At 34.8% G+C, this 55,568-nt stretch overlaps 3 protein-coding genes, 1 long non-coding RNA gene and 2 pseudogenes across 4 annotated transcripts; 5 read left to right on the top strand and 1 right to left on the bottom strand.

Moving 5' to 3' along the window:
• Positions 1 to 408: 408 nt before the first annotated feature.
• Positions 409 to 881, top strand: LOC134237521 (fibrinogen-like protein 1; the record flags this gene model as incomplete). The annotated part of the gene is made up of 1 exon (XM_062719608.1): positions 409 to 881. A coding segment is annotated over one exon (473 nt), but the record flags the coding sequence as incomplete, so codon positions are not given.
• A 2,934-nt stretch (positions 882 to 3,815) lies between these two features.
• Positions 3,816 to 9,097, top strand: LOC134237523 (uncharacterized). The gene is made up of 4 exons (XM_062719609.1): positions 3,816 to 3,831; positions 5,330 to 5,392; positions 8,078 to 8,305; positions 8,825 to 9,097. Exons 1-4 carry the CDS (start codon positions 3,822 to 3,824, stop codon positions 9,040 to 9,042), a joined length of 519 nt encoding a protein of 172 aa, XP_062575593.1. The 5' UTR covers positions 3,816 to 3,821; the 3' UTR covers positions 9,043 to 9,097.
• A 3,990-nt stretch (positions 9,098 to 13,087) lies between these two features.
• On the top strand, positions 13,088 to 17,561 carry LOC134237525 (fibrinogen C domain-containing protein 1-B-like; annotated as a pseudogene).
• Positions 17,562 to 23,807: 6,246 nt separating this feature from the next.
• On the top strand, positions 23,808 to 31,808 carry LOC134237524 (uncharacterized). Its single transcript, XM_062719611.1, has 3 exons — positions 23,808 to 23,907; positions 30,973 to 31,200; positions 31,708 to 31,808. The coding sequence occupies exons 1-3, from the start codon at positions 23,853 to 23,855 to the stop codon at positions 31,791 to 31,793; spliced, it is 369 nt and encodes a 122-aa protein (XP_062575595.1). The 5' UTR covers positions 23,808 to 23,852; the 3' UTR covers positions 31,794 to 31,808.
• A 3,660-nt stretch (positions 31,809 to 35,468) lies between these two features.
• LOC134237522 (uncharacterized) lies at positions 35,469 to 46,483 on the bottom strand. The gene is made up of 4 exons (XR_009985840.1): positions 46,348 to 46,483; positions 37,767 to 37,923; positions 36,556 to 36,639; positions 35,469 to 36,318 (listed from the first exon to the last, which is right to left on the bottom strand). It is a non-coding gene; the product is annotated as an uncharacterized LOC134237522 (long non-coding RNA).
• A 2,209-nt stretch (positions 46,484 to 48,692) lies between these two features.
• On the top strand, positions 48,693 to 52,930 carry LOC134237519 (angiopoietin-related protein 3-like; annotated as a pseudogene).
• The last annotated feature ends 2,638 nt before the right edge of the window (positions 52,931 to 55,568 follow it).

Below are 55,568 nucleotides of genomic sequence, written 5' to 3' on the forward strand. Positions count from 1 at the left end.
TTTTCCACCTCTGTGCCTGTTCACAATTTGATTTTTCCACGTCTGTACCTGTTCACAATTTGATTACGCTCGTCTTTGCCCGTTCACAATTTGATTTTTCCATGTTTTGCCTGTTCACGATTCGCTTTGTTTACTGGATTTATGAGATTGAACATTGTTTTTTATCTTCACATTTTACATACTAGTACGCCGAAAGAAAATTGGGAGTACATAAATAAACATCAATCATGTCTATCATTTCCCTACTTTATTATTTCTTTTTGTTACATTATATTATGAAAGAAATTTTCAAATTGCAAAGAAATACTATTCTCGCATAGCAATTTGTGTTTTGCCTTTCAAGCTATTCGCATCATAGAGATATTTAAAGTAGCTGTTTTATTTTATTCTTCGTTTATTATTTTGTAGGAGTATATGGAAAACATTGGCTCGGGAACAACGTGATACACCGACTGACAAATCAGGATCACTACACACTTAGAACTGAGATGACGGACTGGGATAAAAACAGTAGATACGCTGAATATAGCACGTTTGTAGTTGATGATGAAGATGAAGGTTACAAATTACATATCGGGGGTTACGAGGGAGACGCCGGTGATGGAATGATTAAACATAACAATAAAAAATTCTCCACTCGAGATGTTGACAATGATCAAGTTGTGAAGGAATTTGGTGGAAGCTGCGCAAAGAGATTCCACGCAGCATGGTGGTTTTATAAGTGCTATCAGAGCAATTTAAAAGGAAATTATTATAAAAATGGGAAAATTGACGATAAAAAATATGATGGTGTAACATGGAAACCCTGGACTGGCACAAACTATTCACTTAAACACGTGGAGAAGAAAATAAAGCCGAATTTAGAGCGCAAAGTGACATAAATATCAGAAAGTATTACCGCATTAAATGAAAGAACTATCCACAATGCATTACACATTTCATTTTATATCAACGTTTTATGAAATGTTCAAGTTATTAACACATGTATTGATCACGTAAGATTTGACCCGACTATAGGAACAATATGAGTTTATTTGGTGGAGCTCATACAGAGAGCAATAATTAATGACACGAGTTAAATATCCTAATACATGAATATTTATGCCTCCTATAAGAAAATTTAGTATGAGTAAGTAAAGATTTTTTTGTTTGTAAAAACAATCTAGCTTGCTGTGCATACAAATAATCTGAAGTTGATATTAAAAGATGCTTGTTTTTCTCATTGCCAATATTAATGTAGTTTTTGGAGACCAGGTATCCAACAATCTATTGGAATTCCCACGGGTGCCACTTGCAACATGTTATTAGCAGACACACATTTTATTTACATGAAGTAACAATAGTTTTCTCCAATACTTAATTAATTACTGAATTAACAATAGTTATTTCCATTCATAAGTTGACATGATATATCTTAGCGAGCTTCAAATTAAAGGTTTCACAGTCTTATACATCTATTTCGAATTTAGATATTTTAACTTTTCAATCGTTAAGCCTACCCTAATTATATATGTAAATATAGCAATATGCCCTTTCCACTTGTTTACAGACGTCATATCTCTCAATTGATCAGATACTTAAAAACATGCTCCAGATACGCATGGACAATTTCTAAAACAAGACAAGTTATTGACAAAGAAGTTGACAAAACAAGACAACTAATCTCGTTTAAAGTCAATTTTTAAGTTTTCAGAGTCGACACAAAGACCTTATCATCAAATACAATCATCTTTAGGTCAAATGCTGACCGAGCATGAAAATGAGCACGTTATGGGTGTGACCGATCGGTAGAATATGCTCACTCCTCCATAGCACCTGCTCCCACTTCTGATGTTTTAGAGGTCCATGTGTGCACTGCCTCTATTTGTTTTGTTTGAATTGACTTTTGAGCGTGAAAACTGTTCGTTATCTCCATAAATTTCATTCAGCAGAATTTTTTGAAGGACGTTTTACAGTAATCTGCAGCTCTTATGAAGGTTGTCTCCCACTGATACATTTAATAATTTTAAGGATGGGCATTCCTCTCCTAGAGATCCACTGATAATCATCCTTAAGGTGATTTAAGAGTTTTACTGGATGAAATCTGCCAATTTCTGTAGTATCCAATCCTTGAAGATGTTGAAAATGATGAATGAAGACGATGTTGGGGAGACACACTCAGATCTTTACTAAGTGAGATGGAATATTTGTATTGGAGACAGATCCAAGGCAATGTTTGCGGCCTCATGAAATAAAAAACGAGAAGCTCATCGATAAACGTTAAGTTTTCAAGGGGTTTATTTCAATATTTGTTTTGTTTCTTTACAGTTTGTACGTGGAGACAATTGTCCACCAATCGCCTTACAAAACTAAAAAAATGTAGGTGTACAAAAGACCAAATGTTTGTAATACTGAGCATGGATATTGTAGATTTGTATATAATCTGTGATTGAAATGTATATAAAATTGCCTTTTGGAAAGCAAGTATAAAAATACTAGTTCTCATTTTCTAGGATTAAATTTTTTAGTATGTTTGTATTGCTCAATAGTAATACCACTATAAGCTAAATGGTCAGTTAGAAAGTCATGTCGGTGCCTACAATTGCGTATGAATTTATTCTTACATCGGAAAAAAATTATTTTCCTTGTTCTGTTCATAATGGGAAAGTTTTCCCTTACGCATACACGAGTGTGTAGATTTCGATAAAATACAGTGGGCAGCCAAAGGAGAAATTTGTATTTCTTTGTGCTAACATATTTAATGCTTCAATAGGGGGACGGGGCCAGATTTAAATGGGAGCTTGTTGTTAACACGATACCCCTCCTCACAATAAAGATATATATCATTAAATTAGGTTTCTTTTTTTTGTTAAAAGAAGTACGTATTCCATTAGGGTAAACATATCAAGGATTAAAGTAAAATTGAGATGTTTAACTTTTTGTCAGTTAACTGGGGACCGTACGTATGACATACCGTCCTTTTGGCCTTTACTTGGCACTCAGGTTCATTGAGCATTGAGAATCTTTGAGAATCTTTATCGTGCCGTGAATCGTCTCTTTTAAAAAGTCTTATCCGATTGACTCCTCGACCTACGCTATTTTAAAAATGGTGTAAACTCTAAATAAAAAAACCAGGAAATCTTTGCAAAATTTTGCCAAAACAATTTCATCAAAAAGTTTGACATAATTTTCAACACTTTGTACAACAATTAAAGACCAGACTTTTGACAACATAGACAGATACTTTATTGTAAATCATGTTTTTCAAAGTTGCTAAAATTTCTGATCAACAATATCTTTGTAGCTTTTGAAGATTAAGTCTTCGAACAATCTATCGGAATTTCCAGGGGAATTTTGCTACATTATTAGCAGAACTATTTTTTTGCATGATTTCATTTAGTAAACAATTATTCCACAAACCTCTACAAAAAAGAAGTATCCATATACTGACGCTATTTCAGTTTTTTTTATATTTATTTTCAATCCTCCATTGATTTGATATATCCATATGAATTCAAAATCAAAAATATCATAGAGTTTGACATACTAGTATTGATAGCATATGTTTGGATACTTTTTATTTGGAGAAAAATCATAAACTCTAAACAACAGATATGGGCTTTTTGATGTTAAAAATCATATTTCCCTGTTAAAGATGAACGTCTGAAATAGAAAGTTAAGCATTGTTGAGCGTTTCACACAAAAAAATTATGAAAGCATTGTTTACAGGAAATATTTTCTCAATAAAACAGAAGAGCAGGACAATCTGATGCGCCACACGCAAATTGTAGTCAGAGATATCGGTACAAACTTTTTCTATTTGGTTATCTCTTGTGTTGCGCATGTTTAAGGGTAACTTTTTAATATTACATATTCTATAACTCGTTTTTCAATGCTATTTAAATGAGTTAAAAATATTAACAAATTTTAAGGTAGATATTCTTTTGAGTTTTAGGAGTTTGAACTTAATTATCTTATATATTTTTTTTACTAAAAAAAAAACGTTGAACTCATATATGAACTAGGATCGATAATTTGCAGGCGTTTTATAGGAAAAAATCATGTATAATATTTGTTATTAGAATGCTGCAGAATTTATTTTTTTTTAAAATGTAAGAAGTTTGAGACATTTCGTTATACAATGGAAATTATACACTCTTTAATCTCAACTTTTTGATTGAAGTGAATATTTTTTTATTTATCGTTAAAATATTTTTCACTAAGTGTTTTTTTTTTGTTCTATCATTAGATTTAACTATAAACATGTACACGATCTTCAAATTAAACATGTACGTATTTTTTTCTATAAAATTAGAAAAAAAATCTTTACACGAGATAAATTCAATTAAATTTTCTTTACCTATCTGTTAAGATCTATTACCGTTCACATACGCCTTTTTCTCAAGGTGAACAAATTTTACATATTCATGATTCAGTATAATTTAGCGCAGATTGGATGAGAATGGTCATGAGTAAGAATTGTATGCATGTGAGCCATTCTTCCTCCTAGTGCAAAATTCATGTTTTATCCACCTAGCTGAAAAATAACTTTCCATAAATTTACCCTGATACATTTTCAATTATGTGAACGCAGGACGGCCAATTTCCAATAGTTTTAAAATTTTGAAATACATGTATCGGTAAGTGATAAAATATAGTATTATCGATTTCATTAAAATATGCTCTGTTTATATTAGAAAGAAACATGACAATCCACTGTTTATTAAGTCAAACTAATTTGTCATTTAAACAAGAAATAGTATTTCTTTTCCTGGCGCATCGATATGGAAGGAACACTGAGATGAAGAACAACTATACAGCCCAAGAATACTTTAACAGTTCAAACACCATACTGTAATACATTCAAACAGTGAGTGCACTTGAACATATTGCAAAAATTAACATTCACACACCAACAGGAAAGATTTGCATTCATGTAAAAGTTACACCTGTAAATAAACGCATGTGAATAGGGCTACTTGTTAACGGTTTGCCATATATCGGTGATACTCACTAACGAACTTCAAGGTTAGTAGATTCATAGGATATGTATATTACAACAAGTAAAGGAGAAGTGCTTATCAAAGGGATTAGAAACGACAGAAATCTTTACCCCTACCCCATACCAGGAAACAACTTGCATCTTATTAAGAATTAGACACTGTTCTGCTTCAATGATTACGCCCTTGTGGCCCTTATGGATAATCACATCGTACAAAATATTGTGGCCCTTACGCGGAAAACACTTCTTCATTGTGACAATGACTCATCATATACATAGAAGTGGATAGCGACAACTTATGAAAGATACTATGGTTAATATCTCTATATTTTTAACTCTTATTTTCAGATTTTAAAATGGATTTATCATCACTGGTTATTGTTCTGTTAACTGTCTTGGACACAGTAAGTGGTAAGTAAAATGTGCATGCTTCAAACTAATTTTGTATAAGTGCTTTTACTTACAAAAACACAGAAGGCAAATTAGTCTCTGTAAATACTCTATGGTTCAGAAATTCTAGAAGGAAACGAGAAAAAATCTTTTCTGCTTACTAGATCCTGTACTGTGAGTCACTAATAATCAAGTAGAGAGACTAATTATTTACTTGTGTTGCCTTGTTCATCAATTACATACATACACTTATGTGAAACAAGATCACTGTATTTTTTATTTGGTCGGAACTAGCTAATAGATACAAAGTCATGGACAGAAATTATATAAAGCACTTACAGGAACAATCAACTTACACTTTATATCAATAAATCTACATGTTGTATGTTAAAAATTAGTTAATATGAAATATTTTCGGACCTCTTTGGATTGCTTACGATTTGGTTTGGTGTACTGAGGAAAAGTGCAATTTTCAAAATTAAACGAATTCTTTTCACGTAAATAATTATAAATGAAAAAAAAATTCAGCCAAACTTTGACTGTGTGTAAAATAAAAGAAGATGAATATATTTTATTTTATTTTATGAATTGATAAAATGAATAAAATGGACATAACGAAAAGTATAAAAGCTAAAACGTCCAATCAAACAGTACAAATCAGGAACAGAGCAAACCTGGACCTCTGAAACATCAGTGGGATTTAGTGCCATATAATGCGATATAAATATATGTACTCAGTAAGACATGCGGCTTGTTGACATGCAACTTATAATTATTTATATTGACATTCAACTTATTATCAATATGTAATTTAATTATGCAAAGATGCACTTTTGAAATTATGTTAACATATGAGAAAATTATGCAAAAATACAAGATATATGTAACCATGAAAGATTATTTTTTTGACATGCTACTTATTGACTCAACGTGTGAGATAGTTATTGTAGACATAGTTTTGTTGATAATGTTGACATGCTTTTCCTGCATTTTGACATGATTTATCTCGCAGACAGGGGCTGTAATGCCACTACAGGTTCTAACTGCCAGTATTTTATTTTCTTGAGCGCCTCTAGGTAGCCAAAGACGTCTCCTTTAGAACTTCTGCCCCCCTTTTTGTTTGAATAAGGCCTTGCAATCTCTTTTTAAGAATATCGTTGAGGTTCTTAGAGGACGAACTGGTTCGTAATATTAACACGAATCCTCTTTTGTCTCTTTGCATAGAAAAGATTTTTTTCTCCTTCGTGTCCTGCTATCTCATCAATTGCGGTTTATTCGTAAACAGGATTTAATTGGCGTATTGCTCTTCCCCTGTTAAAAAAAAAAAAGAGAAACACAATGATTATTTTTTTTACTTAAATACAAATTTCGTGGGTTATAATTCGGAAATAAGAGGACATATTTTCATATTGTACATTGATTAAGATTTAGTCTTGTATTTTGATAATACGTTTTATATGGATTTGTTAGTTTACAACCGAAGTGTAAAAACAACCGAAAATTTCATCTAGAAGACTGAGAGCTGGAAATACTGGCTATACCCTTAATTCTGTTTCCTTGTTCCTGAAATTCATCATAGCGGTACATAAGGCTTTTTAAAAGTTTAGAATATACTAAGGAAACATTCCGTATAAAATGGAGTATGATTATTGATGTTTTCCTCATATGAACTGCAAATACAACGAGATGTTAAAAAGCCCTGGTCTTTAAAGACAGCCATACCGGCATTTTATGTAAATTAATTCATATTTCCTTTTTAAATCATCATGATTTGTAATCATATGTACGTAACTACATGTACAACCTTGTCCTCTTTCACTCAGACTTTCTTAAAAATCCATGTTATCGGTTGTTTATCGTGTCTTCTGTAGATATCTTTCCTTTTTGATCAATTTAAGAAATAGCACCAGGCACCATTTTTAAATATCCTTAACTACATCCAGAAACATATCATTATTAATGCCCATACGACGTGTATGACTCTGACTTAAATGTATTAAAAATTATGTCTTTTCACAGAGATATCTAGAGGATTTAAAAACTGATATACAGAAAAAATTATTATGCTTGAAAACACTCGTTACAGACTGGAAAACATGCCCCTAGGATACAATTATCACAACTCAGTGTCACTGTGTACAAATTTGTACCCATCTTCATTAGATTTAATCGCCATTATATTTGATATAATACAGTATATATAATTATATTTAAAAAAAAACTTGTCCCGCCTTTCAATTGCCCACAACTATTACTAGTTAATCGAAATTCAGTAACCTGATGACACTCTACAGGACCCTTTAAAGTATACTCCAGAATATGAATTGACAATTGAAAATGTGAATGGATTTGATCGAGCAAACGTTTATAGAACAAAAATCAAACTATTTTGAATTTTTTTTTTTGGCTCCGCAATGAAAAAGAAAAACAATTCGTAAACCTCTACTATAGTTTACAGGACAACAATAAACATTTTCAAACAGATGATGTAGATTCTGCAAAAACGTAAGAGGAACCAAGGAACCAGATGTCTTTCAGTTTCACTTACTGAGTAATTTATAATTCAATCATGTAGCCAGGATAGTGTCCTTATCTGACTAATTGCAAGTAAATCAGATTTTTAGAGAAGTATTCTTGTAGTAATTTTTAAATGTAAGAAAAGAGTTTATGTGTTTTATTTACAAAGCCGTTTTTTGTTTTATTTAGGACTGGAATGCTCTAAATGTACTCACGTGGTTATCAAGGAGGTCCCTTCATTTCTCCAAAGCATTGTATTACCCAAAAGTCCTCAATGTGCCAATACCCCTCCGGGACAAACAGTCGATGATGTGAGTTTGGTCAAGTGCCTCAGCAATCCAACGTCAGGACAGGTGTACAAGTGTGGGACCTACACCGGCACCGTCACCGTGCAAATTGACCTAACACTCATCAACCGTAAGATTATCTGATTTATTTTAAGACATGTAAATTGATTGGTTGCAGATCTGATTTGCAACATTTTGAAAGGTTTATCGCAAATTCTGTATATTGAACAGGAAGTAAGAAATGATATTTTTTTTTTAAAAAAAATGAGCATTCTGATGAATTTACTTTGCTATACAGGCAAGCTGCTTTTTCCTTCAAGTCGAATTCCTAAACTTTGTAGCTGTCAACAGACACGAGTCTTGCCGAATTGTTAAATGCAATTAAAAGCTTAGGAACTCCAGTAGGAGAAAATTGGTAACTAACGAACACACCGTATGGAACCTTTTTCACCTTTCACCATAATTATTACTTCGCAGTTATCGTATACATTATTACTGCAAAACATAGAATTATGTGAGGAATAAAATTAATTTATCTCTGTCTTTTGCCTCTAAGATCTACCCCCGATATAACAATACTTTTAGTATTACCAGTAAATGTGTAGTAAGTTTATGATGACGACCAGTACTTGTCTGTGTTTTGTTACAGCCACTGTAAATGCTGATATAGTATACCGTGACTGTGTGCTGATGGACCCAGCAGTCCCTGCCTCATGCGCCATACAGAACAACATGCCTGCTGATAACGCAGTACTGAAATCCGTGTTGTCCAGCCTAGCAGATATCAATGCTGTCACCTTTGTCGGTACCAGATGCGTGGCAGACGAGAGATCTTTAATAGCCTTAGGTCAACATCAACACATCTGAGTGAAACCAAAACTTTCTTTTGCATGTTCATGCTTGTAATCACTATATATTTACTCAAGCCCTAGAGGGGCTTGAGTTATCTAAAACGATGCTAGGTCATCATTTTACTCAGGTTAAAAACACAAAAATATATTATTTTTGTAGATAAAAAGATTTCTAGAAACAAAAATGAAGCTTATCTTGAAAACGTCTGTATATTCAAAGATATTAAGTGTTATATATCGGATTCTATTTTACGGCGAATGAACAATGAGTGAAGCTCCGCAGCCGCAACAGTTTCTATACAGAGATTTCGCGCTTTTCTTTGCGTAGGAATCTCAGGTAACTTTTTACAGTCGCCGACAAAGCATCTTTGGACGAGTCCACTGCAGACTCTGAAAGGTGCGCAAGTTACCCTATCGTTAACAAATTCTACAATGCATGGCCAGAAAATGTATGGCTGTACCCCTCAACTGAAATTGCTATTCACGGGCCTGCAAACGATGACAGTAAAATAATAGCACAAAATCAATGTTAAATTCTCGTAGTATCTTAAGCTTTGGTAACGGAACCTATATCATAATAAGTTCTTTTGGATTCGTACGGAATATGTATTGGACATGTCCCTCAGCTACATAAACCTCCTCGTCTCAAGACACGGTCTGGAGTAGAAGAGCATCGTTCATTTTGGCAGTGGTTTGCAACGATGGATGAACCCGTAGTCACGTGGATTTGTTGGAACCCGAGACCCCCTCTTCCACTTTGAAAAACTTTTCTACAGGCTTGTAGCAAGCTATTTAGATTGATGTATATACTGAATGTGATGTACGTCATTAAGCAAAAAATACAAAAAAAAAAACGTATATCGATTGAACATGTTGAAGTATACTAAATGTCTACATTATGATTAAAAAAATATTTCATCAAATTAAGAAACGGTAACGTTACTATGCTCTATAAAATATTCCTGAAAGTGTGTCACGTAAATTCATCTTAAAAAGTAGTAGATTACTTATATTTCTTCTAATTAAATTCAATATATGAATTTTGTTTCATGTACATGTAGCTTATTCAACAGAAGATTGAATCTTATAACATTTTAGGATATTACTGACACTTCCTAATTGGCATTCTACAGCTTGAGTATTTCTGACTTTTTGTCAGTATGTACTTGTTTTATTATACCTCATTACATGTATAATTATTCTACACAACGCGTCATCTGATTGGTTCTAGATTATTTCGTGATCGGGCCATAAAACTTCACATTTCACGGTCATCGACATGATTTTCATCATATTCAACCTCTTCGGATACCCAGTGCATTTTCCCGCAATATATTTTCAATGTTCGTTGAAAAAAAACTCCCAAAACATCACAATAGCCAAGACACATCAAAATTACGTCATAAAATTGCTGATTAGTGATGTGTCAAAGTGAAAGTGCGTTAAAAATAAAAGTGAATTTGAGAGCGGTGCCGAATTTGAAATTTTATGTTTATCTAATAAAAGTTTTTGCTTGTTTCGGTATAATAAACAATTCATTGCGTGACTGTTCGGGGAACATGAAGATTTATTCAGCCAAAAAATATCATATATTCCTCTTGGGCGAAGCCCTCTGGGAATATGATTTTTCTCGGCTGAATAAATCTTCATATTTCCCTCACTATCATTCAATAAATGTACAGTATCCTCTATTACCATTTTATCCAGCGGATATCATGTACATAATCAGATTTATCCTTAAAAGATAAACACGGGTGTCTAGAATGACGCTTATCGCCTTCTATTTAAAAAATAAAAATAGCTTCCCAGTGCAACCCGTTTTCCGGAATTCCGGTTCTATCATTACGATTCTATGGTCTATATTATACGAGCATTGATGTGCATGCGTTAGGTCTGTTCAACTTCCCATCTTGTTCATAACAGACGAAAGCATTGATGCCTGGAGAGAAAATCAAGTGTCATTGGCTAATTATTATCAATTAAAGCAATTTAAGCATTAAAATACCATAAAGCAAACATATTAATTCATGTTTGATAAATTTGTTTTAAATTTATTTATTATTTTTTTCAGAAAATGGTAATGTAAAACAAGAGAGTTTTATTTTCAATACTTCATTAAATGAATGCATGTTTAAATATGAATAATTACTAATAAGAAACTTGTTGTTGGTTTTATTAATTATTTGCAAGAAAATTAGCATGGGATTGTTGAGAGTGGGTTCCTCACGGGGAACCAAGGCGAAACCGCCTTAAGCCAGACCCCCTGCACGTGTACCAGGTTCCTGGGCGCCCCAAGACAACCAATACAAGATTCTGCACAAATTCAGCATGCTGAAAGTGGTAGCCAAGCGTTATCTGCTCATTCCAGTGGCCTACATGTCACATACAAGGCCAAGTCCATGGATATAACAATGCCTCAGCCGCAACAGTCCTCTACGACTCCGCCAACTAAAATGTTGCTTATAAGCCGCGCATCCACTAGTTAGTATTACAGCAGGTCTTGAGGGTAACATATACCCTTGACAACACAGGTAAAAAAAATTGAAAAATTAATATATAGATCTCGGTAAGTTATTGCATTTAGATCCAGCTTGTGTTTGAAGATGGAGAAATTAAAATCAAAAATAAATCTAAGGATAGGAAAATTGCCACCATTTCGAAATGGACTAATTCCTTTTTTGATTCATACTCCGATCTACCTAAAAAGTCTACACAGCATGTTCAAGGCATTATAAAGTATATCAGTTCAATAACGTGTCATAATTTTACACTGTCTTTGCAGGATTTTTCATAATTATTACAGCTTTTTGGAAAACAATTTTTTTAGAGTCATTTTCCCAATGTATTTCTAATCTATATCTAATGTAATATAATTTTTAACGCATTTATATATGAAAGTCGATACTTACACAAGTTTTGTCTGAGAGTCATGTTTTCGAACATCTATGTAGTTAGATAGCCTAAAATCAAACAACTAAACTCATCTAAATCAAGAGAAAGAGAGAGAGAGAGAGAGAACTAAAAAAAAATACCTGTAGGAGTCAGTGCTTGTAAATTCAAGAGAGAGTGTTTGTTTGTTACCATGATTGGTCTACTTCTTTGCATCTCTTCTTGTTTTTGTAGATGATGATTATAGTGATTCCAGCAGTAAGTGATAATGCTGTTACTGATGCGGCAAAGTACTAAATAATGCTCGATTGTCGAATGATAAACCAACAATAAACATAAATCGCAGGGAAACAAAGGTTTTGGGAGACGGTGTCTTTGAAAACGGAAGAATATAAAAAAATATTCTGGAATTAGATAGGATAAAGCTTAAAATCATACTAGTATGTCAATGGAAAAATTGAACAAAGAAAACCATTCCAGTACCATAGCAAGACTAGAGAATAGCATTCTTAGGTTAGAGAACGAGCTGTAAAGAATGAAACAAAGCTTCCATTATATGAAAATTGAAAATGACGAAAACTCAACGAAAATACTTAGAACTAGACAAATCTCTCAAAGTTACTCTCTACAGAAACTAAATCACGACCAACTTCTAAAAAAAAAACAACAGCAAACAATTATAAAACTGTCAGAGAAGTTTCAAAACCTGATAGATAAATTAAAGAATCGGTCCGAGGGTCTTGATGACCAAAACAGAATGTTGTATGCGATGGTCATGAACCAAACTGTATTGATGTCACAAATTATGACTAAAGTACAATCTCTTACTGAACAAACTCTACAACAACATGAAACAGCAGAAAAAATGAAGCAAAAGTTAGAAATTGGTTTAGAAGACGTCAGAGAATTAAAAAATAACCAGGCAAGTCAGGGACTGGTAGATCCACCAGGCACAAACTCAAAGGAATCATATCTCGATGATCTCTCAAACCAACTGCTACAGCAACTAGACGATCTAGTTTCAGATAAAAAACTAGAAAGCGGTGAAATAATTGAACAATCGTCTTTTGTTGGATAACTAAAAGACCAAGACGATGACGTCGATGAACAGTTAAAGGAGTATTTACATTACACCTCTGTCAAACTTCAGGAATGGTGTGACTCTTGTACACATTGTTTCAAGGGTTTTATTATTATATCCGAGTGTGCACCGTACTCACCTTTTATTTTTGCTAATTGTGAATCAGAAAGCCCGATGAAGTACTCTGAATCTGACAATGAACCAGAAAGTTTAGAAATCATTCCAAAAAATGAACAAAAGGAATCAAACAAAACAGGATTCTGAAACTTCACAAAATGTACAGCCGCCTGATCCTGATGATATGACGAGTGTTCAAAAGGAAGACAAAAATATCCTCCATGTTGATCAATACAATGAAACCAATGAAGAGGAGGTTTTAAAGGCTATGGAAAAGACCATAGAAGAACTTGATCTAAAGCAAACTATGACAAAGAAAAATGTACAAAACGAATAAAAAGATATGACAAAAGAACAAACAAGTATGAATACAAGGGAATCTGATTTCGGTAAAGAAAGCTAAGAAAATATTAATAAAATGAAAAGCGAGGTACACCCAAATTCTGTCACAAAACATGTGAAAGAAGATACAATTCGTAGAAACGAAAGTGATATGAGCGGCTCACATAAAAACGAAAAATATGTTGACCATCCTGGTGATAAAGCCAAATTACAAGAATTACAGAAGAATAAAGAAAACAGTAACGAGAGTACGAATCTAGAAAATAAAGAACATAAAACTGATATAGCAAAAGGAAAAAAAACACCTCAGTAAAGTATGTTGCAGATGGACAAAGTGACCCAAAAGGTTCGTATCAAATTATGATACCAAGTTTCATCAGATTATGCTTATTCATCAGCGTAACTTGTATTTATCTTTCTGTATTTTGTTAAACTTCTTTTACAGATTGTTACGATTACTTTCTCAAAGGAAACATGAGGAATGGTGTCTATAAGGTTCGACCCTATGGCACCAATAGACTAATTCAAGTACACTGCGACATGAAGAAAAGCGGTTGGACGTTGATTCAGAAGCGACAGGATGGTACCACCAATTTCTATAGGGACTGGGAGGATTACAGAGAGGGATTCGGAGGTATGCCATAGATCCATTGTCATTATAAAAATCTCACCACAAAGTAAACAGATGTCTTGGAGGATGAGCCACTAGATGTCGAACATTTGAATACGCAGCACAGTTAAGGTTACAAAAAGGAGGCGGAGCCTAATTTGTACGGGAAAACTTGACTATGACATCATACACAATATACGTCAAACAACATTTCTTTAAAATACCACAAAATGAGTTTATCTGCTAATTTAACCAGTAAGAAATCATCAAACTACATAAAAACTTACTACAGCGTGTTGTTTTGTCGTTAGTTAAATCCCACATAACAAGTTATAAACAAGTCACTGATCGCAATACCCTTGTCAATATGACGTCATTTCTTACAACGTGACGTAGTTTGTATGCAGTGAGAGACAGATCAAGTAATATTTTCTCAACAAAATATGCATTCTATAATTAAATAAAATATTATTTACAGATATTCTATGGGGCAATAACTTGAATTTAATGTCTTCTTCACTATTTTATTAATATATTTTCTGTACATTACGTATTTAATTGACACTGCCGTATATTTGTATGCAAGTACATCGGAGGGTAATGTGGGGGGTCTTAATAAATCGATCTAGTGCAAGGGCATACACCCTATGGATCAAAGTAAGCTTTTATATTTCAACTATAGATCTATTCAGGTATCTGAAAAGTGCTGCGATCCTAATGAAATCTTAAAAACAATTTAATTATATCAATATTTCATGCCGCTGACCAGCAAAAAATATAGCATTCGGTCATACAAGTATAATTTTAACAATGAAATTGCAGAATTTAGACAGGATCGCAGCACTTTTTAGAAACTATAATGCGTGTTGAAAATATTTATATACTAAACTTGGAAATTTATCTTGGTTATGCCCTTGCACTAGTGACATTTATATGTAACATCAATACTTCAAGTCAATGTGCTAAAATCGCGTGACTGCCGCATCACGTGACTAGTCTAAATATAAAATATAATCGTCCTCGATATGTAGTTATTAATCATAATTACAATGTATCTGATATAAATAATATACTAAAAATAATCGCCATCCCGATTACGAATACATTTTTAAATACAAAACTTAGTTGATATTTCCATTGCGCACCTTAACTGTGCTGCGTAGTGTGTCCGTCGACAAGGGGGGAGGCTTACTCCTACGTACCTGATACCACCTCTGGTTTTCCATGTCTTTGCTTTTTCTCGATCGGTTTTATTCATGTCTTTGCCTGTTCACGATCGGTTTTATTCATGTTTTTGCCTGTTCACGATTTAATCGTCCATGTCTTTGCCCGTTCACGATCTGTTTTGTCCATGTCTTTGCCTGTTCACGATTTCTTTTGTGAAATCGTAAAGATTAATGAGATTGAACATTGTTCGTTATCTTTACCTTTTACATATTAGCACGCCAAAGGAAAAGGAGTGCATAAAAATCTCAATGATGTCTGTCAATTGCCTGCCTAATCATTTTTATACCCCCCCCCCGCTTGAAAAGTGGGAGGGTATATAGTGATCGGGTTGCACGTCCGTCTGTTACACTTTGGGGTACCCATCTCTTATCCACAACTCCTCTTTTACCACTGAGTGAAATTTAATGAAACTTTCACAGAATCTTTATTACATATTGCCATTGTGCACCTTTTATTTTACTTTTTGATCCGACACATATTTTTGGTTTCCCGGCCACAGCAAAACATGGACTTTTTCATCAGTTGTAACCATATGGGAGGCGGGGGGTATCATTTAGTGAGCTCATTACTCACAGTACATCTAGTTTTTTTTTTATTATACGAGGGTCATTCAAAGAGTTCGTAGACTTTTGTCATAACTTTTTTATTTAACGTCATATAATAACCAAATTTAGTAAAGATATTTTAACAATGAATTCGAACAAATTAAACAAAAAAAATTGGAAAATATCTTGATAATTAACAAAATTATCAAAGATTTTAGACGGCAAAAATGGGGTCACGGAGCAGGGTCAAAATTTAGCTATTTACTAATTATACACTTTATAATGTCTTAGAGTCATACCTCTGATAAATGGCGCTTAAACGAAATAAAATTGAAATATTTAAATTTAATTTTGTCCTATTACTTCAGATGCTAAAATTTAATGCAATACATAGCTTCGTTTAAAAGATATCAATTTCTAAATACAGATATACTTCATGAAAAAAAAAGCAAAAAACGAGGACCTCGAAGGACGTCACGGAGCAGCGAGTAGCGATAAAGTTTTGTTTTACATTCGGGAAACCTTTAATTCGAACTCTGTGAATGCTTGATGAACCAGGAAATAGATATACAGAATGTGCTATGCATTTGTTTATAATGGAAATGACTACTTTATGAGTCTAAGAGACTTTGAATCAGATCATGAACGGTCTGCAAAGAAACAAATTATGGTAAAAAATCTTGTCAAAAAGTTAGTAACGTCATGAAACGTGATTTGCGATTCACTATTTCGGAGCTTGTGCAAACAAGAGTTACGCGATAAAGAATTTTAAAACAGTAACATTCAAACTTAAGGTACTCAAATAATTGTTAGCGAACTAAGTGTCAAGGCCTATGGATACGAATTCATGTATTGGGAAGAAGATACAAACCGTTTATAAAATGAAAAGGCAGAGTAATTTTGAGAAACTTTCTCGACTTTTTTTTTTGACCTCACAGCGTTATTAACCGTGCTCCGTGGAAACAAACCGTGTTGCTTTTAAAACTGTCTAACACGAGTTCCATTTAATGAAATCGAATGAAACTTTACACACTGACAAAATAAATGTTTTTACTTATAAAAATGTATAAATCTGAAATTTTGAAAGAATAATGATGATGGTGGGCATTGTCTGCGTATTTTTTGAATGACCCTCGTATTATGAAAGAAAATTTCAAATTGCCAAGAAATACTACTCTAATATAGCGATTTGTATATGCCTTTCAAACTATTCAGACCATAGAGATATTCATATTAGTATTTTTAAATCTTCGTTTATTATTTTGTAGGTGTATTTGGAGAACATTGGCTCAGGAACGACGTGATACACCGACTCACAAATCAGGATCACTATACACTTAGAATTGAGATAACGGACTGGGATAAAAACAGTAAATACGCTGAATGTAGCACGTTTTTAGTTGATGATGAAGATGCAGGGTACAAATTGCATATCGGAGGTTACTAGCAAGACGCCGGTGATGGAATGATTAAACATAATAAAAAATTCTCCACCCGAGATGTTGACAATGATCAAGTTGTGAAGGAATTTGGTGGAAGTTGCGCAAAGAAATTCCACGCAGCATGGTGGTTTTATAAGTGCTACCAGAGCAATTTAAATGGAAAATATTGTAGAAATGGGAAAATATGATGGTGCAACATGGAAACCCTATACTGGCACAATCTATTCGCTTAAACACGTGGAGATGAAAATAAGACCGAATTTAGAGCGTAAAATGACATAAATATCAGAAAGAAGGATTCTCAATTCATAACACATTTAATTTTATATCAACGTTTCATGAAGTGTTAAAGTTATTAATACATGTATTTATCAATTAAGATTTATTTAAACAATATGAGTTTATTAGGTGGAGCTCATACAGAAAATCATAATTCATGACACGATTTAAAATACAAGTGTATCCTAATATATGAATATTTTTGCCTCCTATTTAGTCTGATAAAGCTGTAAAGAATTTTTTTTTGTAAAAACAATCTAGCTTGCTGTGCACACAAATACTCTGAAGTTTATCACATTATCACAGGTACTTGTGGACAGGACCTCCCCTCCAGGATATTGAACTCCGGGGCTTATAAGATATTTTTTTTCACAAATTATATTTATTACACTTATTCATCATGTGTACAATATGAACAATTTGAAATAATCGTCAAAACCCTAAAACGATCGCTCCAAAAAAACTACCCCACTGTAAATAAGGGAGAAAGGCATGCCACTCCGGTTTGTTTACGTTGTACCCCATTGGTCTTTCTGGGTTTAAAAACATGTATTTATTTTATTTCAACCTAAAATGTCGATTCACACCGTCTCTACATATATTTCTGTCTTAGTCTAGCTATCGGATTAGCTTTGAATTTGGTAAGAAACCCACAATATCTCCTTAAACAGTATTCCAGTCCGAACGTTGACATTTCCTTAGGTAATCGCAACGGAAGTGCATAGAGAATGTTTCACTTGTTACTTATTAGGATAACGCCCGAGAGAGTTTTGGCCTGACGTAATCATCTCTCTCGGGTGTTATCATACATTTTCTATGCACTTCCGTTGCTTTTACTAAGGGAAATATCAACATTCTGACTGGAATGCATGAAGTAACAATTATTGTTATTTCCAATATTGAATTAATAATTGAATGAATTATAGTTATTTCCATCCATATGTTGACATAATATTGACTTAGCGAGCTTCAAATTAAATCTAGTTTGACAGAGTCTAACACATCTATTTCACATATAGATATTTTTTTTAAACTTTTCAATCGTTTAACCTAAATTACTTAAATATGTAAATCTCGTTTGCTCTTTTCACTTCTACGGAGTTTATATCTCTCAGTTAATAAAATACTCAAAAGCATGCCCTTTTGTGACTCGGGTCTTTAAAGTCTTATCCAATTTACTCCTCTACTTCATTTAAGAAATGGTTTACATCAGACGTAGATATTCTAGAAAAAAAAACCCAAGGAATTCTTCAGTTTGAATATGCTTTTTTTCCTCAAAACCAATGGCATCAAAATCTTTGACATTTCCACACATTCTACAACCATTACCCAAGAAAATAAATAAATTCAGGTTCAGATTTTTGACATCTTAGTCAGATACTTTATTGTGTATACTAGTATATCATGTGTTTCTAAGTTAAAGACTAATGTTGAAAAGATGCTAGAATTTTTGATCGACATCTTTGTAATTTTTGAAGATTAAGTATACAGTCTGTCAAAAATTCTGTCGGAATTCCCATGGGTATCAATTTCGCCACGTTTTTAGCAGGCCTATTCTTTGCAGAAGAATATGGAGATAACAAACAGTTTCCATATAAAAGTCCATAAAATAATACAAAATAGGAGCAGAGCAAACACGGACATCCGAAACATCAGAGGTGGGATCAGGTGCCATAGAGGAGTGAGCATCCCCTTCTGAGCGGTCAAACCCGCCGTGTGCTCCTTGTCATGATCGGGAAATAAAGGAAAGATCCGTTGTCAATTCAGTGTATAAATAATGTACTTACAATTAGTATGAAATACATCAGTAAACATTTCACTCAATGATAAATTGTATTTGCTGATAACGTCTTTGTATCGACCATAGAACTTATAAAATGATGACTTTAAACGAGACTGCTGATATTCTTGTTTCATCAAACTGCTTGTCAATAATTTACCTCTTTTTAGACATTGTTCATACGTAGAGCATGCTCTTGCGTATCGAATCAACTGAGAAATATACACTCCTTATGCAGGTGATGGAGGTATATTGCTGCATATGTAATGGAAGTTGACGATAGAAAAGTTAAAATCATCATATTTATTATATACCTCGTATCGCCGTAGGAATGGAAATTACCATTGATAATTGACAATACGTCTTCGAGTTGAAGGCCACAGCAAGTGCTTTCTTTTTTTTACGAATAAGATTTTGCACAAAATCTGCTTCATATGAATATAAAAATAGGTCTGCTAATAACGGAGCGCAATTGGTACCCATGGGAGTTCCAGTAGATTGTTGTAATACCTGGTCTCCAAAAAGCACATAGATATTGTCAATCAGAAACTCAAGCATCTTTTTGATGTCAACTTCAGAGTACTTGTGTTTGCAATCAGAGTGTGTTTTAACAAAATAATTTTGCAAATGACCATGCAATGACCAGGTAAGTAAATTTACGAGTTCCATTTTTATTTAAAAAGCAGCTGTCAATGAGATCAAAAAGCCTGGACTTTAATTTATCACTGGGAATCGTTGTGTATAAAGTTGAGAAGTCGTTTTTAAGCTGTTGATTTTGGTAAAATTTTGTGATTTCAAATTGTTCAAAAGTTTATTGGAATTTTTGAGTATCCTCGTTTGATTCACACCACTTCTTGAATATATTGTTGCACAGTACTCTTGAAGTTTTTCCTTCACTACTGTCAATATCTTAGTGAGGAGTAACGAAAGAGGCTTGGTTGAACATTTACTGGAACCCGCAATGTTTTTTTTTGGTTGTAAGGATTTTTATGAAGTTTCGGAATATATAAAGGGTAGTTCAAATTCATTTTGGCTCTGTGGAATATTAAAAATATTCAAAACTGACATATGATTTTGAAGAATTTCTTCCTTAGAGAGGGAAGTATGAGTATAAGTAGGATTACCACTTATAGAATTAAATCCAAGTTCTTCTACAATACAATGTATATAATGAGCCTTACAAACGAAGACAATGTTGGTACCTGCTTTGTCGGCAGGGACCAGCACGTAATGATCATGTAATCAACTTTAACAGGGAAACATGATTTTTAACACTATAAAACCCATATCTGTTGTTCAGAAATGTTTTTTTTCTACTAGCAAAAAGTATCCAAATATGAATGTTTCACACTATGATTTTTTATAATATAAGTTCACACAAACATACTTCTTTTTATGTAGATGTTTGTGAAATAATTGTGCACTATATGATATATCTTTGTGTGAACTTATATACTAATGCCATTTGAGTTTTTAATATTTATTTTCAATCCTCCATTAGATATATCCATATGAATTCGAAATTAAAAAATCATAGTGGTTGACATATTGATATCATACCCGGTATTTGGATACTTTTTACTAGAAGAAAACATAATTTCTAATCAACAGATATAGGTTTTATTTCTAATCAACAGATATAGTTTTATAGTGTTAAAAATTATGTTTCCCTGTCTAAATTGAACGTCTGAAATAGAAAGTTAAGTATTGTTGAGAGTTTCCAAAAAAAAATCATTAAAGCATTGTTTACAGGAAATATTTTCTCGATAAAACAGAAGAGCAGGACAATCTGATGAGCCACATGCAAATTGCAGTCAGAGATATTGGTACAAACTTTATCAATTTAGTTATCTCTTGTGTTGCACATGTTTAAGGGTAAGTTTTTAATATTATATATTCTGTAAGTCGTTTTTAATACTATTTAAAAGGGTTAAAATATCAATAAATTTTAAGGCATATAATCTTTTGAGTTTTAGAAGTTTGAATTTAATTACATTGTAGATTTTTTATTTCCTAAATAAACATTGAACTCATTTGCACGCATTAGATTTAGGAAGCCATCATGTATGATAAAGTTATTAGAATGCTGCAGAATTTATTGTTAAAAATTCCAGAAGTTACAATGAAAATACTGTACTCTCTAATCTCAACTTCTTGATTGATATTTTTTTTATTTATCGCTAAAATATTTTCCTACTCAAGTGTTTGTTCTATCATTAAATTTAACTAAACATGTACCGGTACGCGATCCTCAAATTAACCATGTACGTATTTTTTTCGCCCGAATTTATTCGGGGCGTATATTGTTTTTGTCCTGTCTGTCTGTTTGTCTGTTTATCTGTTTGTCTGATTGTCTGTTTGTCTGTCTGTTGTCAACACCTTCGCCATAACTTTTGAACCGTGAGAGATAGAGACTTCATATTTGGTATGCATACTCCACTAATTACGCACTTCCAAATGACACCAAGGTCAATGATCTTGTGACTTTGACTGTGACCTATATGCTAAAAATAACTTATTCGAGCTTTCGCCATAACTTTTTAAAACAAGAGATACAGACTTTATATTTGGTATGCATACTTCACTAATTAAGTGCTTTCAAATGACACCAAGGACAATGACCTTGTGACCTTGACTGTGACCTATTTGCTAAAAATTGCTTTTTAGAACTTTGTTGCCGCCGGGCGCATAGTGTTTCACAAACACATCTTGTTTATATATAAAATTAGAAAAAAAATTTCCTCTGTTCTCTTCTATCTCATTTAAGATCTATTTACAGTTAACATGCGCCTTTTTACTCAAGGTGATCAAATTTTACATATGATTCAGTATAATTTAGTGCAGGTTGGGTGATTATGATAGTAAGATTTGTAAGTAAGCAATTCTTTCTCCTGGTGCAATATTCATGTCTTATCCAGCTAGCTGAAAAATAACTTTCAGTAAATTTACCCCTTATACATTTTCAATCATGTGAACGCAATGGCCAATTTCCAATAGTTTTGTAATTTTAAAATACATGTACCGGTAGTTGATAAAATATAGTATTATCGATTTCATTAAAATATGCTCTTTTTATATTAGAAAGAACCATGACAATCCGTTGTATATATAGTCAAATTAATTTGTCATTTAAACAAAAAATAGTAAAGTTTCCTGGCGCATCGATATCATGGAAGGAACACTGAGATGAAGAACAACTAGAAAGCCCAAAAAGTATTTAAAAATACTTTAACAATTCAGACATCGTACTGATATACATTCAGACAGTGAGTGCATTTGAACACATTGCAAATATTAACATTCACACACCAACAGCAACATTCCCGCGGTCATGAATTAAATTTTCTTTTTGGACAAATATTTTGCATGAGAACCTGGACCATATTTCCGGCATCAGATTAGCAATTGAGGAATTGAGGAACCAACATGACTTTGACTGACAAATCAGCTGAATGAGAATTTCATTATGGGTTACTATGAATACTACAGGAAAAAAGAAAAATCGTATGGCGATCAGAAAGGCACAAAGACTATTTTTCCATCCATTTTGTAAATTCTAAGCACTTTAATATTCTATTATTTTCATGCTCTCAATGACAATCAATTCATTTGTTAAATAAATGGCGGAAGAATGGGTTTCTCAAAGTCATACTGCAAAGCGATTTGCGTCTGTATCAATTCCTTTGTTGTACTATCGGTGAATACAAATGTCAGGTGGATTACCTGACCAAAACACGTGAACACGAGTATAGTTAAGTAAAAATGTTTTGTCCATTTACATGTAAATGCATAAGAGGTGCTGCTCGTTTTCTTTACCCCTGAAGCGCTAGTGTTCTGAACTTGATACAAACTACATTTTATTAAACATATTTTTTTTCTAGTTAATAAAAGATTAAAAACGCCCGTGACATCTTTAAATTTATAGTTTCCAATCTTTGTATTTTGTTCATTAGAACGTTTTTTTTCTTTCAATTTTTCACTCCATTGACATGATCATAGATTGACCTGAACCACGTGTTTGAAGTAAAATGTAGATATGTATTTGGCGTAAGCGTTGCTATTCAACGATTGGCCAGTTGCTCGTGGTAAGATCCTCTGTGCGCATTATTAACAATAGCCATATAAGGCAAACAAATGTTTATCAGTGTAGATGATATTACATATCTATTTTTTTAAGCGTATCGGTCGCCAGTGAGCTCTAATTTTCGCCGTAAATTATGACAAGATTTATTGCTATTTTAACTCCAACCCCCTTAGCCACCCTTTTCTGTTGAAAATCATGAAAGTCTCTCAGAATGGTCGGGAAACACATTTTTCACAGGACATGTTTTCAAAAGAAACAGACTATAGCAATTTCCTGTATCTTATTAATTTTATTTATAAGATCAGTTCTACCCTATAACCTTTGAATAGTTCAACCTAACCACGTGTCTTAAATTTAAATCACAATACAAATAGTAGGGGTGATTATGGTGAATATCTTTATATTTTAACTCTTACTTTCAGATTTTAAAATGGATTTATCATCACTGGTTATTGTTCTGTTAAATGTGTTGGACACAGTAATTGGTATGTAAAAGGTGCATGCTTCATACTAATTTTGTATAAGTGGTTTGACATACAAAACACAGACGACAAATTAGTCTCTGTAAATACTATATGGTTCAGAAATTCTAAAAGGAAACGAGAAAATATCTTTTCTGCTTAATAGATCCTGTAGTGTGAGTCACTAATAATCAAGTAGAGAGACTAATTATTCACTTGTGTTGCCTTGTTCATCAATTACACACATTCATTTAAACACTTATATGAACCAAGATCACTGTATTTTTTATTTGTTCGGAACTAGATGCAAAGTCATGGACAGAAATAATATAAATCACTAACACGAAAAAATCAACTTACCCCTTTATATTATCAAATCTAAATTTTGTATATTAAAAATGTGTTGATATGGAATAATTTTGGACCTCTTTACTCGATCTGCTTTGGTCTACTGAGGTTTAATGCATGCAATATTCAAAATAAAACTAATTCTTTTCACATAAGTAAACCCAAATGAAAAAAAAATCAACAGTCAAAAAGTTAAATTGATAAAAAAAGGGAAAAAATAAAACGGGACTTCGAAGAATAATATTTGGAGCTCTTAAATTTCTTTAAAATTATTAATATATTTTATCAAGAATATGGAGATAACAAACAGTATTCAATATCAAAGTCCATAAAACAATACAAAATAGAAGCAGAACAAACACGGACCTCCGAAACATGAGGTGGGATCAGGTGCCATGGAGGAGTCAGCATCTCCTGCTGACTGTTTACATCCGCCGTGTGCTCCTTGTCATGATCGGGAAATAACGGAAAAATCTGTCGTCAATTCAGTGCATGATAATGGACTAACAATTAGTATGAAAAACGTCAGTCAGTATATGACTCAATAATAAATTGTATTTGCTGACAAGGTCATTGTATCGACCATGGAACTTACGAAATGATGACTTTAAACGAGACTGCTGATATTCTTGTTTCATCAACTTTCTTGTCAATAATTTACCTCGTTTTAGAAATTGTTCATACGTAGAGCATGCTCTTGCGTATCGAATCAACTGAGATATATAATTATACTCCGTATACAGGTGATGAAGGTATATTGCTGCATAAGTAAGGGAAGTTGACGATAGAAAAGTTAAAGTCATCACGTTTATCATATAGCTTGGTTGTTAGATTATCATTAACGTCTTTTCCAAGTAAAATATCCAAGTACGAAACAAATGTGTCAGACTCTTTGGTTTCTTTTATCTCAAGCTCACCAGGATATATCCCATCGACGTAAGAATGGAAATTACCATTGTTAATTGACAATACGTCGTCGATTTATCTAAATGTCGAGTTGAAGGCCATAACAAGTGTTTTCTTCTTTTCACGCATAAGATTTTGCACAAATGATAGTTGTAAAAAGTAAATAAAATGATAATAATAAATTGTTTGAATCAGCAGTATTTCAGCCCAACTATGCTGTATGACTGCATGTAAAAACATAAGAAAGAATAAATTTTATGTTATACACTAGACAAATTTGCTAACGCACCATCTAAGAGAATTGGCATTTTAAAAACCTGTTTATGATCTATTTGATATATAAATTTGTTACTTTAATGAAAAAGAATTCATATTAATGTCAAACCTTATAAATAACTACAATGTTGACTTAAGTGTGACCAAATCATAGAAAAAAACGTGTCTATTCCATTTTCGATGAAAAAAATTCAGTTTTTTCTTTGAATTTGTGTTCTTTACATTTATACTAAATAAAAATTCAGAGAAAAGTTACAACGTATGCGGCGTTTGACACTAGAAGAGCGTGCTAAAACAGAAAGTATGGCGTCTTCACGGGGTTCCATTAGAGAAATCTGTAAAAATTTAAAACTCATGAAAAAGTGTTGCAAATACATTAACAAACATAAAAATGTTTACTTTAGATAACCACAGCATTACGTTAGCAGTATAATTTGAAAATTGTACCACAAAACTAATGTACTAAGGAAACATTCCGTATAAATTAAATTATGACAATTGATGTTTTCCCTATATGAAGTGCAAATACAACTAGAGTCAAAAAGCCCTAGTTTTTAAAGACAGCCATACCAGAAATTTATGTAAATGAAGTGCATGTTTCAATTTTAAATCATCATGATTAGTAATTAACTAATTATATGAACATAACTACCTCCTTGTCCTTTTTCTCTCAGACTTTCTGAGAAAATATTATGTTATTGATTATTTATCGTGTTTGCTGTAGATATCTTTCTTTTTTAAGGGGGATGTACAAACCAATTGGATCTATTCTGGTATGAAATAAGAAATGCCAAGAATGCGCTTAATACTCGTCTAAACTAGCCCAAAGTTACTCAAAATGTTAATGCACTAGTAACCTACTGTTAGAGACCAAAATTAGTAAATAATTAAGTTTATTGTGTCTTAATTAGGAGGAAATTAATTATGGTAGAACTGCGCAGCTACAGCATTCACGAGATGAAAAATGCATTGAAAATGGTGTTTGTTTGATTCATTGATAATATGGCTACAACCATTTGTTTCGCTTTTTTCTTGTCATTATATAAAATTCTTGAAAATTTGATTTTTCATATGTGTGTCTTCCTGAGGCCATGTGTTTATTTCGTCCGCCATTCCTCTGTCACACAGAGTTCGAATAACATTGACTTTTGAATAAATGCGACCATAATAACATCAAGACAAAAAATTACTAAGTTATAACCATTAGGTAATATTACTTACTACTTTTATTTGTTGCATCGCTTCGTCTGATTAATGAAAAAACGCGATTTTAACCCCACTCCAGCAAATCGGGAAAAACTGTTCTGTTCGTGGCTCGAGTTTCCTAGTTAATATTCTTACACTGAGCACGTGGTTGGCAGATGCATATATCTGCTGTGGATAGATGCGTTTATTACCATGATAATATTTAATTTTTCGTGGAAGAAGTCTTGATAATTTGTTGGTTTCTTTAAAACTCAAGAAAAAAGCTATAAAATGCCCTAAACATTTGTGTTTACGTTGGGTCTTTTTTCTGTGGCGATAGAAGTTATTTTGAAATGGGGCACTGCAAGGAGGATGCTTAGCATTTAATTTGAAAATGTTGAACAATATGCAGTGCATGAAAAACAAAGTGCAATTACATGTCTTACATTCGAAAAGTTGGTACATATGTCTCTTTTGTTTAGCAGTTAGATAGAAAAAATAGGCAGTTAAAGTATTTCCTTCAGGCACCTCACGTAAATATCTTGATTGTTTGCAATCACCAACACATTGTATGGAGTAATGTTTGGACATAAAAACGCATCATGTCTCATTATGTTGACTACGTTGTAAGCTCTTCTTTATTGAACATACGAAGCTTGATAAAATATATTGAGTTGTTTCTTTGAAATTTAGAAGCAATCACAATGTTTGCAAACAAAAGTCCATTGCATATGCTATGTCTATCATCGCAAAAAATGAGAGACTACCCCCCCCCCCCTTCCGAAAATCCTATGTTCTAATAGCTTCTATTTTCAAAATAGTGCCAAAGATTAAAAATTTTTGCATTACTAAGTATGTGATGGAACATGTACTAGCCTTCTAATACCACTTGTTATAAAAATATTTGGTTGCCCTCTCTCCAGATCTACTGCCTAGAAATTGCCCGACTCAATTTTATTTTACATCCAATTACAGGATATTTTTTTTTCTTCCGTCAACAAATATGTTTAAATTTTAAAGAATTTTTTTTTCTCACCATAAATACGGACCCAATAATTTTCCCTGAGTTGGGAGGTCCACCAAACGTCATTTCAAAGATGGAATAAAATATTTAATTATGTTGATTTTTTTCTTTACTCTGTAAAATTGTAATTTTGACAAAATGGGCAAATAGAAAAAAAAATTAATTAAATCTCCTAACCCACTCTGAATGATTTTATTCCTTTTCTAATGTTGCTCCGCTGTAATGAAAATTGTAAATGTTTATTTGACAGAGTATACGGGGGGGGGGGGGGGGGGGCAAAAGTAAACGATATCTTAGGTATTTGATAGTTATATTATTGTTGAAATATTCAAGTTTTTTTCAAATGTAAATTGGAGATCTTTGATAGCATATTGCTTAATTAAAAACAAACCCCTTTTCAAACTTGCTTTCACCGGGCAACATAACAAGTATCATATTCAACCATCTGTCTTCCTTCAATAAACGATCTATCCAATCATTGGTTGAATTATTAGGAAGTCATTTGTCTTAATAAACTATGAACAAATTCATATACAGTCAAACCTGTATCAAGAGACCTTCCAACGGAGAAAGGAAAAAAAGTCACAGGTGGTCTCTTAATACAGGTTGCTTATTTTCAAACATAAAATGCTGAAAATATCACACGTGTATGTTGAATGTATTTTACAACACCTTATGTTTAATTCCACTTTTTAAAAGGTACTGCTCAACTCTAAAATGCTTTTACAATTGTCCTGTTAAGAAACAAAAATTTCGTGATTGTACGTTACTTCAAAGGCATTTTTAAGATATACTATAAATATTTTAGTCGTTTGTTGAATGAGTTCCACTGAGACAACCATTTTTCGTCACAAGTACCTGCATGATGACTTCATTTTCACATTGTGAGCAAAACTTTGTTCAGCATATGCTATTTATAGAACTTGAGTGTGCACCAAATTTGCTTCTAATCTAAATTGTGGTTTGGTAGATATAGAGATAGTTCGAGAACTTTTTGATCACCCCTCGTACTAGTTGATACTAACACACGGTTTTTCATATCGATCTTATGTGTTTAATTTCTTAATTTCTTTGTGTTTCATTGGTGATAATTAAAATTTTGATACATATTATAAGTTATCTGTGGCAAACTTACAAACTCTTAATTTTAAACTTTGATGGTGCTCATTTTTCCTTACCTGGAATCAAAGAGCTTATTTCAATACGTACACTTTTTAACAACTATTCGATAATAATACCAAATAAATTACTTCAAGCCACACTATAACACAGTTCTTCTTTTAAAAGTGTTTATATTTAATATTTGAAATATTTTGCAACTGTAATTATCTTCTACATTTAAAGATTGTTATGTCTCTCCATATTAAGAAGAGGTCTGGAAAACAAAATTCTGTGCTAAAAATAGACCACGTGCAGCTATCAATGAACTACTTTCAAGGTTCTTTACACTCTTTTTGAAGACAACGATACCTTGTTTTGAACTTAAAATTATCATTTAAAGGTGCAAGATTTAGACATTTTCTCAACAAATGGTTGTAGATAGAACATTAATGCACAGTTTGCGTATTTTTTTGGATTTTTTAAGGCTCTGCTGAATTCTGTAGCTGCGCAGTTCTACGGAGCATATCAAAAGCATTTTTCTGCAAAAGTATAGATTATATATGCACAACATGCATTCAGTTATGCATATTTATTGTATCTTTATCATTAGGGTTTAAAATTTGATCAAAATATAATGTACTTTAGCCATTTGAAGAAATGTTTACATTCTGTTCTCACTTCACTAAAGGTGGCCGTACATCCCCCTTAAAGCAATTTGAAAAATAGCATCAGGAACCATTTTTGGAGCAGCATCTAGAAACTTATCATTGCTAATTACCAAGAGACTTTTAAGACTCTGACTTAAATGTATCAGAAATAGTGTCTTTAAACAGAGATTTAGATTCTAGTATACAAAAAATATTCATTATGCTTGAAAACACTCATTTAAGTCTATAACCCAAGTCATTGCAGAATGGAAACATGTCCCTATGGTTCAATCATAACATCTCGGTGTGTACAAATTTGCACTAATTGATTAAAATTAATTTTCATTTAAGCATTGAATTCATATTTTGGGATGTCTTCGGTCCTATAACACACCTGGCCGTGCCGACAAATTGAATACCGCGCGTTCGCGTATTGTCTTTGAGGAAATGATACCAATATATACTTTATGACTGTTAGTATGCCCACTTATGCTTTCCTATACGAATACGTAATACTGCAGATTTTTCATTCAATGGACAATACTAATCATTGCCAAAAGAGAACAACTTCTGAAATATGTAAAAAGACTTCTAGAACCAGGATTTTGTAGTAAAAACATTCTAGACCACACAGTGAAAATAAAATTTCAACCTCATTGCACCTTAGTACACTACCAAACAAATTCCAGAAAATGTAAGATGGGTTTTAGAAGAAAAAATCGACTTGGGGCCTTCATTTAATCCCAACGGTGAAAATAAAAATTTCAAAAACTTATTGCACACCTACAGGACACCATCAATCAAATTTCAAAATATGTTTGAACACTTCAAAATAAATTGGAAAGAAATTCAGGGGAAAATTATTATGAGAAAAAGATTTTTGTGCCGACTATCAATTGCCTACAGTGACTACATCGAAGTTCATTTATCTTATGGCATACTACAGTAGGACCCCCCCCCCCCCCCCCTCCCTCAAATTTACTTTAAAAAATATGAATGGACTTCTCTGAACAATGTGAGAGGAGTTTAGGGAACAAAAGTCTATAGAACAGAAATCAAATTATCTTTATTCCTTTTTGCCCTCCAAAGTGAAAATGAAAATTCTGAACCCCCTACAAAACACTCCAGGGACGCCAATAACCATTTTTAAAAAGATAATTAAGCTTCTGCAAAAAATGTTAGATGAGTTCAGGGAACCAGGGCTGAGATTCATGAATCTTCGCAATATATTCCTAAGTTAAAAAAATCACTTAAATTATGTATTTTTTACTTAACTTTTCTAAGTACTGCTTGAAATTGGTAAAAATATTATTTAGTGTAATTTATAAACATACTTAATGCTTAAGTATTGACTTAAAAGCTAGTTGTCCCTAGAAGGCGTCTTAAGTAGATAAATTTTTATACTTATTTATGAACCAATCGTTTAATGAGGATGATGTCTTTATCTGTCTAAAAGCAAAAAAAAAAAAAAAAAAAAAAAAAAAAGGGAATTAAGAGGGAAGTATGCTTGTAATAATTTATAAATGTAATACTAGAATACTAGTAAAGTATTTTCCGTGTTTTATTTTAAAGCCGTCCTTTATTTTATTTTGCTTTATTTAGGATTGGAATGTTCTAAATGTACTCACGTGGTTATCAAGGACGTCCCTTCATTTCTCCAAAGCATTGTATTACCCAAAAGTCCTCAATGTGCCAGCACCCCTCCGGGACAAACGGCCAATGGCGTGAGTTTGGTTAAGTGCCCCAGTAATCCAACGTCAGGACAGGTGTACAAGTGTGGGACCTACACCGGCACCTGCACCATGCAAATTGACCTAATACTCATCAAACGTAAGATTGTCTGAGTGATTTTTAGATAGGTTGTTGCAGATCTAGATTTTGTAAGCTACATCGCAAATTCTCTACATTAATAATCATACTGAACATAAAGTACGAAATGATTTATTAAAAAATGAGTATTTATATTCGGTTGAATTAACCTAGCAAGATAGGCAAGCTGTTTTATGAATTCATCAACTTTCTAATTATCAATAGATTCAAGTGTCGCTGAGTTGTTAAATACAGTTAAAAACTCGAGTTGGAAAATCGATGATCGGTTAATTGATAGTACCAACGAACACACCTTATGAACCCTTTTCTCCTTTTACCCTACTAATCTCTTCGCAGTTTTCGTTTACATTATTACTGCAAATCATAATCATTTGAGGAATAAAATTAAGAGCATTCTGTCTTTTGCCTCTAGGATCTACCCCCTATAAGGTAGTGCTTTTCTCCCAGTATTACCAGTAAATGTGTAGTTTATGATGACGACAAGCACTTGTTTGTGTTTTGTTACAGCCAGTGTAAATGCTGACATAGTATACCGAGACTGTGTGCTGATGGACCCAGCAGTCCCTGCCTCATGCGCCATACAGAACAGGTAGAGTCTATAACATAACCTAGTCCTGGATTCCGGGAATATTATTTCCGGTATGGTTTTTTGTAATAGAACACATATTCGATCCCGATGCAATATACTTTTGTAAACATGATGATGTGTGGCAACTAATTCGATTTTTAATCGGAGACCTAATATTATGACATCCAAGCGAAAGTACGCTTTCACTAAGTTTGTGGTATTTAATAGTAAACATAATAAATTTCATGACCTATTAGTATCACTTCTACAGTTCTATACACAAGCATGCCAAAGTAGAACTAGTGACCTACTTTAGTACTTAGCATGTGCACGTACTGCAGAATATTAATTAAATTGATTAAGTATGTTAATCTACCGACACAGAAAGAAGGTTGTTATAAGGAACCCAGCCAATATAAAGCTAGGTAATTAGTCTCTAAATGTGAACCTGGATAAAAGGAATTAGCTAGGTCCTAGAAGTAAAATAACGTTCAACGACCAATATATGATGATATAGGTGTTCAGCATAACCTAATAAAATGTTCAACTGTGCCATAACTCACATAACTCATAAAAAAAATTCATCGGAAACTAAAATCCGATACACAGGGAAACCTAGTAATCCAGTCATGGTTCAACAGATCCCAGACACCAAACAGTGTAACCCAGCCACTGAACTACATATCCCAGTCACTATTCAACATTACACAGTCATGGTTGAACATAAACAAGTCTCTAAACTACCTAAATCCAGTAACAGTTCCACATAAATAAGTCTCTTAACAACCTAACCCAGTCACGGTTCAACATAAACAAGTCTCTAAACTACATAACCTAGTCACGGTTCAATATAAACAAGTCTCTTAACTACCTAACCCAGTCACGGTTCTACATAAACAAGTCTCTAAACTACATAACCCAGTCACGGTTCTACATAAACAAGTCTCTAAACTACATAACCCAGTCACGGTTCTACATAAACAAGTCTCTAAACTACATAACCCAGTCACGGTTCTACATAAACAAGTCGCTAAACTACATAACCCAGTCACGGCTCTACGTAAACAAGTCTCTAAACTACATAACCCAGTCACGGCTCTACATACAGAAGTCTCTAAACTACATAACCTAGTCACGGTTCAATATAAACAAGTCTCTTAACTACCTAACCCAGTCACGGTTCTACATAAACAAGTCTCTAAACTACATAACCCAGTCACGGTTCTACATAAAGAAGTCTCTAAACTACATAACCTAGTCACGGTTCTACATAAAGAAGTCTCTAAACTACATAACCTAGTCACGGTTCAATATAAACAAGTCTCTTAACTACCTAACCCAGTCACGGTTCTACATAACCAAGTCTGTAAACTACCTAACCCAGTCACGGTTCTACATAAAGAAGTCTCTAAACTACATAACCTAGTCACGGTTCTACATAAAGAAGTCTCTAAACTACATAACCTAGTCACGGTTCAATATAAACAAGTCTCTTAACTACCTAACCCAGTCACGGTTCTACATAAACAGGTCTCTAAACTACATAACCCAGTCACGGTTCTACATAAACAAGTCTCTAAACTACATAACCCAGTCACGGTTCTACATAAACAAGTCTCTAAACTACATAACCCAGTCACGGCTCTACATAAACAAGTCTCTAAACTACATAACCCAGTCACGGTTCTACATAAACAAGTCTCTAAACTATATAACCCAGTCACGGTTCTACATAAACAAGTCTCTAAACTACATAACCCAGTCACGGTTCTACATAAACAAGTCTCTAAACTACATAACCCAGTCACGGTTCTACATAAACAAGTCTCTAAACTACATAACCCAGTCACGGCTCTACATAAAGAAGTCTCTAAACTACATAACCCAGTCACGGTTCTACATAAACAAGTCTCTAAACTACATAAACCAGTCACGGTTCTACATAAAGAAGTCTCTAAACTACATAACCCAGTCACGGTTCTACATAAACAAGTCTCTAAACTACATAACCCAGTCACGGTTCTACATAAAGAAGTTTCTAAACTACATAACCTAGTCACGGCTCAATATAAACAAGTCTCATAACTACCTAACCAGTCACGGTTCAACATAACCAAGTCTGTAAACTACCTACATGTAACCTAGTCACTGTTCAACATAACCAAGTCTCTTAACTACCCAACCCAGTCACGGTTCAACATAACCAAGTCTCTAAACTACCTAACCTAGTCACGGTTCAACATAACCAAGTCTCTTAACTACCTAACCTAGTCACGGTTCAACATAACCAAGTCTATAAACTACCTAACCCAGTCACGGTTCAACATGACCAAGTCACTTAACAACCTAACCCAGTCACAGTTCAACATCACCAAGTCTGTAAACTACCTAGCCCAGTCATGGTTCAACATAACCAAGTCTCTTAACTACCTTACCCAGTCACGGTTCAACCTAACCAAGTCTATAAACTACCTAACCCAGTCACGGTTCAACATAACCAAGTTTCTAAACTACCTAACCCAGTCATGGTTCAAGTGGTATCCAAGGTCCAGTCTGTTACATTCCTTCTTTCTTAAATTTTAAAGGTCTTCACCCTTGACATAACCCAAGTTCTTTGTAGCCTCTGGCAGGAATTTCACCTGCAAGTCCAGGAGTGGTCAACGACACCATATCTGTAAAGTAGAGAAGAAAATGCAGCGGACTAGACCGAGATTCGAACCCAGGCCTCCTGAAAAACTGGTTAGGTGCTCTACCAACTGAAGTATCTGGCCACCGAAGATCGAACCTGGCTGACCGCCACATTCCTCCCTACTTTAAAGTCTTTTACTCTCCAAGGACCCAAACCCAGGCTCATCCTAGCAGGTCTTTCACATGTCAATTCCAGGGCATGGCTCCAAATGTAAAGGTAGAGGAGAAAATGCTGCGGACCAGACCGGGATTCAACCCGGGCCCCCTGAAACTCGTTAGGTGCTCTACCAACTGAGCAATCTGGCCATGGGTTATCGAGTCTGGCTGACCGCCACAGTTACATGCAATTAAAAAATTAAAAAGCTTAATTTGCGAGCATTGTTACTAAACTAAACCAAAATACTTGTATTCAATCTAATCATACCGCTGTATCATTTCGGATTTACCAGTATCTGCAGCAATTGGGTCCAGTCAATGAGAGTCATCAAGATAACCAGAAATATGTCCTTAGGACATGAATGCTCTACTGAGGGTATACTAGTAATGCAAAGTTAAAACATAGGTAATCAAAGATTACGAAGCTAACCTCGAGGAATGTTATTGGTTTAAGTAATGCAAATCTTACATCATATTTTCTTAACACTTTGTAATTAATCTGACAACAATATTCAAGCATGTTCTGCTTAAATAAGTCTAGAAGTTCATTAGAGAATGATCGTGCTCCAAAAACTTTAACCTGATCACTCATGTGGAAAATGTAGGTCAGATCCAGCATCCAAAGCAAGTCTGATAGTGTCCATCTCTAGATGCATCATCCATGCAAGTTTGGTCCAGGAAGGCCTAATAGTTACTTGGGAATGGACTTGCTCCTAAAACTTTAACATGGGACACCGACGCTAACGCCGAAGCCGGGGCTATAGCATAAGCTCATCTCGACTTCGTTTTCATCGTTTAATAACATCAAGTACTCATATACCAATATGTAAACTATGGTTCAAATAAGAATTACAAGTAAAGCAATCTGGAGTGCATTTAATTTGACTGAACTCAAAATTTACAGGGTTTATGAGTTTATCTACATTAACCAGACACACTGGATCAGCTCTGATAGAGTCCATTTGTATGTCATAACAATTAAATTTCATCAGATACTGATCAAACAAGAAATCTGTGAGCCAATGCTCACTAGTAATACCCCCGCTCTGTTGTAAATAAGCACTATCATGTTAATATACACTTACAGACAGATCCACAGAAAAATATGAAGTTGACATCAGATTCATATCAAAATTAATTCCACCATATGGCATGCCTAAACAAAGAGTGTAGTACAATTTCAAACATCTGCTATATATAGTTAATGAGAAAATTTGTTATGTATGAAACCGATGGATGCACAGACAAACAGGAAGTTGACATCGAATTTGAATAAAAATGTATCCCACTATATGGCATGCCTCAGAGAAGATTGTGTTAACATTTCAAGCATCCAAGAAGAGGAATTGCTGAGAAAACTGCGACTAAAAATTTGTTACCAACAGACACACAGACAGGCACACAAGGGTAAAACAGTATACCCCCCTCTCCTTCGGAGCAGAGGTATAAATATACCTGTAAACCATATAGCAATAGCAAACTTGTAAAATATATAATTTATACAGTTACTGATGAAGAGCAAAACAAATTTGTTAACTCAGTCAATCAAAACATAAAACTGCTATTTCACTGGGTATAGAAGTTCTTCGGCTTTTCTATATGTGATGTTCTTGACAATGGAATTGGAAGCTGCAGTAATGATTCTTGCCTAAACAAGCAACACATCTTTAAAATATCAAACTTCTTCATTAAAACTCTGTCCTGTCCTAAAAGAGAATGAAAATAAATAAGGGTAAGAATGAAATTCTTTTGAATATTAGTCATTTTAATAGCACTTCAGATGTGACTAATTAAATTATGGATATAAAGACTGGTCTCCACATATGGTTTACCTTAAATGTTAATAAGTTGATTGGTTATCAAAGAATCACAAATTCACTTTACAATATGCATATCTATTTTCTTTACGGTAATTTATTCTGAAAAAATAAAATTTATCATACCCATCTTCCAGTGATGTCAAAACCTTTCCATTTTGGCAGTTTTTCAAACTATAAAGGTAACATCCTGGAGAACTGAATATACCCCTAAAATCAGTGAAAAAACAAAAAAAAGCTCATTGAAGAATGCTTAACATGATAAGTCAATGGAATAGGTTTTGTGTGTTGAAAAGGGGAAGTGGAATTAGATTGTGTGCTTTTTTTAATGTATGCAATATACAGTGAATCACTGGGGGAGTTACCAAAGATCCAGATCCCCAGGCCAGGAATATTTCCTAACATGCAGTTAAGAGAAATAGTCCTGGTGGAGGCGAACTGGAAAAATACAGTAAATCATTATTCTCAAGATATTCAAGATAAAATCTTAAAAAAACAAAACAAATTTGTTTGGGACTCAACAATGAGGGTTAAGAAATTAAAATTTTGGTATCATTTGAAAAAGTCTTGTAATAAGGAATGCACATCTGAAATGAATGCTGACCCTAACACGGAAAATTTAAAAAATCTATGGTTATGTGAGATTTAAGTTTTTCAAAGGTAGTCATAATTCAAGATCAAGGTCATGAGGTAAACATTAACACTAAACATTCAACAAGAGGCCCATGGGCCACATCACTCACCAAAGCACTGTGGCTAGGAAAAAAAGCAGAAATCAGTTCATGATTAAAGTTTAAACCCAAAAGTGGTCCCAACCAATTAAAGGAAAAAGGGTATGATTTGATCAAAGTTCAGTCTACACTAACCTAAGGATGCTTGGATATTTCTTTGACTACCTGTGGCTTTATTGACCTTTACATTTGAACTTACTTTGTGCCCCCAAACTAAAATAAGACCAATCATGGCTTTGCTGTCCAAATATTGATTTGCCATTCTGGCCCACCCTATCCCTGTCATGATTTGAGCAGTTGAGCTATTGACTAGTGAATTTTAGGGGTGGGCAAGTGAAATTTTATGGATCACTTGCCCATGGGCAAGTGACTTAAAAAAAGCTATATGATCTACTTAGTATTTGTCTTCCTCTTCAATTTAAAAATATTTATATTAAAATACAGTATTAGGTTATGGTAGGACAAGCAAAAATTCAGGTTTTGCAAGTGAATTTTGACCATGTACTTGCCCTTGGACAAGTGCCTTAAAAATCTGTCAGTCAGTCCCTGAATATAAATGTATTGATCATATTTATAATAGCACCTTTTATAATTTCATTATTTTACCTCTCCTTTCTTGAGACTTCTATGATATTTCACAGTCTGTTAACTGTACATAAAAATAATTTTCTATATTTTCTGCAGGGTGAGACCTTTAGGTCTTCTTTAAGTTTCACGACCACTTTCTTCAGAGACTTCTGGTGATGAGGTTTGTTTTCTACACCTGAAAAATATATCCATAAAATTTCATGTTGTTATAAATGTTACATGTATTGATAAATATTCAATAATTAATGAAACAAATAAATACATATCAAATAGCTTAAAAACTTTCAAACATGTTAAATATTAATTTGAACAAAACGAGCCATTCTGCACTAATAAACAATTTTGTTGACATGTGTATTCTGACTACAATAGAAGATCTGGGTTAGGTTGTTTAGAGACTTGGTTAGGTTGAACCGTGACTGGGTTAGGTAGTTACAGACTTGGTCATGTTGAACCGTGACTGGGTTAGGTAGTTTACAGACTTGGTGATGTTGAACCGTGACTGGGTTAGGTAGTTTATAGACTTGGTTACGTAGAATCGTGACTGGGTTAAGTAGTTTGGAGACTTGGTGATGTCAAAGCGTGACTGTGTTAGGTTGTTTACAGACTTGGTTATGTAGAACCGTGACTGGGTTAGGTTGTTTAGAGACTTGGTTATGTAGAACCGTGACTGGGTTAGGTAGTTTACAGACTTGGTTATGTAGAACCATGACTAGGTTAGGTAGTTTACAGACTTGGTGATGTCGAACCGTGACTGGGTTAGGTAGTTTATAGACTTCGTTATGTAGAACCGTGACTGGGTTAGGTAGTTTAGAGACTTGGTGAAGTTGAACTGTGAATGGGTTAGGTAGTTTACAGACTTGGTGATGTTGAATCGTGACTGGTTTAGGTTGTTTAGAGACTTGGTTAGGTTGAACTGTGACTGGGTTAGGTAGTTTACAGACTTGGTGATGTAGAACCGTGACTGGGTTAGGTATTTTATAGACTTAGTTATGTTGAACCGTGACTGGGTTAGGTAGTTTACAGACTTGGTTATGTAGAACCGTGACTGGGTTAAGTAGTTTACAGACTTGGTGATGTTGAACCGTGACTGGGTTAGGTAGTTTACAGACTTGGTGATGTCAAAGCGTGACTGTGTTAGGTAGTTTATAGACTTGGTGATGTTGAACCGTGACTGGGTTAGGTAGTTTACAGACTTGGTTATGCAGAACCGTGACTGGGTTAGGTTGTTTACAGACTTGGTTATGTAGAACCGTGACTGGATTAGGTAGTTTATAGAGTAGACTTTATGTCGAACCGTGACTGGGTTAGGTAGTTTACAGACTTGGTTATGTAGAACCGTGATTTGGTTAGGTAGTTTATGGACTTAGTTATGTTGAACCGTGACTGGGTTAGGTTGTTTAGAGACTTGGTTAGGTTGAACCGTGAGTTGGTTAGGTAGTCTACAGACTTGGTTATGTAGAACCGTGACTGGGTTAGGTAGTTTACAGACTTGGTTATGTAGAACCATGACTGGGTTAGGTAGTTTACAGACTTGGTGATGTTGAACCGTGACTGGGTTAGGTAGTTTATAGACTTGGTTATGTAGAACCATGACTGGGTTATGTAGTTTAGAGACTTGTTTATGTAGAACCGTGACTTGGTTAGGTAGTTTACAGACTTGGTGATGTAGAACCGTGACTGGTTTAGGTAGTTTAAAGACTTGGTTATGTAGAACCGTGACTGGGTTAGGTAGTTTAGAGACTTGCTGATGTTGAACAATGACTGGGTTAGGTAGTTTATGGACTTGGTTATGTCGAACCGTGACTGGGTTAAGTTGTTTAGAGACTTGGTTAGGTTGAACCGTGACTGGGTTAGGTAGTTTACAGACTTGGTTATGTAGAACCGTGACTGGGTTAGGTAGTTTACAGACTTGGTTATGTAGAACCGTGACTGGGTTAGGTAGTTTACAGACTTGGTTATGTAGAACCGTGACTGGGTTAGGTAGTTTATAGACTTTATGTCGAACCGTGACTGGGTTAGGTAGTTTACAGACTTGGTTATGTAGAACCGTGACTGGGTTAGGTAGTTTAGAGACTTGGTGATGTTGAACCGTGACTGGGTTAGGTAGTTTATGGACTTAGTTATGTTGAACCGTGACTGGGTTAGGTTGTTTAGAGACTTGGTTAGGTTGAACCGTGACTGGGTTAGGTAGTTTACAGACTTGGTTATGTAGAACCGTGACTGGGTTAGGTAGTTTACAGACTTGGTTATGTAGAACCATGACTGGGTTAGGTAGTTTATAGACTTGGTTATGTAGAACCATGACTGGGTTAGGTAGTTTAGAGACTTGTTTATCTAGAACCGTGACTGGGTTAGGTAGTTTACAGACTTGGTGATGTAGAACCGTGACTGGTTTAGGTAGTTTAGAGACTTGGTTAGGTTGAACCGTGACTGGGTTAGGTAGTTTACAGACTTGGTTATGTAGAACCGTGACTGGGTTAGGTAGTTTACAGACTTGGTTATGTAGAACCGTGACTGGGTTAGGTAGTTTACAGACTTGGTTATGTCGAACCGTGACTGGGTTAGGTAGTTTATAGACTTTATGTCGAACCGTGACTGGGTTAGGTAGTTTACAGACTTGGTTATGTAGAACCGTGACTGGGTTAGGTAGTTTAGAGACTTGGTGATGTTGAACCGTGACTGGGTTAGGTATTTTATAGACTTAGTTATGTTGAACCGTGACTGGGTTAGGTAGTTTACAGACTTGGTTATGTAGAAAAGTGACTGGGTTAGGTAGTTTATAGACTTAGTTATGTAGAACCGTGACTGGGTTAGGTAGTTTACAGACTTGGTGATGTTGAACCGTGACTGGGTTAGGTAGTTTGGAGACTTGGTGATGTCAAAGCGTGACTGTGTTAGGTAGTTTATAGACAGACGTGACTGGGTTAGGTAGTTTACAGACTTGGTTATGCAGAACCGTGACTGGGTTAGGTTGTTTACAGACTTGGTTATGTAGAACCGTGACTGGATTAGGTAGTTTATAGAGTAGACTTTATGTCGAACCGTGACTGGGTTAGGTAGTTTAGAGACTTGGTTATGTAGAACCGTGATTTGGTTAGGTAGTTTATGGACTTAGTTATGTTGAACCGTGACTGGGTTAGGTTGTTTAGAGACTTGGTTAGGTTGAACCGTGAGTTGGTTAGGTAGTCTAACAGACTTGGTTATGTAGAACCGTGACTGGGTTAGGTAGTTTACAGACTTGGTTATGTAGAACCATGACTGGGTTAGGTAGTTTACAGACTTGGTGATGTTGAACCGTGACTGAGTTAGGTAGTTTATAGACTTGGTCATGTAGAACCATGACTGGGTTAGGTAGTTTAGAGACTTGTTTATGTAGAACCGTGACTGGGTTAGGTAGTTTACAGACTTGGTGATGTAGAACCGTGACTGGTTTAGGTAGTTTAAAGACTTGGTTATGTAGAACCGTGACTGGGTTAGGTAGTTTAGAGACTTGCTGATGTTGAACAATGACTGGGTTAGGTAGTTTATGGACTTGGTTATGTCGAACCGTGACTGGGTTAAGTTGTTTAGAGACTTGGTTAGGTTGAACCGTGACTGGGTTAGGTAGTTTACAGACTTGGTTATGTAGAACCGTGACTGGGTTAGGTAGTTTATAGACTTGGTTATGTAGAACCATGACTGGGTTAGGTAGTTTACAGACTTGGTTATGTTGAACCGTGACTGGGTTAGGTAGTTTATAGACTTTATGTCGAACCGTGACTGGGTTAGGTAGTTTACAGACTTGGTTATGTAGAACCGTGACTGGGTTAGGTAGTTTAGAGACTTGGTGATGTTGAACCGTGACTGGGTTAGGTAGTTTATGGACTTAGTTATGTTGAACCGTGACTGGGTTAGGTTGTTTAGAGACTTGGTTAGGTTGAACCGTGACTGGGTTAGGTAGTTTACAGACTTGGTTATGTAGAACCGTGACTGGGTTAGGTAGTTTACAGACTTGGTTATGTAGAACCATGACTGGGTTAGGTAGTTTATAGACTTGGTTATGTAGAACCATGACTGGGTTAGGTAGTTTAGAGACTTGTTTATCTAGAACCGTGACTGGGTTAGGTAGTTTACAGACTTGGTGATGTAGAACAGTGACTGGTTTAGGTAGTTTAGAGACTTGGTTAGGTTGAACCGTGACTTGGTTAGGTAGTTTACAGACTTGGTTATGTAGAACCGTGACTGGGTTAGGTAGTTTACAGACTTGGTTATGTAGAACCGTGACTGGGTTAGGTAGTTTACAGACTTGGTTATGTCGAACCGTGACTGGGTTAGGTAGTTTACAGACTTTATTAAGAACCGTGACTGGGTTAGGTAGTTTACAGACTTGGTTATGTAGAACCGTGACTGGGTTAGGTAGTTTAGAGACTTGGTGATGTTGAACCGTGACTGGGTTAGGTAGTTTACAGACTTGGTTATGCAGAACCGTGACTGGGTTAGGTTGTTTACAGACTTGGTTATGTAGAACCGTGACTGGATTAGGTAGTTTATAGAGTAGACTTTATGTCGAACCGTGACTGGGTTAGGTAGTTTAGAGACTTGGTTATGTAGAACCGTGATTTGGTTAGGTAGTTTATGGACTTAGTTATGTTGAACCGTGACTGGGTTAGGTTGTTTAGAGACTTGGTTAGGTTGAACCGTGAGTTGGTTAGGTAGTCTACAGACTTGGTTATGTAGAACCGTGACTGGGTTAGGTAGTTTACAGACTTGGTTATGTAGAACCATGACTGGGTTAGGTAGTTTACAGACTTGCTGATGTTGAACCGTGACTGGGTTAGGTAGTTTATAGACTTGGTTATGTAGAACCATGACTGGGTTAGGTAGTTTAGAGACTTGTTTATGTAGAACCGTGACTGGGTTAGGTAGTTTACAGACTTGGTGATATAGAACCGTGACTGGTTTAGGTAGTTCAAAGACTTGGTTATGTAGAACCGTGACTGGGTTAGGTAGTTTAGAGACTTGCTGATGTTGAACAATGACTGGGTTAGGTAGTTTATGGACTTGGTTATGTCGAACCGTGACTGGGTTAAGTTGTTTAGAGACTTGGTTAGGTTGAACCGTGACTGGGTTAGGTAGTTTACAGACTTGGTTATGTAGAACCGTGACTGGGTTAGGTAGTTTACAGACTTGGTTATGTCAAACCGTGACTGGGTTAGGTAGTTTATAGACTTTATGTCGAACCGTGACTGGGTTAGGTAGTTTATGGACTTAGTTATGTAGAACCGTGACTGGGTTAGGTAGTTTAGAGACTTGGTGATGTTGAACCGTGACTGGGTTAGGTAGTTTATGGACTTAGTTATGTTGAACCGTGACTGGGTTAGGTTGTTTAGAGACTTGGTTAGGTTGAACCGTGACTGGGTTAGGTAGTTTACAGACTTGGTTATGTAGAACCGTGACTGGGTTAGGTAGTTTACAGACTTGGTTATGTAGAACCATGACTGGGTTAGGTAGTTTATAGACTTGGTTATGTAGAACCATGACTGGGTTAGGTAGTTTAGAGACTTGTTTATCTAGAACCGTGACTGGGTTAGGTAGTTTACAGACTTGCTGATGTTGAACCGTGACTGGGTTAGGTAGTTTATAGACTTGGTTATGTAGAACCATGACTGGGTTAGGTAGTTTACAGACTTGGTTATGTTGAACCGTGACTGGGTTAGGTAGTTTATAGACTTGCTGATGTTGAACCGTGACTGGGTTAGGTAGTTTACAGACTTGGTTATGTAGAACCATGACTGGGTTAGGTAGTTTACATGTAGAACCGTGACTGGGTTAGGTAGTTTACAGACTTGGTGATATAGAACCGTGACTGGTTTAGGTAGTTTAAAGACTTGGTTATGTAGAACCGTGACTGGGTTAGGTAGTTTAGAGACTTGCTGATGTTGAACAATGACTGGGTTAGGTAGTTTATGGACTTGGTTATGTCGAACCGTGACTGGGTTAAGTTGTTTAGAGACTTGGTTAGGTTGAACCGTGACTGGGTTAGGTAGTTTACAGACTTGGTTATGTAGAACCGTGACTGGGTTAGGTAGTTTACAGACTTGGTTATGTCAAACCGTGACTGGGTTAGGTAGTTTATAGACTTTATGTCGAACCGTGACTGGGTTAGGTAGTTTACAGACTTGGTTATGTAGAACCGTGACTGGGTTAGGTGGTAGTTTAGAGACTTGGTGATGTTGAACCGTGACTGGGTTAGGTAGTTTATGGACTTAGTTATGTTGAACCGTGACTGGGTTAGGTTGTTTAGAGACTTGGTTAGGTTGAACCGTGACTGGGTTAGGTAGTTTACAGACTTGGTTATGTAGAACCGTGACTGGGTTAGGTAGTTTACAGACTTGGTTATGTAGAACCATGACTGGGTTAGGTAGTTTATAGACTTGGTTATGTAGAACCATGACTGGGTTAGGTAGTTTAGAGACTTGTTTATCTAGAACCGTGACTGGGTTAGGTAGTTTACAGACTTGGTGATGTAGAACCGTGACTGGGTTAGGTAGTTTAGAGACTTGGTTAGGTTGAACCGTGACTGGGTTAGGTAGTTTACAGACTTGGTTATGTAGAACCGTGACTGGGTTAGGTAGTTTACAGACTTGGTTATGTAGAACCGTGACTGGGTTAGGTAGTTTACAGACTTGGTTATGTCGAACCGTGACTGGGTTAGGTAGTTTATAGACTTTATGTCGAACCGTGACTGGGTTAGGTAGTTTACAGACTTGGTTATGTAGAACCGTGACTGGGTTAGGTAGTTTAGAGACTTGGTGATGTTGAACCGTGACTGGGTTAGGTAGTTTATGGACTTAGTTATGTTGAACCGTGACTGGGTTAGGTTGTTTAGAGACTTGGTTAGGTTGAACCGTGACTGGGTTAGGTAGTTTACAGACTTGGTTATGTAGAACCGTGACTTGGTTAGGTAGTTTACAGACTTGGTTATGTAGAACCATGACTGGGTTAGGTAGTTTATAGACTTGGTTATGTAGAACCATGACTGGGTTAGGTAGTTTAGAGACTTGTTTATCTAGAACCGTGACTGGGTTAGGTAGTTTACAGACTTGGTGATGTAGAACCGTGACTGGTTTAGGTAGTTTAAAGACTTGGTTATGTAGAACCGTGACTGGGTTAGGTAGTTTAGAGACTTAGTGATGTTGAACCATGACTGGGTTAGGTAGTTTATGGACTTAGTTATGTCGAACCGTGACTGGGTTAGGTTGTTTAGAAACTTGGTTAGGTTGAACCGTGACTGGGTTAGGTAGTTTACAGACTTGGATATGTAGAACCGTGACTGGGTTAGGTAGTTTACAGACTTGGTTATGTAGAACCGTGACTGGGTTAGGTAGTTTATAGACTTTATGTCGAACCGTGACTGGGTTAGGTAGTTTATAGACTTTATGTAGAACCGTGACTGGGTTAGGTAGTTTATAGACTTTGTTATGTAGAACCATGACTGGGTTAGGTAGTTTAGAGACTTGTTTATGTAGAACCGTGACTGGGTTAGGTAGTTTACAGACTTGGTGATGTAGAACCGTGACTGGTTTAGGTAGTTTAAAGACTTGGTTATGTAGAACCGTGACTGGGTTAGGTAGTTTAGAGACTTGGTGATGTTGAACCATGACTGGGTTAGGTAGTTTATGGACTTAGTTATGTCGAACCGTGACTGGGTTAGGTTGTTTAGAGACTTGGTTAGGTTGAACCGTGACTGGGTTAGGTAGTTTACAGACTTGGTTATGTAGAACCGTGACTGGGTTAGGTAGTTTAGAGACTTGGTGATGTTGAACCGTGACTGGGTTAGGTAGTTTATGGACTTAGGTATGTTGAACCATGACTGGGTTAGGTTGTTTACAGACTTGGTTATGTTGAACCGTGACTGGGTTAGGTAGTTTACAGACTTGGTTATGTAGAACCATGACTGGGTTAGGTAGTTTACAGACTTGGTGATGATGAACCATGACTGGGTTAGGTAGTTTATAGACTTGGTTATGTAGAACCATGACTGGGTTAGGTAGTTTAGAGACTTGTTTATGTAGAACCGTGACTGGGTTAGGTAGTTTACAGACTTTATGTCGAACCGTGACTGGGTTAGGTAGTTTATGGACTTAGTTATGTTGAACCGTGACTGGGTTAGGTTGTTTAGAGACTTGGTTAGGTTGAACCATGACTAGGTTAGGTAGTTTACAGACTTAGTTATGTAGAACCGTGACTGGGTTAGGTAGCTTACAGACTTGATTATGTCGAACCGTGACTGGGTTAGGTAGTTTATAGACTTTATGTCGAACCGTGACTGGGTTAGGTAGTTTATAGACTTGGTTATGTAGAACCGTTACTGGGTTAGGTAGTTTATAGACTTTATGTCGAACCGTGACTAGGTTAGGTAGTTTATCAAGTTGACCTTTGGCAAAACTTGAAGTAAATTTGTATATATATATATATATATTTATAAATATTTTAATTTGATTTTTTCGTATGCATAAATATATTTATACCAGACCCGTTGAACACTGTTGAAGTGTTTACACCGCATATTCAGTCACTATTTCAAAACATATCTTTATGTTTACTACGTTCATACCTCTTTTCTTCATCCCTTTCATGGAGCTGTTGTGAAGAAAGAGGTCGTACTTCAAAACAAAGCAGTATACCGGAATTCCTTCCATAAAATACATATCAAGATTGGATTTACCGCCTCATATGAAGAATACAATCGGGTTCGGCGTTCAAGAAAATTATAGAGATGTGAAAACCAATCCGGAAATAATTTTCCCGAAATCCAAGACTGGGTTATGTTATAGACTCTACCTACAGAACAACATGCCTGCTGATAACGCAGTACTGAAATCCGTGTTGTCCAGCCTAGCAGATATCAATGCTGTCACCTTTGTCGGTACCAGATGCGTGGCAGACGAGAGATCTTTAATAGCCTTAGGTCAACATCAACACATCTGAGTGAAACCAAAACTTTCTTTTGCATGTTCATGCTTGTAATCACGATATATTTTTATTATACCTCATTACATGTATAATTATTCTACACAACGCGTCATCTGATTGGTTCTAGATTATTTCGTGATCGGGCCATAAAACTTCACATTTCACGGTCATCGACATGATTTTCATCATATTCACATATTCAACCTCTTCGGATACCCAGTGCATTTTCCCGCAATATATTTTCAATGTTCGTTGAAAAAAACTCCCAAAACATCACAATAGCCAAGACACATCACAATTACGTCATAAAATTGCTGATTAGTGATGTGTCAAAGTGAAAGTGCGTTAAAAATAAAAATGAATTTGAGAGCGGTGCCGAATTTGAAATTTTATGTTTATCTAATAAAAGTTTTTGATTGTTTCGGTATAATAAACAATTCATTGCGTGACTGTTCGGGGAACATGAAGATTTATTCAGCCAAAAAATATCATATATTCCTCTCGGGCGAAGCCCACTTGGAATATGATTTTTCTCGGCTGAATAAATCTTCATATTTCCCTCACTATCATGCAATAAATGTACAGTATCCTCTATTACCATTTTATCCAGCGGATATCATGTACATAATCAGATTTATCCATAAAAGATAAACACGGGTGTCTAGAATGACGCTTATCGCCTTCTATTTAAAAAATAAAAATAGCTTCCCAGTGCAACCCGTTTTCCGGAATTGCGGTTCTATCATTACGATTCTATTGTCTATATTATATGAGCATTGATGCGCATGCGTTAGGTCTGTTCAACTTCCCATCTTGTTCATAACAGACGAAACCATTGATGCCTGGAGAGAAAATCAAGTGTCATTGGCTAATTATTATCAATTAAAGCAATTTAAGTATTAAAATACCATAAAGCAAACATATTAATTTATGTTTGATAAATTTGTTTTAAATTTATTTATTATTTTTTTCAGAAAATGGTAATGTAAAACAAGAGAGTTTTATTTTCAATACTTCATTAAAGGAATGCATGTTTAAATATGAATAATTACTAATAAGAAACTTTTTGTTGGTTTTATTAATTATTTGAAAGAAAATTAGCATGGGATTGTTGAGAGTGGGTTCCTCACGGGGAACCAAGGCGAAACCGCCTTAAGCCAGACCCCCTGCACGTGTAGCAAGTTCCTGGGCGCCCCAAGACAACCAATACAAGATTCTGCACAAATTCAGCATGCTGAAAGTGGTAGCCAAGCGTTATCTGCTCATTCCAGTGGCCTACATGTCACATACAAGGCCAAGTCCATGGATATAACATGCCTCAGCCGCAACAGTCCTCTACGACTCCGCCAACAAAAATGTTGCTTATAAGCCGGGCATCCACTAGTTAGTATTACAGCAAGTCTTGAGGGTAACATATACCCTTGACAACACAGGTAAAAAAAATTGAAAAATTAATATATAGATCTCGGTAAGTTATTGCATTTAGATCCAGCTTGTGTTTGAAGATGGAGAAATTAAAATAAAAAAAAAATCTAAGGATAGGAAAATTGCCACCATTTCGAAATGGACTAATTCCTTTTTTGATTCATACTCCCATCTACCTAAAAAGTCTACACAGCATGTTCAAGGCATTATAAAGTATATCAGTTCAATAACGTGTCATAATTTTACACTGTCTTTGCAGGATTTTTCATAATTATTACAGCTTTTTGGAAAACAATTTTTTTAGAGTCATTTTCCCAATGTATTTCTAATCTATATCTTATGTAATATAATTTTTAACGCATTTATATATGAAAGTCGATACTTACACAAGTTTTGTCTGAGAGTCATGTTTTCGAACATCTATGTAGTTAGATAGCCTAAAATCAAACAACTAAACTCATCTAAATCAAGAGAGAGAGAGAGAGAGAGAGAGAGAGAGAACTAAAAAAAAAATACCTGTAGGAGTCAGTGCTTGTAAATTCAAGAGGGAGTGTTTGTTTGTTACCATGATTGGTCTACTTCTTTGCATCTCTTCTTGTTTTTGTAGATGATGATTATAGTGATTCCAGCAGTAAGTGATAATGCTGTTACTGATGCGGCAAAGTACTAAATAATGCTCGATTGTCGAATGATAAACCAACAATAAACATAAATCGCAGGGAAACAAAGGTTTTGGGAGACGGTGTCTTTGAAAACGGAAGAATATAAAAAAGTATTCTGGAATTAGATAGGATAAAGCTTAAAATCATACTAGTATGTCAATGGAAAAATTGAACAAAGAAAGTCATTCCAGTACCATAGCAAGACTAGAGAATAGCATTCTTAGGTTAGAGAACGAGCTGTTAAGAATGAAACAAAGCTTCCATTATATGAAAATTGAAAATGACGAAAACTCAACGAAAATACTTAGAACTAGACAAATCTCTGAAAGTTACTCTCTACAGAAACTAAATCACGACCAACTTTTGAAAAAAAACAACAGCAAACAATTATAAAACTGTCAGAGAAGTTTCAAAACCTGATAGATAAATTAAAGAATCGGTCCGAGGGTCTTGATGACCCAAACAGAATGTTGTATGCGATGGTCATGAACCAAACTGTATTGATGTCACAACTTATGGCAAAAGTACAATCTCTTTCTGAACAAACTCTACAACAACATGAAACAGCAGAAAAAATGAAGCAAAAGTTAGAAATTGGTTTAGAAGACGTCAGAAAATTAGAAAATAACCAGACAAGTCGGGGACTGTAGATCCACCAGGCACAAACTCAAAGGAATCATATCTCGATGATCTCTCAAACCAACTGCTACAGCAACTAGACGATCTAGTGTCAGATAAAAAACTAGAAAGCGGTGAAATAATTGAACAATCGTCTTTTGTTGGATAACTAAAAGACCAAGACGAGGAAGTCGATGAACAGTTAAAGATGTATATGCCGTATTAGTGTTTTATTTTAAAATAAATAAATATATGTGGTGTCTCATCAAGTTATATGTTATATACTTTCTGCAAATAAGACAATTCCACTCCATCACTTTTAAAAGTTGTGAAATATTATTTGGTAAAAATTATTTTCTCTCCGAGTCGGATAATAAACCGCCTCTTATTGAAATATTCATGATCACATGGTCTTGCATGCTCACAGCAAACAATGGTCCAATCTCGAGAATGAACCGAAAAGCATGATGGTCTACTACGTTTTTACTACAAACACGTGAGTTAGGGATTGTCAATACATGAGCACACCTCAGAGTTGGTTGCTTTTTGTACCGAGGAACAATCACGTGCAATTGTCTTTTCACTAGCAGTACAGCACGGGGAAACTCTAAACAAACGGACCTGTACAATGGAGTGGGAAAACTTTAATTTTTATCATTGTTAATCAATTGTATGCAAATATGAGCATATGATTAGTAGATAATAATGTACATAATGCATTAAGCGTGTAAATGCTTGGGAAAATGCATCAAGTCTTTCCGAGAGCGATTTAAAAACTAGCCTTTTCGAAAAACACATGTAGTATTTTATGTAGTAACCCATAACTGCACAAAATGCAACTCATTGAGCTGATTGGTCGATTTGTCAGTCATGTTGGTTCCTCAGTGAACAGACGTCACAAAAATAGTTTCCTTGACCTGATGGGAAAAGAGTACCAATTAATTTCCCATAGAACTCTATACAAACCTTATGCCCTCCCAGTAATTTACTATATCCCGTTCAAACAAATCTCTGATGTCATTTGAAAGTTCGTTCTAAGCACTTATTAAAAACACGGGAAAAAAATATACCGTGCCGCGGCGTTTATAAGTCAAATTTGCAGTTATTTAGAACTTACAGCGATCGGCAGTAAATGACACCCTGCCAAAAATATCAATCCCCCTCCTACAATCTCCCCTGGTATTTCTATATTTTCTGTAATATTCCCACATTCCATCATTTATTTCAAACATTAATATTTTTACTTTAAAATGAAAATATTTACATACCTGAATTCAGCCAATCAGCTAAAGCCTACCCATTTATTACTCTGCTTCATCTTGTTCAACCAGGAAATGATGTAAAAATCTGGGTCTTTGGTACTCTTTTTCCTGTATGATTCTCGCGATGCTTTTTCCGCGCACATGCGCAGATCCAGGATAAACGTCAGTCCTTTATAAATATGCATGAGAATATCGTGTTCTTTTCCCGACCAGTACTTTGTTAATACCGAATAATATTTCGTCGAATTTGCAAGAATGCTTCATTTTTGATAGCTTATCATACTTTATAAATTTTTGTTCGGTTTCAGCTGTGCAAAAATACTGTTTAACACAGCATATATATCTTTAAAGGAGTATTTACGTTACACCTCAATCACATCGTCTGTTAAACTTCAGGAATGGTGTGACTCTAGTGCACATTGTTTCAAGGGCTTTATTATTATATCCGAGTGTGCACCATACTCACCTTTTATTTTTGCTAATTGTGATTCAGAAAGCGTGATGAAATATTCTGAATCTGACAATGAACCAGAAAGTTTAGAAATCATTCCAAAAAATGAACAAAAGGAATCAAACAAAACAAAATTCTGAAACCTCACAAAATGTACAGCCGCCTGATCCTGATGATAGGACGAGTGTTCAAAAGGAAGACAAAAATATCCTCCATGTTGATCAATACAATGAAACCAAAGAAGAGGAGGTTTTAAAGGCTATGGAAAAGACCATAGAAGAACTTGATCTAAAGCAAACTGTGACAAAGAAAAAATGTACGGAACGAATAAAAAGATATGACAAAAGAACAAAAAAGTATGAATACAAGGGAATTTGATTTCGGTAAAGAAAGCTAAGAAAATATCAATAAAATGAAAAGCGAGGTACACCCAAATTCTGTCACAAAACATGTAAAAGAAGATACAAATCGTAGAAACGGAAGTGATATGAGCAGCTCACAAACGAACAAACAATATGCTGACCATTCTGGTGATAAAGCCAAATTACAAGAATTACAGAAGACGAATTATAAAGAAAGCAGTAACGAGAGTACGAATCTAGAAAATAAAGAACATAAAACTGATATAGCAAAAGGAAAAAACACATCAGTAAAGTATGTTGCAGATGGACAAAGTGACCCAAAAGGTTCGTATCAAATTATGATACCAAGTTTCATCAGATTATGCTTATTCATCAGCGTAACTTGTATTTATCTTTCTGTATTTTGTTAAACTTCTTTTACAGATCGTTACGATTACTTTCTCAAAGGAAACATGAGAAATGGTGTCTATAAAATCCGACCCTATGGTGCCAACAGACTCATTCAAGTATATTGCGACATGAAGAAGGGCGGTTGGACGTTGATTGAGAAGCGACAAGATAGCACCACCAATTTCTATAGGGACTGTGAGGATTACAGAGAGGGATTCGGAGGTACACCGTACATCCATCGTCATTATAAAAATCTCACTACAAATTAAACCGTTGTCTTGGAGGATGAGTAAATAGATGTCGACCAGTTGAAAAGTGTGACCGGTCGACCAGGGAGGATTACTCCTAAGCACCTGATACCACCTCTGGTATACCAGCGGTCCATGTCTTTGCCTGTCCACGATTGGTTTTATCCATGTCTTTGCCTTTTCACGATTGGTTTTATCCATGCCTTTGCTTGTTCACGATTGGATTTATCGATGCCTTTGCCTGTTCACGATTGGTTTTATCCATGTCTTTGCCTGTTCATGATTTGATTTGTCCTTGTCTTTGCCTGTTCCCGATTTGATTTGCCTATGTCTTGCCTGTCCACGATTTGTTTTGTTTAGTGGACTTATGAAATTGAACATTGTTTGTTATCTTTACATTTCATATATTAGTATGCTAAAGGAAAATTGGGAGTACATAAATAAATTTCAATGATGTCTTTCATTTCCCTACTTTATTATTTTTTTTTTACATTATATTATGAACCCGAGATGTTGACAATGATCAAGTTGTGAAGGAATTTGGTGGAAGTTGCGCCAAGAGATTCCACGCAGCATGGAGGTTTTATAATTGCTATCAGAGCAATTTAAATGGAAAATATAAATATTATAGAAATGGGAAAATTGACGATAAAAAATATGATGGTGTAACATGGAAACCCTGGACTGGCACAAACTATTCACTTAAACACGTGGATATGAAAATAAAGCCGAATTTAGAGCGCAAAGTGACAAAAATATCAGAAAGTATTACCGCATTAAATGAAAGAACTATCCACAATGCATAACACATTTTATGTTAAAACTTTACTGGCAGACCAAGGCAACATTGCAGCTCCGTTTGTTTCCAAAATTCATAACAGAAGACATGTTAATTGTAAAAATCTTGCCATTTATTTAAATGACGAAAAATGAAATCCATTTATAAAAACAATTACCAAAGAATTTGCCTGGGAGACATACCAGAATCATGGAAAGCTTGACCAGAATACAGTTCAATAATTGATTACAAAACAGTGGTCTCCCAGCCACAAAATTGTTACAACATACAGATGTGATAATGCGGTAAAATACAATATCAAACTTTATTGGAAACAAAAGTGGTGCATAAAAAGTACCTCCGTACACACAAATAAAAGTTATGTGATTAATTTAAAAAAATTTGGGGGATGGAGTGGAGGTGGTGGTTACTTTTTTGTTCACAAAAATTTTGCGGCAGCACTCCGAGTAAACAAGAAGTATGTAAATAGGATGCCTTGCGCGGCAATCTGATTGGCTGAAAACAGCTAAGGTCTTGACAAAATTTATGGACGCGGGAAAACTGGGTCACTGGAAGAACCGGGTTTACAAATTAAAGGTTTTGTAAAATAATAAAAAGATAGACACATTGACATCCACAAAAATACATACATGAAATTTTTAACATAAATCGCTTTATTTGAAAATAAACCTTATTTAGTTTTATATCAACGTTTCATTAAGTGTTCAAGTTATTAACAGATGTATTTATCTCTTAAAATTTGACCCGACTATAGGAACAATATGAGTTTATTTGGTGGAGCTCATACAGAGAACGATAATTCATGACACGAATTAAAATATCCTATTACATGAATATTTATGCCTTCTATAAGAAAATTTAGTATGAGTAAGTAAAGATATTTTTTTGTAAAAAACAATCTAGCTTGATGTGCATACAAATACTCTGAAGTTGCTATTAAAAGATGCTTGTGTTTCTCATTGCCAATATTATTGTAGTTTTTGGAGACCAGATTTCCAAAAATCTATTGGAATTCCCAAGGGTGCCACTTGCAACCCGTTATTAGCAGACATACATTTGTATTTACATGAAGTAACAATAGTTATTTCCAATACTGACGAAACAAGACTACTAGTCTCTTTTAAAAACAATTAAAGTCAATTCGTAAGTTTTCAGGGTCGTTACAAAGACCTTATCAGCAAATACAATCATCTTTAGGTCAAATGCTAAATGACGTTTTTCATACTTAGTGTTAGATCATTATTTGCGTACTGAAATTTTGTCAACAGATTTTCCTGTTATTTCCCGATCATGAAAAGGAGCACGTGATGGGTGTGACCAGTCGGTAGGGTATGCTCACTCCTCCATAGCACCTGATCCCACCTCTGATGCTTTAGTGGTCCATATTTGTTCTGCCTCTATTTGTATCGTTTGAATTGACTTTTGAGCGTGAAAACTGTTCGTAAGCTCCATATATTTCATTCAGCAGAATTTTTGAAGGACGTTTTACAGTAATCTGCAGCTCTTATGAAGGTAGTCTCTTACTGATACATTTAATGATATTAAGGATGGGGCAGTCCTCTCCTAGAGATCTACCGATAATCATTCTATAGGTGATTTAAGAGTTTTAGTGGATGAAATCTGCCAATTTCTGTAGTATCCAATCCTTGAAGATGTTGAAAATGATGAAGAAGATGTTGGGGAGACACACTCAGATCTTGACTAAGTGAGATGGAATATGTTTACAGGAGACAGGTCCAAGGCAATGTTTGCGACCTCATGATATTAAAAACGAGCAGTTCATTGATTAACGTTAAGTTTTAAAAAGGTTTGTATTAATACTAGTATTTGTTTTGTTTATTTACAATTTGTAATCACTGATACTCAGAAATACATGGGGACAATTGTCCACCAAATGCCTTACAAAACTCTAAAATATAGGTGTACAAAAGACCAAATGTTTGAAATATATTGAGCATGGATATTGCAGATTTGTATATAATCTGTGATTGAAATGCATATAAAATTGTCTTTTGGTAAGGAAGTATAAAAAAGATACTCATTTTCAAGGATTAAATTTTCTTAGTATTTTTAGTAGTGCGCACTAGTAATACCACTCAGCTGAATGGTCAGTTAGAAAGTCACGTCGGTGCCTACAATATCATGTGAATTTATTCTTACATAAGAAAAAAAATTATTTTTCTTGTTCTGTTCATAATGGAAAAGTTTTCCCCTTTCATACCCCTGCGAGATGATCATGAATAATTCATGAATTTCCTTGAATTTTTCATGAATTTTATTCATGAAATGTTCATGAAATGTTCATGAAGATCCTATGAACTTATTATTGGACATTTTCAAATCATGAATTTTTATTCATGAAAGAAAATTGATGAATATTCATGAATATTTTTTTTTCATGAATAATTCATGAAGAGTCATATTCATGAATATTCATCATTTCAAGAATGTCCAATAATAAGTTCATTGCATCTTCATGAACTATTCATGAATAATTTGATGAATTTTTTCAGGAATGTTCATGAATGAATAAAATTCATGAACCATTAGCATTCATGAATATTCTTGCTTATTTGTAAACAAAAAATGCAATATTATTATTCATGTTTATTCATGAAAATGCATGAAGTCATGCTTAAAAAAGT

The sequence above is a fragment of the Saccostrea cucullata genome, unplaced genomic scaffold, assembly GCF_032062105.1.
Source record: "Saccostrea cucullata isolate Sc308-1 unplaced genomic scaffold, CSIRO_AGI_Scuc_v1 ctg7729, whole genome shotgun sequence".
NCBI lineage: Eukaryota > Metazoa > Mollusca > Bivalvia > Ostreida > Ostreidae > Saccostrea > Saccostrea cuccullata.

Excerpts from the sequence above, each read along its gene's own strand:
- LOC134237524 (XM_062719611.1), top strand. The coding sequence starts at position 23,853 with ATGGATTTATCATCACTGGTTATTGTTCTGTTAAATGTGTTGGACACA. Across the intron at positions 23,908-30,972 it reads TGTGTTGGACACAGTAATTG|GATTGGAATGTTCTAAATGT; the intron begins GTATGTAAAAGG and ends TGCTTTATTTAG. Across the intron at positions 31,201-31,707 it reads TGACCTAATACTCATCAAAC|CCAGTGTAAATGCTGACATA; the intron begins GTAAGATTGTCT and ends GTTTTGTTACAG.
- LOC134237523 (XM_062719609.1), top strand. Across the intron at positions 5,393-8,077 it reads TGTCTTGGACACAGTAAGTG|GACTGGAATGCTCTAAATGT; the intron begins GTAAGTAAAATG and ends TGTTTTATTTAG. Across the intron at positions 8,306-8,824 it reads TGACCTAACACTCATCAACC|CCACTGTAAATGCTGATATA; the intron begins GTAAGATTATCT and ends GTTTTGTTACAG.